Source organism: Musca vetustissima, unplaced genomic scaffold (assembly GCF_032173495.1).
Source record: "Musca vetustissima isolate MV318-11 ecotype Yass unplaced genomic scaffold, APGP_CSIRO_Mvet_v1 utg1603, whole genome shotgun sequence".
Lineage (NCBI taxonomy): Eukaryota > Metazoa > Arthropoda > Insecta > Diptera > Muscidae > Musca > Musca vetustissima.
The window spans coordinates 526,709-594,924 of NW_026884791.1; the positions used below are offsets into that span (position 1 = coordinate 526,709).

A 68,216-nucleotide genomic window follows, 5' to 3' on the forward strand; every position below is an offset into this window, starting at 1 on the left:
AGTATATGCATACAAAGTATATCCGGCTTAACTACTCAATACTTGACGGCCCGGTTCATTCGTCGATGTGAACTTTATGAAGGCTTCACTAAGTCAGATTGCTTCGACCACACCTTTAATTTATGTGATTGTTGTGTAGAGAAAGATGCTTCCTTAATGTGCACATATCAAAGTAGAAGTCATTCTCATTTTTTTTTTTCAATTATCGGAAATTGTCAGTAGTCTTTTTTCTAGTTTTCGGCAAAAATACATATAGAGCTGTCATTTGATCGATGTGTTCCACTTAAGCTGAACCAGCAGTCGATTGCTGTTGGTAATTTCCATTTGATCATCAGGACAAATGTAAATGGACTCAAGAGTAACCCTTTGCAATAATTTTGTTCCATTTGCACAAAGACATAATCCTACATACCGTATGCGGAAAATCGGGTATATGTATGTGATTGATGCTGTTCAATTCATTAGCTATAGCTTCTTTGCAAAAACTTGGTCCTCTGTTTCAATCAAGGCAACGTTCGCACTACTGCTAAATTCCTATAAAATGTTTGGTTTATCGGTCTACGTTTTTTGTTTAAAGGTTTCAATTACATTTTCCAACAGAAGTTTCAGAAAGTTTGTATTTCTTAGAGGTTTAGACATAACTTCAATACTAAAGTACCCAGACCTAGACGCCTCACTATGGCCATGAATACGTTTTTTTTTTTTTTTTTGCAGTTAGAGCCGATAAAATTTTATATATTTGAAATCTGGGGACTTAGAGTTTTACACCAGTAAAATTATATAACATTGTGGGTCATGATGGACAAATGACATGAGGTCAAAATCAAAATTGCATATTTTTGTGAATATCTTAATACATTAAACAGCTTAGTGTTAAGTGAGTGGGTGACTGACTGACAGATCATCGCCCAGACGAAAAGGCTAAAGCTAGATATTCTGGAAATTCGAAATAGATAGAGCTGAACTCCAGAATTTTGGAATTAAAATTGGTAACAACTAGTTTGCAAATTGAAATAATTGAATTGAATTAATATTACAGTTGGAGTGCAGGATTGAGATATGTCGGTAGTTTGTGTACTAAATGGTACAGAATTTGGTACAATTTAAATTTGGAATGAAAATTACAAAATTAAAGTAGTATTGAAATTCTTACTTATGAGTATGAAAGTACTAAATTTGGTATAATTTGGATTTGGGTGAATAGATAGATTTAGAATCCTGAGATTTGGAATGTAGATTATTATTATTAATATAGTTTATTATTTATGTGTACGAATAGACTAAACGCACTAATTTTGGAACTATTTTCATTTGAGTAACAGCGAGAGTAGACCAAATCTGGTACAATTTATAGAACAGACAGAGCTGGAGTTCTTAAATTTCGACTTACGATTACTATTTGAAAGCAGGATTGGAATATTGAGGTAGGTTTGATAGGATATAATTTGGTTTTTAATGAACAGACAGAGCTGGAATTCTTACGATTACTATTTGAAGGCAAAATTGAGGTACATTTGGAAACTTGTACGAAAAGTACTAAATTTGGTACAATTTGAACTTTGGTGGAATTAAGATTATTGTTAGAGTGTAGGATTGATGTAGTTTTATAAATTTGTACTTATGTGTATGAAAAGTACTAAATGATACCAAATTTGGAACAATTTAGATTTGGTTGAATCGTTAGATTTGGCATTTAGATTAGTTGAAGTGTAGTATTGAGCTATGGAGACAACTTTGGAAACTCGAATTTATGTGTACAAATGGTAAATAGAAGTGCATTAAATTTGGATTTGCGTAACGGAGAGAACTGGAAACCTAAAATTTAGAATGTGGGTCACTGACGGAGAGTTATAAAGAAGTACCAAAGGGTTTTGGTACTATCTGGTACTAAATTTTGTAGTGGTGATGGTATGGAGGTAGTCTTGAAAATGTTAACTAATATGTTCGAAAAGTGCTAAATGGAACTAAATGTGGAACCTGTACCATATGCGTATTTTGAATTCTCATTTTGTGTGAAATCTTCGTACCAAAAAATATCAATATTGACATAGGTTTTGGGGTAGGCCCCACATAAATGCACCCCTATTTTTTGGTAGTTTGGGGATTTTGAGCACGTTTTTCAACCATTTATTTTTGTTTTAAGACCATAATACATAAAAATACGATTTCATGCTATTCTTATTTTAAATACTGCCATGAAATATTTAGCTTTTTCTTATATTTCTCCTCCATTTTGGATTCATTTCATTTGATTTTCAAAATCTGACTTCTTATTTATAATTGTTGCAGAATCATAAGAAGCGTTCCTGAAACCCTTATATGCGATATTTATTTATTTTTTATTTTTTCATAAACCCACTGCTCTAATTATGGCAAAAAATTTTTTTCACAATTCTGTGAGTTTCTGATCAAGGATTTTGCAGCATAATATCGCACCAGCCCACTTGGCCCCTGGCCACTACACTTCTCTAAAACAAAAGACACCGATGAAAAGAAAATGTTTTGCTAGAGGAATTACTTGAACGTTGGTCAGATAGTTATTGATGAATAAATAAACGGATCATTTCTCGATCTGCCGATAATTTAGGAACTCGTAAATGTCGAAATTTTGGCAGAAGTAGAAGTCTGCATTATCAAATTATCTGAACAATGGTTTTTGTGCCGTGGACGTCCTCCCTGGTGGATCACCGAAACTGTTGCTATAATTGTATATGTTCTTATTTAGTGTTTGAAAAAAATTGTTTCTATTTATTTGCCTTTAAGGGCGATGATCATTTGAATGAGTTTTAAGTCAGTTTTCGATCATTAAGTTCGCCTTGAAAGAGAAAAACTGACTTAAAAGTCTCTAAAACATATTAAAGGTGATAACGTACGTGAGCAATAATAACGATATTTAATATTTTTAGTAGGGAGATTTGACACGCAATGATAAACCAAAACATATAATGACTGTCAATTTGTTTGAAATTTGGGGTTTGCCACCCAATTAGAACCCAAAATATAAAATTACAGCCAATTCGGTAAAAAACAACGTGCCCAACATCCTCAAAATATCGAATATTGTGGGATACCGTTGGTGGATATACCAAACCGTTGAGCGATATATCACATTTGCAATAGCAAACATAGCTCTATCTTAAAGAATTCCATCTCTTATTTCAACATAGAATTCTGATCAAGAATATATATTTCTCCGACGATTACTTTGAGGTGTTGCAAAACGGAATGACAATTTAAATATGGTGGAGAGTATAATTACCATTACAGTTTCTAATGAACCTAACACACGAAAAAATAATAGAAATGACTGTGACTTCTATTCTTTTGGGCAATTTATTCTTAATACTAAAAAAGATTTTTGACATCGTCCTATATTTTTAAGCATTTCAAGATATGATCCAATAACTTTACAATTAATAAAAGCTTCGAATGTTATGAAATCAATTCTAATAAAATCAATGTAGCGAAAAAAAAATTTGTTCAAGTTTATAAACAAAAACAAAATGTTTGATAAAATGTGTGTGTGTTTGTTCTGGTCGACAAATTTGTTTCGCACAACTTCTTGTGTACCAAGAACACCAAATGTACAACATGTTTTACATTCGTACCGGTTAGAGGAGGGAGGGTTGGCACATTTACAACATTGCTGCAACCCATGCCGGCGCATTGTTAACGCCAAACGTCATTGACCAGCAAATCCATTGAACTGACAGCCAAACGACAACGGCAAAACATCTAAATTGTCAAGTCCAAGACCAAATGAAATCGCATTCCATCGACCGCCAACCAACCACAAGGTTATTTAGCCGCGACTACCAAGCCGATAGAGCCAAGCCAGTGAACAAGCCAACCAATCAACCAACCGTCCGGCCAGCAAATACAGAGGCATACACCCGGCTACACATGCGCATAGGTTCGGGCTGATAAACGCCAGTCTGTCCATTGTTTTCTGTTTGTTCGTTCAAAATAATATTAATAATACTTTGCCGCCGTGTATTTTGTATGCTCTGTAGTGTTTTAATACTATTTAATGATCAGCGGAATAAGAGAAACAATAACAACAAAAACAATGAGAATAATATAAAGAATAGCGAAAAAAATTACAAAAAATAAAAAAAAAAAATGAGAACTGAAAGCACAAAATAAAGTACACAAGTGTATAAAATTGAATAAATATTCATAGAACGATATAACCGAATAACGAATTGATCATCAACTGGCGATGTTGACAAAATGTCGCAACGTGTTCAAAATTATTGATGAGTTAGCGCAAATACTGCATTGTGCGAAGTGCGGACAAGGAAAACAATCCAAGCAGCGTCAGTAGTAGCCAGTAGTAGTAGTGGTAACTTTAATATCCAACTGAAATCCAAAAGCAGTCACCATTAGCTGACAGCAATCAGTAGCCGGGAATTTAAGAAGGGCATTCGTATACGAAACACAATCTGACTCGCAGATGATGATCCCAGATAGCAGAGGCAGTCGGCAAAGCCAAGTTCCACAAATTATTACACCCGCTCGCTAAAACATTGTAAAAGTAGTTTAACCGATAATTTTATTACGAATCTTCTATACCTACGTATAAACTTATTTGATAAATTACTTACAGAATTTTAGAAGAAAACAAAACATAGCCCTAGCTATGTTTCAGGACATACTTAGAATCAAATGATTTGAGGGAATCCCCCATCCTCGATTTCATATTTAGACGAGTTTGAACCGGCTGGCAAATAAAATTTAAAACCGAACCAATCGTAAAAACTCTGTTTCGAGAAAAGCGTTTAAAGTTTGAGAAGCACTCTTGGCGTCTCTTAATGCTGACACAGTATATGAATATAACTTCAAAAGTTGTTGAGATCTTCACTTGAAATTTTAATGAGACATTCTTAAGAAGTTAGTTGAAGCTTCACATTAAATAAAAATAAAAAATCGATTTTTTTGAAACCGAGAATGGGGTTCTTTTAAGCAAGGGTTCACAAATACAGAAATAATTTTTGGCTCAGAATTCCACATGTCAGTGCACTAAAAATCTTAGTGTCTCACTCTCCGGAAATTTTTAAAAAAAATAATGACTATGTTCAAAGCCTTTTCAACCGACCTGTAGGCCTGTAATTTGATATTCCGTATTTTGCGGACTTATATCTATGCAATATATGATCAATATAGGTCCGTAGGTTTTGACATAGCACGACTATTCGGCATTTGGAAAGCTTTAGACGCACGAATGAACCATGAGCTTTACCATCTGTTCTGGGACATCGACATAGGCAGTCGGAGCGACAATGTGGGCTAGGTCATGTTGTAAGAATGGATGAGGATACTCCATCTCAAAAGGCATATAAAAGCGAGCCAACTGTTGGTTTGGCTCTGATGGAAAGATCAAACGGAAGACAACATCTCGGAACATGTTCTTTCAAATCGGAAGAGCTGGGCACAAGACCGACGCATCTGGAAATCTTTTTTATGCTCGGTTTATGAACAAATGTTCTGTCATAATACAGCTAAGTGACGGACCGCTTCAAAATCTCGCTGTAGTTTATTGATAGTTGATACTTAATAAATGTGGAAATGGTGGCAGAACTATTGACCTATCCTCGTGTAAAACGTTGACAATTTTAATTTTGTTTCCTGAACAACTGCAAAGTTAATATATTAAAGCCATTTTATGTCTCATAATTCATTGACATGGTTCTAGATTTAGTAAATCCAGTACATTTAAATTATGAATTCCATTGCATACATCTCAAATTAATCCTTATAGAGAAGGTTAACCCCAACAATAGTTAAAATGTACATGTTCTATGTGAATTATTTAAAAAGGAATCCCTGGTCCGTAATAACCATCTGACCTTCCAAAAATACAGAGATTCTTTAATTTCTCCCCATTTATGATAGACTTCAAAACAACAAATTGTCTTCAATGTAAATAAGGTGTTAAAGTGATGAGCATTTGTTTGTTCGATGTAAAATGTGCCAAGTATTGCCTAGGGCTAATTGAATATTCCTGTCGATGTGTTTGTTGTAGGTACACTTTTTTGTTTAATTTTTCTTTGTTGAGGCCGTTGAACTTTTTGTCTCTGATGAACAAAATATCTACATGAGAATTGTTTAAGGTGAGGTCTCTCATTCGGTCACTCAGTATGGTCGATGATCAAAGATTAATACCCTTTTCGCGGTATATCTATTCGATAGATTTTTGACCATTTTCCAGTTCTCACTACAAAGAAAATATACTGGCTATTTGACTTTTTTTCTCAAAATCGTAGTTAATCATTTTTTCCGACTTACACTTTTTCTCTAACTTCAAAAGATTGACTTACTTCGCAGCCCCGAAAGAAATCTGAGGAAAATATACTTTTAACATAAACATTCGCCATGACTCATAAACCGTTTTTATTTGTTTCATATTTCATAAATTCCATTGTTAGAATTTATTATTGGACAATGGTTCTCGGGGCTTTCCTAATCAAAACTGATCCACAAATACATACATACATATATAACGAGTGTACATATCTTATTATTGTTATGAACTCTGTTTTGTTCCACATTTTAATTATATTGTGGTGCGCTTAACAGAACTGTAATTTGTCAGTTTATCAGTTTGATTTAAAATCGTTATCTGCGGATAGTCTCCAGCGTTGAAAAAAGGGGGGCAAACACAATGGTAGCTCACATTCGTACATACGAGCATATTAAGAAGTTTTGGTGGACTTCGTATGTAGTCATATATTTATTGTGTTCAATACCAACTGAACCGAATGGGAGAAAAGGTAAAACAAAATAAACCATCACGTTCACGTTCGTGTACAACTTGAGCATTAGCACAAATGTCAACACTTCCAATAACCTTAAATGTTCTTGATTTATTTAGGAATTTTTGCGTCTCGAACGTATTCTAATGCAAAACACCCTTGTGAATGTCTTCTTATTCTTATTCTTATGTCCATTCTTTATGTCATCATAGTTCGGAATTTATAAGATGTTTAATACAGCAAACTGAGCAAACTAGAACATTTTCCTATTGGGTCGAATCTGTCGCTATTGTTTAGTGAGGATTTATTGAAAATTAAATAAATTAAAAAAGTAGTCATGAAGTTTACAAGGGGAAAAGTGGAATGTACAACATCAAAATAAGAGGCGTGACAAATTTAACCCTTCTCTCCATAATATGAAATGGCAAATTATGGTATCTTTTGTTAAAATTTTCTGCAAAATGGCAGTCACAAAACAAAAATGAAACAGGTACCTTTCTTGCAAGGTTCTGATACCAGTCTTGGTTAATTTTAGGTTCTGATACCAGTCTTGGCACAAACCACACAAAAAAGATAATACCACTTAACAATATTTTTAAAACAAATCAAAACCAAACGATTAAATACCTCAATATATGAAAAAATGGACTTAAACCACCTTCAGAATAAATTGCCAAATTTTCCATATTATTAAGATTTTTAAATTGGTTTCATTTAGTTATAATATAATAGTAATATGAGATTATTGTTAACTCTTCTTCTGTCCTAAAAGGTATTTCAAAGAATATTGTAAAGCGATTGTTACAAGCATGCTGATAAACTTATCACTTGCGACCCTACTCATGTCGAAGGGTAAGGCAAATATGTACATGAATACGTATGTATGTACATGTATGTAACTATAACTATATTGTCCACTAAACGTACGTGTGATTTGTATAAATAAAATCATAATAAAACTGAAAAGCAAAACAAAAATGATGACAACCAACCTACAAAGCGCTCTCTCTCCCTATAACTCTCTCAGTGTCTGCTTATCCCATACATGTACATACATACATGGGTGGAATGTGTGGGTTTTCTAATCCGAACCAAACCCCCTCACCCATAATGTTTAACGCCAATGATGAACTGTCAAAAATCATTATGTATTTAACATGTGAGCTATACATATTTGTTTGTAACTGCATGTTTGAAGGATTTTTACATTGAAAGAATTATTTACAGCTGGAATTGAAAAACTACAATCAACAATTTGACAGACTGTATTAAACCACAAATACTCATCAAGGGCAGCACACAAAAAAAAACCCTTACTATCTGCAGTAATTATAGACGAAAGGCTTTCATTCGCCAATATGAACACTTTACTTCCAACTGAATACTAGGAAGACGTTATATTTTGCGTTAAACCGAAAATGATGTTATATGTTATAACGACGGGCCATCCAGAGTTCGGCGCAAGATTTTAAAAGCACTACAAAAGCAGAACATCATCCCAACAACCAAATTTCGAAAAATGTCAATAATGACTTGGGGTGCAGATCAAGCAAAGACATGGAAGAATTTATAAAAACAACGATGGCTGCACAATAATATCTACACATTAACAGAGTCCATTTGGTATCCAGTGCTATGAACTTTGTGTTCATCAGGGACAACAAGTCACAAATTAAATTTTATCAGGATAATGCTCCTAAACATAAATCACATATAGTGCGGATATGGCTTCTTTATAACTGTGGCAAGTTTTGGATACGTTAGTCCAAAGTTCCGACCTGAACCATATAGAAAATTTGTGAGTCTATTTGAAAAAAAAATGGCTAAAAGGCTACCAACAACTATAAAAGCTTCAATTATGACTTGCCAAAGTTGGTCCACTCGATGAAAAAACGTCTACAAGGTGTGATAGATGCAAAGGGCGGCCATACATAATATTAACCCCATGAAAATGTATGTTCAATATAATTGTTATACTATAAACATAACATTTAATTATAAATTAAATTTTTATTAAAAAAATATAAAAAAATCAAATAGATAACTTTAATAAAGAAACATTTATGTTTATTACTAACAAATTAAAAAAAAAACGTTTATTTATTCAAAGTGTAAACTCATTATTGACATACTGTTGCTGCAAGACCAGCATAAAACAAAAATCGTGATTTTTGTGTTAATGATGCAGAAATGTTCGCTAAATCAGGCTTAATGTTGTGTAAAAATATTCTCTGAGGGACTGTATAAGTTCTTCTGTTCCTTGTAAGGTGTGAGTAAACTGAAAACGCATTTTTATTTCTACCACACTTGCGTCCAATGTTTTACTACTTTTTACTCAACTAATTTTAATCGAATATCAACACAAATCTTGAAGAATTTTCAATTTGTTTTTTTATTTATTTGTTTTATTATTATTTGTTATTATTAAGTAGAAATGACCTTAATTTCGGCCGACCAAACTTTTTCCATCTTCTGTTTTTCCAACGAATTCAATGTTAATATTAGCTTTGTATGAGGCATATGCCAATACTTGGATAATAATTTTTTGCCCGGATATAAGGATACCCGGCTTGGGCTACGATATCGAAAAAGATTTCTATGGAAAACTCGATAGTAAATTATTGACTATTACAAATCTCCCAGGTATATATTTGCAGGTATTTTATATATTTAGTGGACCTAAAGGAATTACACTGTACGAGTTTATTTTCCAAATATAATTTTGCGACATTTACACCTTTTTGACAGTTACTGAACTAAACATAACATACGAATCATTCCTGTCCATTACAATTTAATGAACAATTTTTGGCTCACTGGATAGTTGTGTGTCCGTGCGTAAGTGCGTGGTGCTGCGATGAGAGACGATGTTGGCGTCGACATTCATTAGTTCAAGTACTCTCATTGTTGTACTCTCACCCGTACTAGTTAGTTTGCCCCCCTTTCAGACTACTGAGCATGGTCTTTGCTGTGTGTAGGTAGTTGGTTGGTTGGTTCGATCTGTATTCTGTACACGGTAGTGTTGTGTGCCATGAATATTCTTTGTACATACTTTTGTGCTCTGTCGACTGAGTTCAGTTCGGTTCAGCAGAGTTCACTTTTCGCTAACGAGTTGAGTTGTGCTCTGTGTGACTTGACTTGTTGAATGTTTTGTTCCCATTCCATTTTCTCCTTTGCTGATATGTCATCCATATTTTCGGTCCGTGCCTCCCCCTTGTCCATTGGTGTGGTTAAGTGCGCAAAATGGCACAGTGAGCATTTAGAACAGAACCAACCAAGCTGTAGCGAAGCGCTCATACCCAAAACAACGACAACAACAATGCGTCTAAACAAACAAAAGTCAATTCGTCAAGTTAGTACGACGAGTACTTTGCAAATGCTTAGCCAAGCAGCGCGATTTGTGGCTGACAGCGATCGAGAACACTTAAAATTACAGAAACAACAAAAGTCAACTGCGCGGCTGCCATTTGATAAGACCAACCGCATTCATATTCGTCCCCATCCCGATGACTGGGGCCTGTGACTGGGCTGGTGGTGTTGTTGCTGTTGTTGTTGATATTATTGTTGACATCGTTAGCTGTCGTTGGGCCGACAACGATTTTACATTCTACGTCCCTCGATCGATGTCCATATCTCGGCACACTGGCACATGCATATTGTGCCTATGTCAGAACAATGTGTGGTAAATGTGCTCTCACTCTCTTTCGTTCTCCGACAACAAACAACAACGTTCGTTGTTTGTTTATAACTCGATTGGTTGGCTGGCAGTGGTATGGAGCGGCGCAAAACACGAAAGGTCGACTGCCAGCCAACTTATTGATAGCGAGTATTAATGCAGTGACCTCGTACTAATTGTCCGTCGAAGGGGGTTCAGGGAAATGGATTTTTCGATCGATATGTAAACGAATCGAATTTTCTGGATGTTACAAAGAGTTATGAATGTCGAAACATCTCTTGACGTGGTGGACATTTTACAAATGATCGAAAGATAAATATACTGAACTCAACGACGAAGTTTGTAAATGCAAACATATTGTCAATTTGAGAAATAATCAACAATAAAAATGTGAAATATAGGGTAAACGCACCTAATGGAACGCACATAATGGAAGACATGGTTTTAATCTTAGATCCTTTTAACCTTTGAAATGAATTATTTAGCCATGTCGGAATGGGAAAAAAGGTTCCCGAAGTCGGCACCATGTTTTATAATTGTAATATTTTAATAAATAAAATTATTTTATATATTTTTTTTTAATACAACACTGATGGAAACGTCCGGTTATAATAATATATTAATGAAAATAGCAAAAAGTACCGAAAATTGGCACAAAGGCACTATTTTACCTAATTATCAATTTAATCTACTTTAACACAAACTAATTAAACAACATTTTATTGCATCGGGGAGTAAAAAAGATTTGGAAACATATGAACCTAAATACAATATAGTGAACAATATAGTCTGGGAATAGTGAAACATTTAAAATGCGAAAATCTTTCAAGTCCCGACTGTTGGTGCACTTACCCCATATCTTGTTTTTTTTTTTATTGTTATACGTAATGTTAAAAGAATACATTTTTAAAAGCATAAAAAAATTCATCAGAAATTATTTTTATTAGATAAAGAGATATGAGATTTCAAGAATCAAGACATTTATTTATTTAAATACTTTCTCACAGCATAGATGTCAATTGTAAAAGTACAGATCACGTTAATTAACGCTTTGAGTCTGATTTTTCCCCGATACGATATTAACAAAATTCGACGTCACTTGCATTCCCCAACAGGAAAATTGGTTACGCATACAATTCGAAATTGTTCTTTATATTAAATTCCCCCTATTCAATATACTAAATCTGTCTGCTGGGAATGTTTAAGAAAGCAAATCTTTCTTCATAGAATAATTCGCAATTTCATATGTGTTACACATATAAGTGGCAATAGTTCAATTAGATGAAAGTTGTGGATACTATACAAAAATAGATTTGATAGATTTTCATTCATGTTTTTCTATTTTATTTTGAGGATTCCAAAATATTTCGTTTTTTAAATATTTTTTTTTTTATAATTTGTATGTTTTGTTTAAATTTTTTGATTAAATGACGTTGACACTACTATTACTTACTACAACAAATTTCCATGTGGTTGTTGTATCGTTTGTTGTACAACAATACCCGTTATACCATGATTTTGAGCTTACAATTCATACAATCCTAGTGCAGAACGATTGGAATAATTTTCACTGCACAAATTTTTGACTTCAAATATTTTTTTGAAATGCACATAACTTGTTCAATAATTAGAATTTATTTGATGTTTTAATATTTTTTTTAAAATCCCGTCTTAACATGTCAGATATAAAATATTTATTTCAAATATTAACTAGTTGGTGCTTAAAAGCCAATATCGATGAAATTAGTCTTGCCTCAGTTATTTAGCCCACGGACCAGTCTTTTTTAAAATTATTCCACTTTTAGATGTAGCCCCTGTATAAAAATGGTCATGATATATCATCTCGCTCTCTTATTCCATACAAATGGTGCATCTGTATGCCCCAATGCAACATTTTTTTTTAGAGATATAGATTTGATTTTGGAATCAGTTTCGATATTCACTATTTATTTAAATTTTTATCAAAAATGGTGTAGAACATCTTATAGTGCGTCTCGTCGGCCATTGGCCCCTTCCTGATTGTTCTTTTTGGTTTCGCATTACTGTATTTAAATAAGTCTGTCTCTTGTAAGTCATTTCATCTATTTTAACGACACAACTGTCATTGTCATATAGTTCTGCATCTCTTCCAGACAGAGATCTGCAATTTTCTGGCGACAAAACTGCAATCAGTTTATAACGAATATGTGTTGATTGCCATGCTTCGACTTCATTTACATTTCAAATAAAAGTTAAAACTTGAAGCGCCATTATTATGAAAATATTCTCAAGTTTACAAATATGAATAGACATACTATTATTAAATGCATACGTATGTTTACAATTTTCTACATATGGGAAAATACAAAACTCTTTTAAAATTCCATTAAAAAAAAAATTGAAACAATTTTTTTTGGGAGCACATTTATGATTTTTGGTACGTAGGTTAAGAAAAATGTGCTGATTCGAAATCTGTTCGCGTTCACAAATTCGGATGCTGCGCACAAAAGTTATAGCGGTTTTAAATCTTGTATTTCAAATATGAATTAAATGAATTTCTATTTGTTGTAATTCGCGACTTTCTTCATAAATGGATAAATACATTTGCTTTCTTTGCATAATTGTCAAATCTCATTGAAATACGGTATAATAGTCGCGAAAAAGAAATAGAAGAATGAAGATATCTGAAAATAAAATAAATTATTTTTTTTTAAATAAAGACAAAACGTTTATTTGAATTTTCGATTTTTTAGTATGGTTAAGGGAATACGGTTTTGCCTTAATCTTCTAAAATATTCGACGCTTTCTTCTGCAAATTCTTTTAGATGATTGCTAAATATCGGTAGATTCATCGGATAAGAGTTTCGACGTTAAAAATGACTAAATATATTGCACTTACAATACATTAAAATGGTCAATATTGAAAATCATGCAATTCGCGTATTCGTGGAAATCAGTTGTTGCGCATGCGGTTTTCGTATAAACCAAATCAATCTGTACCAAAAATTATGAATTTTTCGGTGTTTCATTTAGCGGCCATAGTGTGCAGCTCGATGCACTTTACTATGCAAAAACCGTAAAAATGGCTAAAAATGACGCAACGTGCATACGATTTTTATGCGCATCGGGTTTCAGTAATCTCCATTGAACATACACAAAAGCACATCTATTTTAAGTGAATTGGTTAAGAACCGCGGATGTGCCACCACAATCAATATTGGATAAAATATGCATATTATTCGCGTATCGATGTATTGTTGACCAATTTTCACACAGATTCGCGAATATGATAACACAAGCATGAATTTAGGTAAAATCAATTCGAAGAAAAACGTGATTATATACGCGAATTAGTCAAAATAAGTTTTTTCAGTTTTTCCTACTTTCAAGGTACCTATATCCGCCGTTATATTGGGCGGAATTGAACATGGCTGGCCTCATTAGATCCGGGACGTAAAAAAACTAAAATCACGCGGGGTTCCACCGAATTTGAATGGACTTTCTTAAATTTAGAAAATACAAAAATAGTTTTTTTTTAAATTTTCGCACCAAATTTTCGTCTTTGGAATGCAATTGCAAAGAAGCTACGGTGAGCACATTCATGAGAATGCGAAGCAAAATCACGAGCTCTACAATCTTATAATCAGTTTAGTCCATTATCTGGATGCGCGTCCTGATTATAAGAAAAATTAAAAAAAATACCGAAAATCCGGCTTCAAAATGTCCGCATCCGTTTTGGGTGGGTGCAGTGATTATATCGAAAAATCATACATTAGAACCGTATTGTCCATGGGGTATTCTGCAACTTATTCACTGATCACATGTGCGTGCGTTGTGTAGTTTAGCCACAAATCAGGAAGGAACACAAAAAAACTCGTTGGCTTCAACACATTTTCACCCATTTTTTTACATTACCACCATCAAAGCTTCTATCAAACTTATTATTTATTACCAATATTTTAAGATTTTGAAGAACACTTCATTTTATAAAAATGAATTTAAACTATATGCGAAACCTCAGTTTCAAGGAATTTAAAAGATTTTTGTAATTTCCCATATATTGAAAACAATGATGTTGTGGAAGAAGAAGTGATTCTTATTGTCATACCATACATTTAAAGTTTGTCATTCTTTTTTATATTCGTCACATTTTTATACTTAATCAAAAAAATTACATGCACTACACAGGTTACACGTTTTTAACAGAGTTTTGAAATATACACACATATTGATTTTGCTCAGTTTCCAGGTTGAAGTCCCGAGACAAATTTTACAAATCTTTCTGGTTTTAATGGGGAAAATCTGCATCGAATAAGATTTTCGATTTGATAAAATAGATAAAATAATTTGCATAAATCGGCTCTTCCAAGTGTATGAAAATTGATACCAGTCATTTGCTTAAGCTCAAACAAAAGTTATATATAATAATAAAAATAATGTAATAATAAATAATTTATGTCAGAAATTGTTTTTCATCTTATTGTCAACGTAGTCCCTGAGAACGTATGCCGCGTCTCAACCCCACGCCCATTATAATTTTCGTACAATGGACGTTAAACAAGTCCCAAATTTTGCGGGATATTGTGTAGTTGTATTTAGAGTTTTATCTCATATCAATAATTAATGATAAAAATAATCTGTATCCTTTAGCACTCTCTATTTCTCTGAAAGTGGGAAAAGCGGGTGGTTTGTGTGTCAACGAAAAGAACACTATTGGAAAAAAGATACAACATTTGAAGTTATCTACGATTCGATTAAAAATGTATAATCAATTTTTGTGTCCATCATTACAGTGCGGCTAATTGATCCTTTACTGTTTTGAATATACTAACCAAAGGAGTGTACAATCACCCACTAATTTTATTAAGCATCATTGTGCTTGCATTATTTGTGGCACTCTACTATGCCCAATATTCAAATATTTTTGTGGCAATAACAACAACAACAACATCAACCTCAACAACGACTAACAATGATGATAAATACAAAAAATAAAACAACACCACTTGAATGACTGCGAGTGCGCGCGTTCCTCTCTGCCATAGTAAGCATACTCTGGCCACAATGGAATCAAGTTGTGCATGGATGGATGGATGGTCTGTAAAAGATATTGCCACTGATGGTGAATGACCAGTAGATGTGAACCCATGCGCTAATTAATATTTAGTTCAACATTAGCTACAGTCGGACCACAACCACGGCTCAACTTTAATCGAAATCACTTTGTGCGCTCCTCCTTTTCACATACCATCGTAATGCCATCTTCCACCTGCACCTTTGTTGTCTGCAATAGAATCTCTTGGCTTCGCTCAACCAGAGACCGAGAAGCAAGAAGCATAAGCTTCTGCAGCTAAGATGCATTTAATGTATTGCATGTGATATGGCATGATGAAGTCGTGCACACATTTACACTTCACTACATGTTATGGAACTGAAATACTGCGGAGCAAAAGTGTTGTCATTTTTTAATATAATTGTTCTTACAAAATGTATATTGCGGATCCATGACTAGAAGGGATTTATATTTATAAACCCCTTTTCCTTTTTAAAGCAACCTCAATTTAACGGTAACTCTCAGATTTCAGTAATATGGGCATGGGAGTTTGGGTACGTTTTTCAACTAAATTGGTTGTAATTTTATATTTTGTATTCTCATTGGGTGTTAAATGTTTATCAATGTAGGCCCCCGTGTGGGTATAATCCCCATATAAATGTGATCCCACTATACGGTATTTTGAGGATTTCAGTTTTCATCTATTTCGTATTTTGAGCGTCATTTTCTGTACATTTTAAATTTCTACTGGCAACAAGTAAGGGTTTACTTATTGTACCAAAAACATATGATAAATTATTATATAAATATGTTTATAGTTTTGTCAAAACATGAAATGAGTTAAAACCCAAAATTAATATGGTGAAAAATACAGTTCATTTCGTATTCTTATTAGCCCATTTGAAATTTTGAGATATCGAAGCCAAAAGTTATTTTTAACTGTTCAAAGGTGCCCCACCTGTGGCATTTTACGGACATTTTTAATCAATTTTTTTTGTAGGAAATGATTGTTGGAATGCAAAAAAATTGTTTAACGAAAGAAAATGATCACTGAATTCTTTCTGCGCCCTTACAACCAAAAAATTAATAGTTTACAATACACCCATTTACATCTCCCCTATATTTTTAATTATTTTTATACAATTGTTTTTTTTATAACCGAATTTTTAATAATACTTACGAAATGGAATTATAATACAAAAACTTCTGTGAAACTACAAAAAATATCCGTGCATCTAAATAAGCGTATTAAGTACATATTTCAAATTTTGCCACCGTTATTCATTTTGATATTCGATACCTATGGACCAAAGCTAGTGATGTACACAGATAGCTTCATATCGAAAACGCCAATGCCGACGCTGCCTCAGTTTCCCCTACATATATAAATTGAACTTCGATAGAGCAAACCACCTTCAAACTGTATTTTGAGTAAAAAAATACATGATTACACGGCCTAAAGAACTAAATACATAAATCGACTCAGAATGTTATTCTATGTATATAGCTAGTGATGTGTGAAAATGTTGTTGCATCGAAAATAGATACATTTCAACTTTTACTATATTTCTATAATTACTTCTGTGTGGAAATACGTGATATCATTTCCGCATTCACATATAATATTTAAGGGGACCCCCCATTCTCGGGGTCAAAATTTTTGTTGATATAATTCGAATCTACACTGATTAAAGAATGTCTCTACAAAATTTCAAGTGAAAATCTCAAGAACTCTTGAAGATATATTCGACTTATTGTGTCAGCATCGAGTGACGGCTGAAGGGCTTCTCAAACTTTAAACGCGTTTTTCTCTAAACATTTTTTTGCGAATGGCGGGCACGATAACTCAAAAACTAATAATCCAATCGGTTACAAATTTTGCAACGTTTCTCTGGGAGTATATAGCTCTCGTATGAACTAGGATAAAGCCAATCGGTGAAGATCTTCCTTATTTTTTAACTTGGTTTTTGGTAAAAAATTGGCGATTTTCCAAAAAAATTTTTTCAAAGGTCCACCATTTTGTTAATTTTAGAGCAAAGTCAATAATCCTAGTTCATACGAGATCCGGACATGTACTCTTTCTAACACCGTTGGAATTTTCGGATTCCGATGTTGCAGTGAGGAGTTATCATGCCCGCCATCAAAAATAAGGACTCTTCTTTGATCACAAAAAACAACAACAAAACAACAACAAAAATGTTTTGTAAATTATTTTTCTTCTATTTCAAATCTTCAAATATATATGTGCAAAGTTACAAACCTTAACAAGCATTGGTATTCATTTACCAGCCCATTTAAAATCTGAAAAATAAAAAATCGAGAATGGGGGGGTTCCCTTAATTCGGTCTTTTTAAGTCAAATTTGAAATTAATATTCCAAAATATTATCAAAAAATTACATTGTCCATTTGTTTCGTCACTTATGGCTGTCAGTGTATGATGATTGTTTATCAGTGTGGTAGCGCACCTGTTGCCTAGTGGATCATACTACTAATGACACTGTGTACTAGTGTAAGTAGCAGAGCATAAAATCCAGAGCATTGAACGCTAATGCTAATAGCTCTGCTTACCACCATCCATATGGACGAGTGGCAACCAACCTACCCATGTAGCTAACCAGTAACTTGTTCATATGGCTGCCTGTGCTGCTGTTACACAGTCCATCATTCATTTTGGAATTACTTTGTGGACCAGACTGGTATCGCCCAAACTAGTGGCCATACGCCATGTGTCAGACCAATCGCCAGTCTGTTAGTCAGTTAGTTCAATCGCTGCCATATTCTCTCCGCCGCCTAACACGGACACACGCAAGATCAACGCTAATGCGTTGATGTGTAATAGCTTTCGTATTTGAAATTACCAGTAATTGGGGAACATTTCAGCAACAAGGCTAAGACATTGACCACCAAACTGATGGAGGCATTATTGTAACTGTCATGACCAGAGGGTTTATTTAGTCTGTTGACATCGGGATGCCTTGCTACATGCATTCCAATGGATGTTCCACTCCACTATGCAGAGTCGCAGTGTTGGTTGCATCTATTTTCCAATCCCTAAGTCAGACATTCAACTTTTCAATGATGGCGTTGAAATCGCTGCTGTTTTTTTGTCGTTGTTCGCTGTTCATGCTTGCAGATGAGTTTGTCTTGGCTTTGAGTGAATTTATGTGACAAGACAGGCAGGTTCGTCCAGATACATGCCATGCCCATCATCTGGACTGGTTTTCGTTTCTACTTGGCGACTAATTATACCATCCTGATTGCCTGTATCAAATCGATAGAGGTGTGTGGAATCTGTTTTGATTTGTCGTCATATTGGTTTCGTTAGCATCCATGAACGACCGGAAATGAATTTCGATGGAATGAAATTCCATTTGACAATGAATTACTAGCGCTTAACAGAAACGACGTTTAGTGAAATTTCTAAGAGGTGTTTATGTATTTATTATTTGAATATGATGTTCTTGTACTGTGGTATAAAATCCTTTTGTACTCGTACGGACAGGAGTTGTCATGTTTTGCCAACATTACGAATTTTGTTCAATATGTGGGCATTTTATTTGATCGTCGATTCGTCAATTTTCATCTCCTCAATCGCAAGGTAGGCTCGTAGTTTCAGTTTTTGGCACAATTGTCACAGAGTCACAGAGGGTATGGCAAATTAGTTCATTATTTTTTTTTGCAATTCTGTCGAGTTATTCCTTTTTGTACCTTTTAATTATTCTATTTATAAAAGTGGATTGAACATTTATTTAAAGTCTTTATTTTATTTATTTTTTGCCTCATGATGGTTCCACTGTTATAATCCATGGTCCATCATTATCGATGATTTTTATGGAGAGTTTTACGTTAATCCGGTTGAATTGAATGTGTTGTGAGTGTGTGTATGTATGTGTCTGTTTGCCTTGATGCAATTTCAATTAAGGTGCACAAACCGTTACATTGCGGTGTTACTATGTTTTTATATTTTATAGATAATTCAATCTGCCAACCACCGCGGTGAACTTGATATGGCGGAGTTAGTGCTACTAACTAGGATGTTGTATTGTTGCTGGTACTGCTGTTATTACCGTTTTTTCTCTAAATATTGAGGTGGCTCATAGTCACTGATCCAAATATATTAACGTATCTAGTCGATGCATTCATTCTCGTTTTTTTTGTGTTGCATTCGTCAAATGCATCGAAGTGATGATGGATTTAATTGAGTTTGGCATCTTAACAACTTTCACGCAACATATTTGTGGAATGGTGCCGTAAAATTTTAAACACACTCTAAAAACTTTAAGGTCAAGCAATTTCGTGTTAACGTCAGACTATAACAGAATAAAAGATAGCTGTGACGTGAAAACACAAACCCAAGCATCCGAATTAAGACTGTCGCATGAGTCTGTGCTACAAAAAGAGTTTCTAAGTCGGTCTAAATGTAAAAATGTTGTTCATCATCGTACATCACTAATTCCTGCCAAAGGGATGGACGTGAAATTTCGGGATCTTTATAGATTTTTTCCAACACACTTAATTATAGCCATATCCGACGAAACCACTTTTGATAATTTTTGTTACAGAAATGATCTATCCGATGAGAACCTAAACCATCGAAAGGACAGTCAATTTACTTAGGAAAGGTTTTCAGGTATTCGTAGACAAAAAAACCCAAAATGTCAACCTACAATCAATACGGTTGGATCTTAAATCTTACCGTTTTCAATCGAATAGCAGGTATAGGTAGTGTCTGGGTTTGTGTGGAAATATCTTCGAGTTTCCCAACTTTTTTTGGTGACTATATTAGGTTGGGGAAAAAGAAATCCATCGAAATGTCCGATGCACCGTTTTGTTGTATGATTTGTGGTCATTTTAAAGGTAACTTATAACTCATAATGCCTCTCTCATAAAAGTCATGTTCTTTATTTAAAAAAAAAACTCTAGTATTCGATTTTCATAATCATCCCTAGATACCAATTTTTTTATCATTAACGAAATTTTGCAATGCAAGAAAAAGGTGATAATCGCTTGGTGCCAAGTCCGGACTGTATTAAAACTTCCCAACCAACCATCTTTAAACATAAAAAATTCCTGAACGGAATCTACGAAACCAAAATTTCACATAACTGGCTGTTACAGTATCCATAGATAGATACCACCATTCACAATTTTAGCTGCTTGGTACAATGTACCGAATTTTCTTTTTCTCACTTTCATTTTTAACACCCTGTAACTCACAACTGAATGCACCAAACAAAAAACAGCAAAATCATTTTTTTACTGCGAAATGTCACCCTTCCAACGAGCATAAATCTGAAATTGTTTGATCGATACTTTACGAGAAATCAATCAGTACAGCCATCTGCCGAAAAAATAAACTTCTTTTTTCACGATTCTTTATGAACCCCTTCTTAAAATTATCTTTTCCGATGACCATCAAATGCGGATAGAATCCTTAAACAAAATGATCATAAAAAATCGAATAACAACCAGCCAATTGTGTCTATTCTTCTGAAATTTCTCGAAATAGGCCTAAACTGTATGTCCTAATACTTCTTGACATATTATCAATGTAGACTTAAAGCTCTTTGAACTTTTCAACTTTTATATAGCAGAATATTACAATTTTTTCACAGTTTCGATGGAAATTTATGTCAATAAATTTAGATGATCACTCCTACACAAAACAAAAACACACACACAAATTTTACTGCAAACAAAGCTTTCACATAGTCAGTCTAAACGTCAACGCTGCGTTATATGTACCTACATGGTATGTACGAATGTGTGTATGGCTGGCTGTCTGTCTGTTTATGTGTAATTCTAGTATGTACTCTGTGTCGTCGTCGATGAATTGAAAAACAATTGACAGACCGACCAAGGGATCACATTCGATGTCGTTTTGTGTTTGATTACGATGGGCGGCTACGTTCACTTCAGTTGAGCTGAATACATACATACATATTCTTCACATACCCATAGATAGATTCGATTCGAACAGACCTTGTCTATATTGTTGTTGTTGTTGTCGTTGTACTCTTCACACTTTTCCAGAGCGCTTTTAACAAAACGAGAGTGTAGAGTTCATTGCCACTTGTCAATTTATCGGTACAAATGTGACGCATTGCTCTGACATGTGACTTTCTAATCGCGTTTGTCTGAATGGTCGTCGTCACGAACTCTCTGCCTGTAATTACAGTAATACGTGTCAACATTGAAAACTTATAGAATCGACGTTTTCTAAGAGATGTATTTAAAATGTCAGAATCAGTAAAAAAATAAATCCAATCCATTCACCCGAATAGTGCTGTAATTATTTCGAATTTTGGGACAAAACTTTCATCGTCTCTCGATTGTGGGTCACTGAATCCAAAATTTTGATTTGTATCCTTTTTTCTTATCAGGATACTCGACAGGATCAATTGCAACTCACAAATGACATTAATGTCAGTGGTGTGTTTATCAGTAGTTCACACCAGATGATTTATTGATCGTCTTATGAATGTGACCATAAGGTCAGGCTAGCACAGCTCGGGTTAAAACAGTGTCAAGTCCCCTGAATCAGCAACGCAGACTTGCATTGTGACACTGAACTCGTTAATATGGTAACAACCCTACAAGCAATTGAGAAATATAATAGATCAAATCGGTAAATATTTTTATTTGGAAAGGGTTTTTAATCGAACGGCAGTCGGATAGGAACTTTCGGCATGCGAAATTGTGCAGGAATATGAAACCATAGACCTTTATTTCGGGGTTTTTATAACATAAATATAAGGCGCAGTATTTGCCTCTATGCAAATTTCCTACGTACCCTCAGCCTCTGTGCTAATAAGGCTATATACATTTGCAAATCTCATATGAAGCGATAGGAATATATAATGACATCCAAACTTTGCACATTGATCTATTCCTTTCCCCACAATGTGTTAACATTTTAAACATTCGAAAATGAGAAAGAAGTATCCTGTTTAATCCTACTGATTTTTTTATATACTTTTCTGAGTTCCCAAATTGTTATTCCTAGATTGCAAATTAAAGATTGCCTCAATATTATTGTATATGCTAGGTTCCACTGCCTTCACATAGCATCTATTTACCTTCATACAAATAATTTGTTCTTACAAGCCCACGTAAAAATATTATTTAATATTTAGTTTTGATTTTTTCCTTTTTCTCTCTCCCTCTCCCAAATTGCAGATGATATTAGCAAGAAATTATTGAAGTCAAACGCAGATATAGCCAAGGATACACTGATAGATGAGCTAGAAATTGATCTACCAGAATCTATAACAAAGACAAAGACTAATAAAAACATCTCAATTGCGAATTGTGGCAAACAACAGCACAAATTACTTATCCGACAGTCGATTGGCAATAAAATGCTTAGCGAACGTTCTCTGGTTTTGAGCGGCTACAATACCAACTCCATTGACAGCGTCAATAAGAGTTGCCAACAGCCAACGAGCAACAGAACTACCCCACCAACTACACCAAACTTGAGTACTACCCAGATAACGACGCCACCAGTACTGACTGTCACGCCAACCACAACGGCAGCAGCTGCGGCTGCCTATCTCTACTTGGAAAAGGTAAAAAATGAACGCCTGTCACCGAGAGTGACCGCTGCTCAAATCGATTCACTGAAGGATGCCATTATGGAGTCGTCAGCTGCCGCTGCTGCCGTTGCTGCAGCAATGGTAAATAACAACAACAATTGTTCGTCGATTAATAATAATAATAACAACAACAACAACAGCAATAACAGTGGCAACACAAATAGTTGCAATAACAGTCACAGCAACAACAATCTAGTTCTAAGTCAAAATCAAATTGTAAACTCCCTAAACAACAGCTGCAACAACAACACCACCAGTGATGAGATGTCCAGTCATTCCCTGCAATCGTCCGTTGGCCAACACCAGCATCAGCACCAACACCACCCTCACCAGTCACCATCTTCATCAATCCACCTGAGCAGCAATCATGTGAAAAGAGAAAGACTTAGTCCCGCCACCGGGACAAATGGTGACCTACAATCGGCCCTATCAAGGTAAGTAACAACAAGTAACTAAAATCAAAATCAACAAAATATATTCCAATCGAATCCGCTTATTTGCAAACCGTTAAATTTTAAATTTCGGTTAATTGAAAAAAAAATGTTTGAACCTAATATTCTTTAAATTCTCTAAATAAAAAATGATTTGCTGAGGGAGCCGATAACATAGAGGCAGGAGCTATTTTCAAAAATTTAAAACAGTCTAAATTTTTTCCTGGTATTTTAAAACCAGATTTATTGAACTTCGGCTAAGCTGATTTGACTGTATAAAAAAAATACAATCAAGCTCTTCAGAATTCACATAGTCGAATATTACAAAATTTCGATCTGCCATAACTAAGTTTATAATTGATGGACCCATCAACACCTTTCGTTTGTTCGTTCATCTTCTTAAAACAGAAGTTCGAACGCCACCCTCGACAAATTAGAGAAAATAGGTGGATAGCTTGTGGCGGCAGGCCTGCCTGGCAAGACATAAATCAAAGCCAACAAACAAACACCAACAAATAGGAAAAAAAAAAAACAAAAACAAAACGTTGAAGATGAAAACAATGCTACCGAACACAGCACGATGATAACTAATGATTTAATAAAGACGATTAACATAAAAGCCCAACCTAGCATAGATAATGCTGGTCTATCAATTAACACGTCCAGCTCACGACTGAAACGAATGAATGATTTTGGTTAGGATCGATGACAGATGAAGATTAATTGTTAAAATTTGGACAATGGTTAGCGAAGTACGGATGGCGATGATGATGGCCATATTGTGTCTTGGACTATTTACATACATAAAGACTATGTGCCAGATATATACATCAATATGTATTTGAGAATGAATATATTATGTATGTACATACGTAAAATATGTATACATACATAAGAACATAAATATTATGGTTTATTGTAAAATACAAGTCAATCAAAATATCCAATTAACCATTCATTGAATGAACTGATCAAAAATTTAAATTTTATCCAACTGGTTTGGATAATAAATTCTGACACTGACACTTATGCGACAAATAAGACCACACACATACTAAACACGCCATGAGTATTATGGTGCCAATGTGATGCCGTTTAAAGGGACAGCCTTTTTTAAAGCAAATAGAAAGTGAGGGATTATTCTAGTAACATATCTAGTATTTTGTTACATTCTAGTAGTCTAAATAATGCATTTTCGATCTTTTGCGATATAAAAAATATATTCACAATAGGACACAGGATAAATTCATAGGCAAGCTGATGCATCCTCTAAATTCAGTCTGAACAGTTTAGCGGGAATGACGTTTATCAACAATAAAATATAATAATAATAATAAGTTAAATTAAAAAATAAGTTTGTATGGTTCCGCCACATTTTCGGTACATTTTGGTGTACTTCCAATACATTCCCCACTAAAAAAAATAGTTGTTTTTTTATAAAAACAACAAACTGGGATTCAGCCAGACTATTTTGCAAAAACAAAGTACTTGCAGAACATTTAAAATACGCATCCATTTGTAGACCTATTTACATGGTATATTTAGGTATATTAAAGGTTGGGCAATTTCGGGTTATCAGATGATACAGAGGAGAATACATTCAATATATATCTATGCTTTTTCATAGTCTCATATAACGCCCTCGTTTCAATATAGATATTTTAATAGTCTTAGCTGCCTTTTACCACCAAATTGGTTGTAATTTTGTAGAAATTAACCCCGATTTCAGGATTTCGGAATCGTTGGATATAACCTCGAGAACAAAGCGTAGACAAGCTGTGGTGACAGGTCTACATATCCGGAAACCGACATGCAAGCCTTTCAGTTCCTGAAAAATACAAAAAAATATAGATTGGCTTTCGTAAAAGTTGATATCAATTGGAATCCCACTCAGTGGAGAATTATTATGCTCTCGGTTGAATTAAAGTATAATATTTAAGGTACAGGCACGAGACAATTTGCAGTGAGAAGACCCAAAAATGAAAGACTCAGACCGCAGTATTGCAAGGGTACTGTGAAACATGGAGGTGGGTCAATAATGGTTTTGGGCTGTTTTTCTTTTTATGGAGTTCGATTTATTTACAAGATTTATGAAATAATGGACCGGATTGTTTATACAAAATGCTGAAAACGCTATAATTCCCTTCGCTGAAGCAAATATACCGCTTGTTTGGCACCGAAACATGTTAAAAACTGGTTTCGGGAGTCAAAAATCTGGGTTCTTCAACTTTGAAGTATCTTAAATAGAAAAATCTAAAGAGATTCACATACAAATAAACATAACCACTTCCCAAAGGTTCAGGATTCGAGGAATAGTATATACAAGGATCAAATTGTGCGTCTTATATATTCAAAAAGGTTACGCTGTCGATTACAAGCAAAATTTATTTATTAAACAAAAATCAAAAAGTTGCTTTAGGTTTGACCAAGCAAAAATTGGTTCAATTTAGTTTTCCACGGATTATTTTATATTTCGAAATAGATTTTGCGTATTTTAATGAATAAATTACCTATTTATTCTTGAAAAACGTTCACTATAAGTTTATTTTTTATATTTATTTATTTTTAAAAAACTTAACTGAATAAATGGTCTCATCCAGTTTGCCGTTTTAGTTGCTTTGGTATTGGTATTGGCAACTTTTTCTTGTATTCTTCCTACATATGGGCCAGTTGATGATGAAAACATATTAATGCATATGTAAAGCAAATAGTAAATCCTGTGTGGTTTAATCGTGGCATAATATGTTTACTAAATATAGATTTAGTGCAAATTAGGTCCACAATCTCTGCTACTTCGCCACAAACTGTTACAATTTTGAATTATTATAATTGTAACAAAAATGTTCCACCTCCGTAGACCTCCGCATGAATATCTTATCAAAATTGATAAGTAAATCATGAGTTAATTTTATGTTATTTCTTTATCATTAACCTGGTTGTCGCTTGACCAGCCTAAGGTTAAGGTATTAATCAACATAACACGAACCATGAACTCTTTCGAATAAATTATTCGTCAATCGTTAATTTACACGAGTGTGTTAAATTCGAAAGAATAAGGGCGCATTTATTGCTCGAGAGAATTTTTATTATATGAGCAAACACAAGCATAATATCTGAATACATAAATATACACTGGGCAAAAGAAGTATGCGTACAGAGAAGAACGAAACCAATAAAGTGTTCTACAAAGACCAAGCCAAGACTATGTTTCCCCTTTTATATGATATTAGTGGGCTTTCACAAAATGAGTACACTTGTACTTTCCACTGTAACCAGATATCCATCAAAATTCTTTTATTTTATTATTACCAATAACATTTTAAATAAATATATTTTCATTTGCTATTCTTTTATTTTGTAAGAAAGCAAAATAAAGATCGAAGATATTTGAAATTGGTCAAATATAGACCTAATATTTAATAGCATCGCAAACCCGAACTACCAAATATTTTTCAGTCGCTGATAAAAATTTCAAATATCTTTATTATTGTTCATCTCACGTTACCTGCACATAAAATACATTAAAAAATATTGTTTTTCAAAATGTAATTCTTTTGTCTTTAATTAAAGTTTCCTTTTGAAAATTTTTAACTTTACTTTTATTTGAATCTTTATTCATTCCGACGGCGGGTATGATTTCCGCTCACTGGAACATCCGAAACCAAAAATTGCAACGGAATTCGAAAGAACTTTTATTATTTCCTTAATTTTAAGAGAAAATTGAAAAGAAATTTTACTTAATTAAGGAATCGTGCATTATTTGAAATATAACAATTATTTAAAATAAAATAGGACGTTTTAACACAATATCCGTCTTTAGTTTTTGCTTGTTCAAATCATAATAAATAATAATTTCTTAAGCGTGATGTTCTAACAAAAATTCGACATTTTCTTAGTTCACCTTTTAGTTGTTTTCTATGAATGACGGACGATACTTACCTACGATTCCACTCGATAAATGTGTGTTATTTTATTACCGGTGTCGATGGAAGTTGTTAATTTATGCTAATCCCACTGTTTGTCTAAACACACTATAGGTCACAATGGAATATGAATGGCTCTTATTTATGCTAAACGATAATATCGTAAAGTTATAAATTATGCTATTGTTGACGAAAGAATCGCACACACACAAACAGGCATACATTAAGTCACAATCTGATACACATTAACATTAATTCATATGTATGGCCACTTTAATCAGTCAATGTGAATTATGAAGATACTTCGTTATCAGAGACATTAAAGTCAGAGTTGAATTTTGCACTGTTCTACACATTTTGAAACGAGATGGGATACAGGTGACCTTTGAGCATATATTAATTTAATCATTTTGTTAAAAGGAAACCATAAAGCGAAATATTATATAAACGTCAGATTTACATCCTCTTGCAATTGATATTTTGAGATTTGCGGCATGTAAAAGATATAAAGATATGTATGTATATGCATAGTATTTGCTGTTTTGTTGCAACACATTTACTTGGCTCTTTCTTTGTGAAAATCCTATAATTGTAAAGGCATTGTTTTGAAGTACCCACTTTTCATTTTCATCTTTTTCTCTTTGTTTATATTTGTATATTTTACTGATGTCTAGTGTAATATAATAAAGACTTTGCAGCTTTTTTGTATGGAATTTCCTCATGAATAATTTTTAAAAATTTTTTTATATGGGATTTATGCGAAATGAAACTACTACCCCTCCAGTGGAATATACCGATATGCATATTCGGTATCAAAGTCAACAAAATTAAAACTAAATCAATTAAATATGTCCCGCTGACAGGTTAACATTATTTGTTGTGTTGTTGTATTCACAATTCAACGAATAAAAATACATTCCTATATCTTTTTTGGTTTCCACATAATAACCATAAACTAATGATTTGTAATGTGGAACATTTTATGGGCCGTCGAGCATCTTCTGTCACTATAAGTAAGGGATACCACACCAATTCAATTAGTTTTTGTTTTACGTTTTGGCTACAACCCAGTTAACCCTGTTGCATGCCAATTGTTTTATTCACATATTTTAACAACTGATTGCAAATTTTCAATGATTTTTTCCTAGCAATAACTAATATTTATCTTTAGAACATAATTTTTAATAAATAATTCGGCATAGCACGAATTTACTTTACTACACAACCTCTAAAGGCGGGTTTGCCGGTTATAGGTTTAAATCATGATTAGTATTAAAAAATCATTGTTAGAAATTGTTAAGACCGTTATGGCTTGCCGTGGTAATTGTTCTTAAAAAATGCCTGACCCATCAACAATTTTTTTCAATTTTTTTGAATCTAAAAAGAAAAATATACCACCTGCTTCATAAGCACCTTAGAACATAACCGTTGACTAGTGTAATATAATATAAAATGACACTGATTTCATTGTTGTTGTAAACAACAACTTGTCTATGAATTATCTAGATAGAAGAAGAACAAATTTATATGGGATATATGCGAACAAAAAACTACTACCGCCCCAGTGGAATATACCGATATGCATATTTACATAAATCTTAAGCTTATCATATTTCTTGTGTCAACTTCGGTCCAATGCGTGAAGATTATTAATATATTCAATCTATAGTCGACACAAATTAAAACGAAATCAATTAAATTATTATGTCACATTGACAAGGTAGATTTTTTTTCAAAATATATATACCCTATCCGAAGTTAAGATCTGTGGTGTCAACAAATTTGTATTCATAATTCAAAAAATACAAAACCTTTGGACATAATTATGTATGTGTGAATTTGATAGTGATATTAGAGTGTACCAACAACATCGTTGTTGATGGTATGCAATGAAAAATTAATAATAATTAGATAATATACTATGCATTAACGCCTTATAAAATGTCATAATAAAATATATAATATTTTATATGTTAAAAAAAACAACAACAAAACTCCATTTAGACCTCCTGACTTTTTTTTGAATTAAAACAAAATACAAATGCTGTATTCTTATAAAAAACAGACATGTTTCTAAAACAATATTTGTATTGGCTAATGAGGGTATATACACTTAGATACGGTGAATATGTGCCTCATCGAAATATTGATTTTAGACCACATGTTTCTTTGGACCAAATCCGTTTTAGAAAATTTGAAGTCGATTTACACATGTTAGTCCGTCCATTGTCCTACTGTCTGTTTGAATGAGTCCGCACAATCCATTTCATCCAAACTTGGCACATCTTTCTTCCAAACTTAGTTTAAGTCCAAAGATGGGCAATATCGGTCCACTCCTTCTGGTACCTCCCCCACAAAATGGTCAAAATTGTGCTAAAAATTAATTTTATAATAACATGCAAGCGGACTATCCGATTTTAACGAAGCTTTGTACAACCTATTTTCTTTACCAAGCCTAGGTCAAGTAGGAAGGTACCTCCCTCACAGTGGGTAAAATTTGTCAATATTTATAAATCCAATATCCGGCTAATGGAATGTCCGAATTGAACCAAACTTTGTATAACATATTACCTTTACCAAGCCTAGATCATGTTTGAAGATGGGACCAATTGGTTCACTCCTTCTGGCACCTCCCCCACAAAATGGTTAAAATTGTGCTAAAAATAAATTTTATAATAACATGCAAACGGACTATCCGATTTTAACAAAACTCAAGTCAAGTAGGAAGATGGGACCCATTGGTCTACTCCTTCTGGTACCTCCCCCACTTTCAATATTTATAAATCCAATATCAGGCTAATGGAATGTCCGATTTGAATCAAACTTTTCACAACCTATTACCATTACCAAGCCTATATCATGTTTGAAGATGGGACCCATTGGTCCCCTCCTTCTGCTATCTCCCTTACAAATGGTCAAACAGTTCAATAGTTATAACTTTGGGAAGATGGGACCCATTGGTTCACTACTTCTGGTACCTCCCCCATAAATCAAATCCAATATCCGGCTAAAGGAATGTCCGATTTGAAACAAATTTTGCACAACCTATTACCTTTTCCAAGCCTAGATCAAGTAAGAAGATGGGATACTTTGGTTCACTCCTTCTGGTACCTCCCACAAAAATGGTAAACATTTCCAATATTTATAAATCTAATATTAGGCGAATGGAATACCCGATTTGAACCAAATTATCATAACCAAACCTAGATCAAGTCCGAAGTGGGACCTGTCTCATCTTTAATTAAACATATACCTTATATAAAACGAATAATAAAACCTGTGTATAATTCCAAAGACCTCCTTCGCAAACCATAGGGTGAGGGTATATACCGACCGACTTACCGACTATTCGACTATAACCGATAATCACCGACTGACTCTTTTACTTGTTTTTTTTTTATGAATAATTTGTTGTTTTAATATTATACGTCACAAACAGATAACACGACACGTGCTAAATTGGATTAGACACAATAGATACTACATTAACAAACTCGCATAAAATTAGTAAAAACATAAATTAATGTAATTTAAAACATATAATTAATTTAAGATTACTATTTAGATCGAATATTCAAATTAGAATTGTTTACATCCCACGTAAAAACTTTTAAAATAAGGTGTCAGAAATATTTGACTTCCAGTTATGCTCCGCTCCTAAGCAGCTAATATATCAATTGAAAAACTAATTCTGAGCTATTTATTTGTCGATCTTTTCAAAATATTTCAGGTAGTATTCGAAATCCACGAACATTTTGGTGTTTTCAATATTTCATACGCCATACACAATTAATGGTCTTCTACCGGAATTACGTAGGTTTTTTATGTACATTTAGTGCAACTGCAACTGTTGATATTTATTGAGATTAAGGTACCATGCATTCCAAACTAAAAATCAAACATGCACACACACGCGCGTTTCATCACTTTGAAGAATTTGTTATTTTTTGTATTAAAATTATTTTGAGGAATTAAAATAAAAGACATATACATACACACACTTGTATTTTGCATAAAACACCTACACATGACTTTTGTATAGAATGTCAGGTCTTCAGGGAGCCATCATAAAATTGCTACCATAAAATTTGCTACTTCGTTGGATGACTGATATTCTATTGAACCGACCATGGAAATCTGTAGCGATAAAAACAGATTATAGACGAGCTCCACCCTGTGTCATAAAATTATGATATGATTCTTTAGTTATGGAAATTGGAATTTTATGCGACTTTGGAGGTCAAAAGCCGCAAAGTTGAGTTCATGCCATATATTCAAACCGCTTTTGTAAGCTTTCTAAATATGTTGCGATTTTTTTACTAAATTAGTTATTATAGAATGCGGTGTATTGATGAAAAAGAATTCGAAAATTATTGATAGTTACATAAAACGGCAATCAAATTTGGTAAATCCACAAAAATCGAGAAAGAAATGTCATTGACGTCATAAGTTAATATTTTTTTTTGGTACAATGACCCAAAATGGCAAAAGTGTGTCAGACGCGTGACGTAGTATAACAAATCAGTTTTCAATACATACGAAATTAACCCTTTGAGCCCCAAATGTATTTCCTTATCCATAGAACATTTGTTTATGCACAAGATAACAAGTAATCCGGTTATGCAGCTCGGGCCAAATCAAATGGAACTTTTTCCAGTTTTATAAAAGCGTCGCCACTCGGGACGACCAACAAATTAGTTTTAAACCCTATTTGAAATGGGGATAAACCTCAATATCGAAGGTGAAGGGTGTAACTCAAAGCGAAATTTTGAACTTCAGAAATTTAATTTGACTTATTGTATCCGTACTGGAAGATGTTCATTTAGTTTCTTATTTGTTTTTCAGATCACGAAGTACAACACCTTCGTCTTTTCGTGGCCCCTCACCGCAACATTCGGTCCATAGCAGTCCATCCGAAACTGTGGTACCCATGCATAATCTCTCTACAAATTTATTAAACAGCATCCAACAGGCAGCTTCATCATCGGTTCGTCAGAACAACATAAATTTCCCCAGTGCTGGAATTAGCAATTCCGCTGCTGCGCTGCCTAGCGATTTTTCAACGCGTAACTATTCGGATTTCATGAGATGCTTAGCGGCAAAGTACAATAACACGAATCCCACAGAGTAAGTACAACCCAGCGATTTTAGTATTCTCCGGGGGCGCCTTCAATGTCTTTCTGAATTATTTCGTTACAGCTCCAGCAATTCTAGACGTCAAACGTTTTTTGATACAACAATAAACAATGCAACCAAAAAGACATCGTCGGTCTCATCGAAAACCTCCTATCCTCCACCATCAACTTCGATTGGCAAGGAAATTTCGATTACGACAACATCCACCCTGCCTCCGCCACCGCCTCTGTCATCGGGAGCAATATCGCCGGCCGATACTTCTCTAAGCCAATCGCAACAAAATCAAATGGCAGCTGCGGTTGCATCTGCTGCTGCTGCCAATACAGCCAGTGGCGGTAGTGTTTCACCCTTCATGACATCTTTCCTATCCAGTTTACCCTTCGCCCAAGGCATTTTACCACCGCTTATTGACATGAGCAGCACACAAGCGCTAATAACCTTGGTAAGTACTGTTGCATAATTATATACGTATTTTCTTCAACTTAGAAGTCACAGGAACGTTTTGATCATATACCCAACTATTTTACACTTTCTTCTAGGCGCGAGCGGCTAAAGAAAATGAAATGCACAACATTTTACAAATGAACCAGACTTCAAAACGAAGCTCATCGAATGCTTCGCCTTCGCCCAGTCCCACCTTAAATATGGCTCTACAGCAAGCCGCCCAATTCATTTCGCCCGCCTTACTTTATTCAGCACAAGTGCAGAAACAACAGCAACAGGTCTCAAGCCAATCTAGTCCACGTTCAGCAAATTTAACAAACACAACATCTGGTACGGCAAACGATGCCCCAGGCAAGAGTGCTGGAGATAAGAGAACTGCCTCACCACTGGACCTCAGTTCACAGCCGCCAGCCTCGAAGCGTTTTAAAATCGAGTCCAATACATCAAGCCAAAGTAGTTCTGAAGGTCTCTTAGATGCAAGCATAAAGCGGCGTAACTCGACGCCTACCACTAGCACATCGCCATCTCCCCCGCCCCACAGTGATCGCCCATCGAGTCCAAGCGCAACACCATCGACAACATCAACAACAACGACCACAACGACAGCTGTTTCCAGTTCTCCTGCTGTCATAAATACACGAAAGTGTCAGGCACACAGTGAAGAAGTGAATTCATGGACGGTGGACGATGTTTGTGCATTTGTCGGAAGCATCGACATTTGTGCAGAATATGTTAAGGTAAGCAGATCAATTTATTCCATGTAAATAGCAATGGGTTTAGCTTTCAATTGATCGGCATATAATTTTTATCGGATGATTGAAATAGGTTTTCTCATCTGTAGTTCCGATTCAAAGACGTAGGAATAAGGTTCTGTCTCCCGCGATTACATGTTATTAACATGGTAAATATTTCAGACGAATGGAACAGTTTTTTATCATCTATAATTTTAAGGAAAAGGCCGATGGAAATATACGAATATTTTATGTCTTTAAGAAATCTATATTTGGAGTATTTGGATGTTAAAAGATCTCTTATTGTGGTATTTAATTCAGATGTTGAAGATAGTGAGAACGAAAAACATGACTCTGAAACTTGACCTATGGCAAATTTTCAGATTTTGGCTAAGCCATGTTTTATTGATATACTTCTTACAAACTATACAGTATGGCTTACTGCTAAATTATATATAAATAAATAAACGTGTGGCTATTCGCTACCTTCTACATAAAAATAAAATAGCTGTAGTTATACTACTAGCCGATACTAATACAAAAAACATTTTATATGCATACATAAATAAGGCCCCAAAAAATTCAATAACAAAAATGGGCAAAGTAAATTACTTAAAGCTAAAATTAAAAATTAAAAAACAAAAACAAATCTTAAAACTACTATTTACAATATTTACAGATACACAATGGATAACACAATCACTGTGTATGGCAAATTTTACATTCTATGTTCTTAATATACTCGCCAAGGCTTTCATCCCCATGAGGAATTTTCCACCCCTCATTCCAAATATCCAATAAAGCCATATGGAACACTCTAAGCTCCATCTAGCAGATAGTTTTCTCTCTTCCATCCATCCAATGGTAACATATATTATTCCAAAACCTACCAAGGTGATGGTTTGTTAGGTTGACTTCATTTCCAGACGGTGTTCACCTATCTGATCTATTCGAATGCGAGTACAAGTTATGCTTGTGAATCTGTGATAGCTCGTTGGCCTTTGTATGTATCTTGGCATGCTTGAGTAAATAACCTCTGAGATGAAGCCTTTACCCACATGTATTTCTTACATTGTTAGTAGATAGGCCGACAAACTGACCAAGACCGAGGTACTCGAAATGCAATGGCGCGCACACACATGCGCTACATAGTCTGGTTTCGCTAATAACACTGAAACCAGAAAATCAGCTCACAATCTGCGATACGTATTTAAAACCATTAGACTTTATCAACTGCATGGACAAACGTAAACATAAGTATATCACATGCCTGCCATTCTGCCTGCCTACCTGTCTGTGTGTCTGCCTAGGTATAGTCAGCACATGGGGATAGACGTATTAAATTTATGGTCACAATGGCATTTGAAGCTCACAACCGCCACACAGCCACATTGACAAGTAATGGCCTTTGGGTTTCATTCTGCGGGCAACAGATACGCGTACGCACACATTCACACATTTGGTAATGCTAACTGCCAGACCCCGGCCCCCACGTAATGCAATGCAAAAGGCATACTCTAGCCAATGTCACACCTTTGTAATGTTGCTCCAATTTCACGATGTTGTTCCGCATGCACAAATTCGCACAATGTCATTTGGAATGGTGAGAAAAGGTGAACAAAACTTTGACTTTTCTTGAAAACATGAGAAATCCACACCAACACGATACTCACACAAGTATTTCCCAGATAGCAAAGAGCGTCAAAAATAAATGTATTTAAAAAATATATTTCGGGGATGTTGGGCACGTATTTTCAACCGAATTGGCGGCAATTGGGTTGTTTTTATTCCCAATGTTTTAAATTAAAAATTATTAATATTGACCAAACTTTCGGGACACCATCTTCATATCAAGTTACCCCTCAATATTCGGTATTTTGGGAATGTTAGGCACGTTTTGCAACTTCTGTCGAAACAACAACGGTCAAGGGACCGACGAATTTTGTCGTTATAAACTATAGTCGTTGTAAGCGATATTAATAAAATATAGGTGATATATATGTTCTGATACACAAAAATTGAAATTGCATTGTGAGCAAAAACATCGTTCAGGACATGTTAAACATCGTCAACGACGTAAAATGTCTCATCGATCATAACTGTGGACCAAAATTGCCATAACTGGTGACATTGAAACGAAAGCCTAATCATTCCAATGAACATTTTCAGAATATCCAAAACTGAAATAATTATCAAGTTCGATAAAATGTAAAGATTTTGTTCATATTTTCTTTCGACTGCAAGGTCGTACGGCCAAAAAGAAATACAACCTCGAACCTGCTTATTGAGGAAAATGAACCTAAAGGTAATTTTATTTCAAAATTGGAATGGTTCTTAAGTCCATTGAATGCATTTAAATGCAGACCTTTGGGACAATTAACACAATAGGTGCCTCCGTCAAGAACAACAATAATAACAATGCCAATGGCAGAAAATTGTTGTATCTCGTTCTATACTCGCTTCATGCTAAATCTAAATTTTATTCTAAAATAATTATTTATAAACAAAATATTTATGCGTTAATATTAATGTTATTAATGTTAATATTAATTAATGTTTGATCTGGGTTAAATTGGCAGTAAAAATAACGATGTGCACGATATGTATTTCGATTTTCGATAATTTGAACGCGTTGGACGATTGTGAATCTTTGTATGGTTCAATTTGAGTTAGTCTCAAATTGCCAAATGACCATTTTTGATATTTTGGAGATTTTCATCATATTCACTAATCGAATCGAATGTATAATTCTATCTCCTACTTTTGAAAAAAAAAACTAAATTTATTATAGGTATATGTATTTCTTTTAAAGTTCTCAGTTGATCATCCGAAATTATCAATAATGTCCCGTTAATATATGAAAAAAAATATTTTAATATGAAAAAAAAACTTTTTGAAGCGATGTTCTGGTTACAGGGACGAAATATGAAACTGGAAACTGCACACATACATGTTTCTCTATGATCTTCCATTCAAATAAACACACAACGCATCTGTCATGGTTATGTGGACTCACAATATCAGCAACATTACGCAGAGAATGCATTAGAATCGTAGCGGAATGCGTTGATCAGGGACGACGTTCCATTAAAACTGGAGCAACAACACTTTTATGGCTGTCATTCACAAGCAGGATGCAATAACTAATTTGAAGTTCTGCAATGACAACGACAAAACTAGTTTGTTGTTGACAACATTGCTGGAAAATCAATCGACAGTTTTGTTGTTTTCTTTTTCTAGTCGTTTTCCACTTTTGGCAGAGGCTTTCGACCTGCAAACTATTCATTCCGTAGCCGAAGATCCAGTTCATCAGCAGTTCGATGTCTCAGCATAGCTAAAGTGGCTCCTAGAATGTTAAAAGTCATTGGATTACTAACACATGCACACAAACACGCCCATGTCATCCAGATTGCACCGCCAACTCAGGTTATTTTTTTTTCTGGCATCGGGAGCAACGACAATACGTCGATTGTATGGCTAACTGACATTCATAGTCTAAGCTATGTACGTAAGCAAGTGTATGTGTGTGTGAGTCTTTGAAAGACTAAGCGACACAAATCAAATCAGTTCACTTCAGGTTATATTTTCTCCTACTCGTGTCGGTCTCTGCAGTAATATATACATACGAGGGCAGATCAATAATTTCATGATGTTTTTCCTCCCTCGTAGTTTGTAATATTGGCAGTGGATGGATGGATTCTTGAACAGAGATTCAGGTGAAATGAAGTCGAATTTTAACAAATCTCAGATTCGGGTGTGATACAAACATTGTTAAAATATTATGTTGAAAATATTGTTCTTCATTTAATTCTGTATAATTATCGGCATGTCCTCGTATTCAGTTGAAGTTATCGCCCATAAGAATGACTTATCGAATGACTCGTGGCCAGAGATGGCACGTCAAAGGCTGTGGCGTAAACGACATACATTTCATACAAATGTCGGAAACCTATCCAGAACCATTGAGAGTTTTTTGAATTTTTGAAATTGGAAATTACATACGCTTTACGGAAACCAATACCATTTTCAAATTTATTTTCAAAATAGTTTACTACTTTGTCGGCACTATTAAGGCACTAAATATTAGATAATCTGTACATTTCGTAATTATTGAAATAAATGACATTTTTGTATGTTTACATCTTTGTAACAGCCGAAAGCATAAACAAATCGTCATACGGCCATTCCTGCTCGTGGCTCTTACAGAAAAAGAGATCAATCATGACAACGGTGGATAGGTTTGACACGTCAAAAGTCTATATAGGCGTTATGTATGAATAACAAGAACAACAATTCAAATTCATCTACATTGATATGTGGACTTATTCTGCCTTTCCATTAATTTTTTACCACCTATAGAGGTCACTACAGAAAATTGATAATTTTCTGCATATATATACACTAAAACTTTTGTCGATGTAGACTACTCTCGAACATGTACGGACTAGTAATAAAATATAAAAAACTTTAGCTCTTGATATTGGCAGATCTAGGGCAGAGAGCTACTATAGCAAATAATAATATTGAACTTTAAATTCTGCAGCCTATTAAATCATTAGAAAATTATTTTGTTACATTTTAAAAAATTACTGTACAAAAAAACATGGATACTGATTTTGTCTATTTTAACGGATTTACCCATAAAGATTGGAAAAATTGCCAAGACGTTCGAACAAATTGAACTTTGCTAAACTTCATTGACGCATTACTTGAAATTATATTTCGAGCTACAAGATACTCGGTCTCTCTCTCTACAAGTATACCACATAAATAATCGAACATTTGAATTAGTACTACAACATTATTGGGTGAAGTTGCGATGATCGCCAAATCGTAAACCCGGACGTAGACTTCCACACTTCTCTCATTCCAAAAACAAGACACAACCTGTCTGATTAGGTGCAACATAAATTCCTGGTCAAATGACTATTGTTAAGCTATGGCCACATCTTCTAATTAAGCCATCGGTGTTCTGTTGACATTTCACTGAGAAGGTGTCAGATGTTGTCGGAATGCAAATGAAGACATTAATGGGCCCATAAACTCTTGCGATTTATTTCAAAGTACTGTGATTTTTGCTTTACTTTGCTGTGTATTTAAAGACAGAATTTGGCGAAAAGAAATCCAACCTGTTTGCATGTGTGTATATGGGTGTGTGTACGTACTGTTTGCCTACATATGCTGGTATAAGTGCGAGTGTGTGCTAGTGTCATTCCACGCGCATGGCGAGAAATGTGAAATGTGATCAGGTTCATTCTCAAACCCGTATTGTGGAGCGTATGCTCCATGTTACCTGTTTGATATTTAGACATAAAAATTCTAGACACAAACGATTCTCAATAATGTTTATGACAACTCACCTCAGGTGAACAGACTCGAATGCAAATTTTGCCAAATGCACACGGAATACCTTCTAATGGAAAGAGGTGGGGGGTTGATTGGTGGGAGGGAGGAGGACACGCAAGGTAGATGTGTCAATAAAGTATTGTCACTACTAATGGCCGTCTTGCCTGACTAAATCTTATGCATAGCGCAGTTGGTTGCCGAGCTACTGAGCTACTTTGTTGCTAACCGATAGTCAGCTTACTCCCCCCTCCCCACTGATGCTTCTCTTCTAGATTGTGACCTTTTAGCTATTATGTATATTCAGGAAATTCAATGTCGACGATGCCAATGACATAATCGGTGTTCTTGGCACATCAAATTTCTATTCCATTTGATTCTTCTCTTTTTATTTTATATACATATATTTCGTATTGTTTAAATAAACACTCCCACAAAAAAACTGAAAATTGAACCGGTTGCCAATATTTCAATGTATGGATAACCTTTAGTTAAATCTGCAGTTATATGGGATTTCGCATAGTCTAATTGTTTCAAGCTATGAAAATGATTGAATAATAATAAGAATCACATCTACAGAAACTCGGGTAATATGTCCACGTTGAAATGAGGATCTTGAAAGGTAAAAAAATAAACCGGGTTAATTTTTCTTTATATTATACAAATAATAATACAAAATTATAAAACTTTTTTATTTATACATTTTGTATAAAAGAATCTCTTAAATTTACAAGTTTTACTACTTTTTACACGAAAACCGTTCCTCAACCCCCAAATTTTTTACTCGAGAAATTTGTACGAGTAAAAATGGTAAACAGCAATGCCAACTTCTGATACGTTTCCGAACTTTTTAAATAATTTTGTACTCTGAGAGCGATTTCGAAATATTTCCTTTTTACTAGCTTTACTATTAAAAAAGGTTCTGGAACAAACCAATTATTATTAATCTACATTTATAATTTATTCTTATTTCAAATGAAAAATATTTAAAGTATATCATATATCTCTCACAACCTGAATAAATGACCTGTAACTATATTAAAAATAAAGTTATAGTAAAAGTTCTTCAAAAATAATTAGGTAATTTATTCACTTTTATAAAACAGAAAATATAAACGCAAATTTATTTTCAAATAAAAAAATATTCCATGCTTCAGAGCCATATAACAGCACGGGTAATATCAGCGTCTTGTAAAGTTTGAGTTTGGTCTGGCGGGAGGTGGCCTTGTTTCTAAACTGCTTACTTAGACCTGTTGGCCATCACTATCCTTCTCCGAATTTCAAAACTTATGTCAGTAGTTTTATTTATGGCGGTACCAAGATATAAAAAATCCTTAACTACCTCGAAGCTGTAGTTCTCAAGTTCCACAGTTGATTGGTATATTGGACGTCTTGCGCATTGATACCATCGGCTTGGTCTTCTCGCCATTTACTGCCAGACCCACATTGGCAGACTACTTCTCAATTTGCTCAAATGTGGCTGTTACTCGCAATGTTCGACCCATTATATCGATGTCATCGGCGTAGGCGAGTAACATGTGTTGTTTGGTGTACAGAGTGTCATTTCTGTTCACCTTTCCATATCGTAGGACCTTTTCCAGCAGGATGTTAAAAAGATCAGAGTGAATATCTGGTCAATGGTGGATTTGCCGGGTCTGAAGCCGCATTGGTATGGTCCAATAATGTCAGTGACCATTGGCTTCAGTCGTTCACACAGTACGCTGAATAGCACTTTATATGCGATGCGAAGGAGACTTATTCCTCTATAGTTGGCACATATCGTCTTGTCTCTTTTTTGTGCACGGGACACAGGATGCTGAGGTTCAAATCATTGGGCATGCATTCCTCTAGCCAAATTGTACTAATCAGCTGGTGCATGCTCCTGACCAGCATCTGACCACCAGTCTTGAATAGTTCGGCTGGTAACCCATCGGCTCCTGCTGCCGATTAATTGCTATTGTGGCCTCATCTTGGCTAGGTGGTATACATTCTATACCGTCATCTCTTATTGGTTCTGGGGTATCTTCTTCACTACCACTATTTGATACCAGAAGCTTTTCAAAATGCTCCTTCCAGATCCTCAACACGCTGTCTGTATCTGTCATCAGTTTTCTTCTTTACGTTTACAGGAATATGTGCTGCACCAAAGCCTTCGATTTACTGTTTTACTCGTTGGTAAAATTTCCGGACTTCATTCTGACTCCTGTACGTCTCGATTTGCTCACGGTCACGTTTTTCTTTTTCTTTCTTCTTTTTTCTGAAAACACGTTTCTCCTCTCTCCTTTTCTCCCGACAATTCTCCATCACATTACGTGTTGCTACTGTCTGCAGGGTTGCCCTATACGCTGCGTTTTTCCACATCAGTAGCATTACCGCACTCCTGATCGTACCATGGGTTTCTTGATGGTGGTTTTTGGTACCCAAGTGTTGCTTTTGCTGAAGTTTGTAGGGAATGGGCAATTCTTTGCCATTGCGCTTCTATACTATTATCGGGACAAGAAGTGCTTTCGTCAAGACAGTGGGCAAGTTCAGCGGAGTAGGCTTCTGCTACCTTTTGTGATTGCAGCTTTTCGACGTCGACTTTCCGTGTTGTGGCTGCCACAAGGTAATGAATCGATTTTCGCTCCTCGTATCGATCGAACATCGATCTAAAACACTAGACGAATGCCTTCCGTCTATCACAACATGATCAATTTGATTTCTCGTTGATTGATCAGGAGAAATCCAGGTGGCCTTGTGTATATCGAGATGCTTGAACCATGTTTTTTTTACTGCGAGGAAGTCAATCATCCTCATGCCGTTGTCGGATGTTTCTTCGTGGAAGCTGAATTTTCCGACGGTGGGGCCAAAAATATTTTCCCTTCCAATTTTTGCATATATTTTCCCTTCCAATTTCGGTCGGAGCATGGGAGGAAATAAGACAGATGTAGAAGAACTTCGCTTTTATACGGATTCGCTCATCTACTGGAGTAAATCTCCTGTTAACCATAAATCCGCAGCCAAATTCATGTCTCGTTTCATGGCAGCTATAATACAATGCATAATCGTCTGATTTACTTACGCCTGTTCCTTTCCATCGCATTTCCTGTAAGGCAATAATACCGGCTTTGTAATTCCTGAGTAATCCGCCAAAGCGAAAACTGCGCCTGTTCAGTACAACGTGCGCACATTCTAAGTGCAGATTCGCAGATCGTGGTCCTTTATACGTTTGCGGGGGTCGTCAACATTAGGGGTTTGGTTTTCTTTATTTTAGCTTTTTTATTGTTAGTTGGGTTTTCCGAGTGTGGGCAACTAACCCGACGCCTCAACCCATTTTTTATAGTTCTTATGGGTGAAGTCGCAGCACATATCAGCTCACTATTTCAATGGGTGACGAAAATAGCTACCCCAGGTGACACCGCGGGGTGGTCAGTATCCACAATTCTCCATGTTAAAGCCAATCAGAGCTGTTGCTTGGTATCTATCATCCCCTACTGAACTTTTTGCCTCAGAAACATTTCATAGGGTTTATAGTGCATTGCTTATAAAATATAATAAAAATTTTTAAAATGAAAATAATTCAAAATATTAAAATAAATTATAACAAAATGAAACACATGTCGGAAAAAAAGCATTTTGGTATTAACTTAGAACATTAAAATTTACCTAGATAGCAAACCTTTTGTGCTGTTTTTCAGATGAGTGATTCAAAAAATATAGCGGACTAGGGAAACTCATTTATGGATTAAAATCACAAAAGCAACAAATAATGCTACCATCGAAATCCAGCAGGGCAATCATGTTAATAAACTTCAGTGGAAAAACAGCAAATGGCAAAAACGCCAACTGAAGAGACCAACCAGTCAGCTAACCAGCCAGCCAGATAGCCAGCAACGGGAACGGGGAAAATGAAATGCCTCGAAGCTAAAAGTCAACCGAAAGTCAAATGCCAAGCTGAACTTTACGTTAAAGTCATGGTATGACGGTGTTGTCAGGTCGCTGGGACAAAGTAGAGGTAGTGGTGGTTTTCAGGACCGGTTGGTCGTTCTTTCATTCCACCGTCGGTCGTTTTTAATACATCTCCTTGGGTTCTAGTCGATGTTGTTTTCATGGAGAACAACATGCCATGATTGCTGTTGTTTACTTCCCCTGGCAAAGCTACACAATCACAATGTAAATGCTTAGAGTGTGTGTGTATGCGGCTGTTACTGTTATTCTTCCCCAAGTTCCTACATAGGCCAAGTACAACAAATGAAATCAACAAGATCACTATAGGCACTAGCGTCATGGTACCAGCACCATCATATTTCTCGTCCTCGTGCAGATCAGCAGCACCAAACAACAAAAACAGCAACAACACCGATCACCGGGCATCCGAAGCAGTAGCTGAAGTAAGAAACAAAAAAACATCATCAACAATAACAACAGCAACAACAAAAACGATATTACTTATTAAGTGGTACACCACCGGCATTCGAAACACCAGGAACTGGTAACCGGCAACGGCTACAGCCAAAGTATCAACCTCAGAAGCAAAAGTGGTATCCATTAACATTAACACAGCCTCTGATGAATATTCTGCACACTCTACAGCCGCCGGGAAGCCGTTCGGTACATGCCAGTACTATTACCCAGTAGATGCTATGTGGCAACATAACCGCCCACTGTTGATATTATCAAAGTCTAAAGAGTAGCACCGAACAATGTGACCTGTTGCAATTGTTGTCTTCTAGTTGCTGCTGTACTGCAGCAAACCGAAGCCCGGGAGTACAAATGTCCGTCCGACCAGTTCGCTGGTCACACTCATATACAAACATTTAGTGCTCGTTGTGCGCATGTGCCCAACCATCACTGGCCGCACAATCTAAAATTGTATCTTTGGCGTCTAACCCAAAGCAATTTCATACTTAATACTGGCAGTTATGATCAACCAGCCGGCCATCCAAACAGGACAAACAAAACACTTGAATAGCCATAAAACACATACAAATATCCTTCAATCGTATGGCAATGGACAACTTTGTCTTTGGTTTTCAACTGACTGGAGACAATAAAATGCAAGGATGTTTGGTATTCGAATAGAGGACAAATATAAAATTTGTCGAAAAAAAAATTTTGACAGAAAGACATAACTTTTCGCCGATATTTCTTATTTTGATTATTGCAATAGTCGAAATAACACAAAAATTCGATCATTTAGGAAACGTTTTGTTAAGTAATGAGAAAGGATACGTAATCCTTAAAAAAAATGGTTGAAAAATATTACGCCGTTTTGTGACAGCTTATGAGTATATATTCTGAATTAAATCGATGACCCATTTCGCTTTTTCTCTGACAATATGTAGAGGAGACTTGCGAAAATAGTCCCCACCATCGAATTTTATCTAAATTTGAGCAAAATATAAATTTTTAATAAATTATTGTTAATTTGTGGGGAAGGCCTGGAGGGGTATTATAAAAAAATTTCAAATATGTCCACTTTTCGTAATAGACCAGTTTTTTCGGAATAATGAATGTGTTTTGCCATTGGTCTAGTTGTCATACGAGAATTTTCGAAGGTTTGAACGTTGGTTGGAATAAATAAAATGCCATAATTATAATTATAAAATGCCATAATATATGTATATTTGAGTAGGTTCAAATCAATTATTTCGTTTTCCAAGTTCATGTGATGTTGGACAGTCTACAATTTTTGTGTTTCTTCAAAATCTCCACTATAGCCCCTTAAAGATCTATCCATTGTAAGCGAAAATCCTAGTATGTGTGTGCCTGCATTGAAATGTTCACTTAGACTCAACCTCATTAAAATATCTACGTTTGCATATTAAATGTTACGCAGTCCTTGAATTGCGATCACCACCGGCATTCGTTTATTGGCCAAATATCTTCAACAAGTATTTATTACCATATTCGGTCAAATATGATTTTTTTTCTTGAACTCCTTCTTCTTCTTCTTCTTCTTCTTGTGGATAATCATGGCAAAATTTCTCTCAGTTTTCAACGAAAGTCTATTGCTCTTGCCATTTTCAGCCACCAACACTGTCAATTATGGCCAAGACGACAGCAAGCTATAAAACCAGATCATCGCCGATTTCCCATTTCTTTGTTTGGTTCGGAAATTCGCTGTGGAGGTTTTCCATCGTAGGCATTGTATCCACATTTCCATTGAGAATGAAAATAACTCGTTTAATGTTCTTCAAACATGTTTTTTTAGCACAAAAAGAAGTTGCGCGCGTGCTCTATACGCCTTAGAAGTCTTAACGTTGGACGAGACCGATTGGAGTATATTGTAAAGAGCACGCGATCAAAATCAAACGCTATGAACAAAGTACAACATCTATGGCATAACAGCATGCCACAACTCACATACAGAGACACACACACATGCATGCAGTATGCAACAATTACAGAAGCCTTTGTCTTGAATGTATTGTTGAAAATGTATTAGGGAGGTTAACAAATAATAATAGGTTTGGCGAAAAATAAAAATCAATTAATTTAGAAAATTCATTTGTTGAACAAATTATACTATATGTAGATGCTCTCTCTATATATATATATATATATATATATTAGATAAATTTCGCATTCTATGTTGGAGAATTAAAAACACGGTTATATTCAATGGTATCGGATGATGACATTATCATGGTTTTATACTTCAAAGCTCAATTTGCGATACTATAATATATATTTTTAGTGCAGATTTTTGAATATCGTTTAACTCTGATAGTATAGGTTTATAATTTAACAATGATAAGTGGATTTTTGTATTTTGTAAATTTAATAGTTTTTTCATTTTTTTATTTATTTTTTTTTGTAAATATAAATTCTTTAATAATAAATTGCAACCACATCTATATAAGGTATAACAAATATATGTAAAAAACAGATAATACTGGTTAATAAAATGTTTATAAATATATAAAGTATTTTTTGACAGTTACCTTCCATTTTTTGAGTACATTTAACATAATTTAATAATTTTGTCCGTTCTTTAAATCTCATACCAATAATTGGTGTTAAATCCTACAGCGTTAATTTTCCTAAATTCATAGAATTTAAGAAATTAATTTTCCAAAATTCATAAAATCCAACCTATGTTTCGTTTAGCTAATATACATCGCTTTTTAGTTATTTTTCTTTAGCTTTCGAGTGTTGTGTGGATCGGTTGAAATCAGCCTTTATATTGCAACCAGCAGGTGGGTAGGTAGACTGTATTCGCTCTAGTATAGTGTACACATCCTCAGATCAAAGTAATCGTTGAATGCATTTTAACAAGTTCAGGTCTTTTTTTTAAGTGGCCGTGAAAGTTAGACATGCACTTCCAGCAAATGGCATTCAGTAAACAGCAATATCAACCACACACACAATGAGTGGTCAATTCAAACACCTTGGCTAGTGACCCAGGCAAAACAAAGTGCCAACCCACGAACAACATGATAAAATGTTTAAGATGGTTATATTTAGTGAACATTTGGGAAAAATGACTGATTAAATAAATTTTTTAAAAAATTACATATTATAATTAATATATTATATTACATGCAGCATGGACGTACGCAGGGGGAGGCCCGGGCTCCCCCCGAAATGATTTTTTCCACAGTAAATTTATGTTTGCTACAGCGAATTTTTTCATTTTGTACTACTGGAAAATCGCCGATTTTTGACCACAAACTATGTTAAAAATAAAGAAAGATCTTCACCGATTGGATTTATCCTAGTTCATACTATAGCTATACACTCACAGAGGAACATATAAAAATTTGGAATCGATTGGGTTATTAATTTTTGAGTTATCGTGCCCGCCATTCGCAAAAGAGAAAAACGCGTTTAAAGTTTGAGAAGCCGTCACTTGATGATGACACAATAAATCGGCTATGTCTCCAAGAGTTCTTGAGATGTTCACTTGAAATTTTGTAGGGACATTCTTGAATTAGTGTAGATTCGAATTAATTCAAAAAAAAAAAAAATTGGACCCGTGAATGGGGTGGGGGTCCCCTCAAATGTCTTAAATTTAATTTTTAAACTTAAATATTTTATTAATATATAAATATTTTTGAATAGAACTTAGTTTTAGCATAAAGATCGAACAATTCAAAATGTATAGAAATTTATTGAGATAGCTGTGGTATTGTCGTTCTTTTAAAAGGCTGGTGCCATATACATAAAAAATGGTTTAACTACAGATGTCGATTTCCATTTCTATATTTTTGAAACAGCGAAATGGATAACATTATTTAGCAATATATGCGAAATTTACGCAAAACAACCCGCCATTTTGTATTTTCGCGACTGGATACTGGACCCCCGTAACAATATATGCCATACGAATTGTATTATTCTGTAACATAGGATTTGGTATAGTCCCACATAAGATCAAAACCAACTGTAATTTAATAGTTAGGGTACTTCATGGGTCAATGCAAATGTTTTCATATAATCGTATCCTGCAATTTAGGGTATTTTGAAGGTTACAGCACCATTTTTTCGACGGAACTGAGAGAAAATTGGAATTTATGTTTCTTCTAAACTTAACTTCAATTGTATGGTATTTTGAGTTAAAATCAGTTACCTCCTCGCTAGCATTTTTGAATATAGATTCATTGTCAGTCTTAACCAAAATTTCCAATCGAATTGTGCAATTGCCTTTCGGTTCTTATAGATACGAGCCTGGAGTTAATATTTTGTCAAAAACTTTTATCGATCCTCGTATTTTTTAAACAAATAGATAATTTTAGCAATTCATTTAATTTGTATTTCTTGCTCTATATTGCCACTGGCATGTGGACGTGTAGTAATTAACATTTCTGTTCTCTATGCACTCATTTCAGCATTTTCGCGATCAATGTATTGATGGATCTGGGCTACCACTACTAACGGAAGATCATCTGGTCAATTCACTGGGCATGAAATTGGGACCAGCACTAAAGCTACGTTCAATGCTGGCGAAAAAACTTGGCGGCCCATGTCCCTGTGTAGCATGTGTTGCACAAGCACAACAAATGCTTGCCTTGCAAACGGCAGCTGGAATCACACCGCCTAATTCAGCCATGGCAGAGAATGCTGCCAACAGTTATCAACCAAAGTCAGCAACATTGAGCGGCAGCGATGAAATCAATACCAATAGCAGCAGCAACAGCAGCAGCAACAATAATAGTTCATCGGATAAAACCGATAGTACAACAACAACAGCAACAACAAAGACAATAACGACAAATACAAATGTCTCAGCAGCAGAAAACACCGGCGATATACGTTGTCAAAAAAATGTTGCCACTTTTTCACAATCTACGCAAAATAAATCCAATACAATTTGTACTAATTATAGTAGCTGCAGCAGCAACAACAACAAATACAAAATCAGCAATCGTGACGACAATAATGGCCCCAACTCCAGCTAGTAGTTCATATATATTTTCAAGCAGTCATTTCGGCAGGACCTCATAATAGTTATTCTACATGACACGTTTCCTTTTACTATGAAAATATTTGCATTTTAAACTTTAAAGGGTTAATTTTATTTTCTCCATTCAATGTCGTAACGGATTCAATGACATAATTGTGGTGGTGTTTAAATTACCAGTGCGGAAAACTCTCCAGTCCATCTCAATGAAGAAAATGTCACCTCATTCTAATGCATTGTTAACAGCATTAAAAGAATTATTTGAAAGGCGACGAACTTCCAACAACAATTTCGGGCAACTTCGTACAATTATTCTGCCTCATGTGTGTACAATTAAAGCGGAAACTGCAATAAAACCTTCCGCCAAATCAACAAATAGGATTGTACTTGTCGTTGATGTACTTTCAACATTTAGTGTTGCATGGTGTAATTGCTTGCAATAAATAACCTTATTATTTGATTCCACGCCAAAGTAAAAAGCAATTACAATTCCGTTGGATATCGTTGGAATTTACAGTTATATGTTGTTTGATTTGGCTTAGAGAGGCTTTAAGTTGTCTTGAAAATGTTCACTTTCAAATGCCTGCATAAGTTATGGTCTCCACTGTATACTATTTTGAGGATAGATGTCGAAGAAGTTTCCATTCTGGCATGCATCTGGCAACACGGGAAAAGTTCGAATTTTGAAGTATTTATTCAAGTTTAGTTCTCTCAACACCAACAGATAACTAGCAAATATGTATTCAGCTATACTGTAACTGTCATAACAATCAACTTTGTATATAAATGATTGTTTAATGATGACGCACACTGTGTTTGCATGAATTCTTTATTTCTTTTTTTATTTTAATATTATTATTTGTTTTCTTTTTTCAATATTATATAAATATTGTTTTATTATTTAAACAATTGAAAATTTCCAATGTAAATATGTCCTTATTATCTGAAAGATGAATTCCTTAGTAACCAGTTAATGGCTTAGCAATTAAACAGAGCATATATTAATTTAAAAAAGGCAATCACCCACACACACACAACAAGCACAGTCTTCCAAAAGTTAAATCAATAAATCCTGCTTATAATATTGAGCAAATCTGTTTTCAACATGAAAATATAAGTAAATTAAATGGCAGTCCATGTAAATAAAATGCAGATAAAATGATTATAACATTCATAGAAAATTATTGCAATGACAATAAGAACGTCAATTTTGGATTTCGAGGAAATTTCTGAATAAAATAAAATAAATATTGGCTATTAAATTATTTGCAATAGCACTTATCGGCTTAAACTTCTGCAGAAGAATAACTCTTAAATGAAAGCAATTTTTTTGTAAAAACAAAAATATAATAATGAAAAATTACATACAAATAGTCAATTTAAAGAATATAAGATTTTTTTGTTACAATCGTTATTATTATTATTATTATTATTATTATTTTTACTTTTATTTTTAATTTACTTCATTAACATTTATTTTTATTATATAAAAAACGACATTTATTAATATTTTATATATACAAAACAAAAATTAAGTTAATTTTTTAATGCAGACTTTTACTTACCACATACTTTTTGAAAGCAAGTGTACTTAAGATATACATTCATACATATATAAATAGAAACATATACATATATAAAATATCTACCATAGACAAAAAAGATAGACCACACAAAATCTATCGGCATAAACAAATATTTTAAATTAAAAATAAATAATTAAAAAACAAAAACCGTGTACAATAACTAGGAGTACTGTTTTCTAATTTCCAAACAAAGAAATAAATAAAAATTGCATTGTAATTATCTAACAACTAGTCATAAAAAATCTAACAACAATTGTGTTTCAATTACAACAATAAATTGGAAAATGTGAGTAAAAATTTAGTTTATCGAAACAATCAGAATAATAATCGTGCAGAATTGAAGTACAACTACATAGTAAAAAACTGTATAGGAGAGACTGGGGCAACTTCGGCATCGCGTTTTCGATATGAAGCTCTCACCGTGCATCACTAACTGTCGCAAAGTTTGATATCTCTAGCCAATAAACATATTTAGATGCACGGTTTTTTCTATATGTACACCCTTCACCACACTGTGGTACAGGGTATTATGTCTTTGGGCATATGTTCGTAACAGGCAAAAGGAATCGAGATAGACCCATGGTCCCTTTTGAGAATATGCATAGAACCACTTTCTGAGTCGGTTTATGCATGTCCGTCCGTCCGTCTGTTGCTGTTAAATTGTAAACAAAGTACAGGTCGCATTTATGATCCGATTTGGATGAAATTCGGCACAGCTCACTTATTTGGCCCAAGGACGAACCCCATTGAAATTGGGAAAAATCGGTTCAGATTTAGATATAGCTCCCATATATATTTTCGTCCGATTTAAGGTAAATGGTGCACCAAAGTCCCTGAAAATCATTTGATTTGCACGAATTTTTACATAGTGTATTGAATTAAGTTTAGAATGACGTGTGCTAAGTTTCCTGAAAATCGGTTCAGATTTAGATATAGCTCCCATATATAGTTTCGCCCGATTTTAGGAAAATGGTGTACCAAAGTCCTTATATATCTTTCGATTTGCACGAAATGTGGTATAGCCTACTAAATTAGGTCTAGAATGATGTGTGCTAAGTTCGGTTCAGATTTAGATATAGCTCCTATATATAGTTTCGCCCGATTTTAGGTAAATGGTGTACCAAAGTCCCTGAAAATCATTTGATTTGTACGAACCTTGGCATAGCGTATTGAATAAGGTCTATAATGACGTGTATTAAGTTTCGTGAAAATCGGTTCCGATTTAGATATAGCTCACATATATATTTTCGCCCGATTTTAGGTCCCTGAAAATCATTTGATTTGCACGAATTTTGGCATAGCGTATTGTAATAAGTCTAGAATGACGTGTGATAAGGTTCGTGAAAATCGTTTCAGATTTCGATATAGCTCCCATATTTAGCTTCGCTCGATTTTAGGTTAATGGTGTACCAAAGTCTCTATATATCTTTCGATTTTCACGAAATTTAGTATAGCCTACTGAATTAGGTCTAGAATGATGTGAGCTAAGTTTCGTGAAAATCTGTTCAGATTTAGATATAGCTTCCATATATAGTTTCGACCGATTTTATGTAAATGGTGGACCAAAGTCCCTGAAAATCATTTGATTTGCACGAATTTTTTGGCATAGCGTATTGAATTAAGTCTAGAATGATGTGTACACCTCCTACATATATTTTCGTCCGATTTTATGTAAATTGTGCACTAAAGATCTATAGCTAGGCCGATTGACACAACGTACTGAAGTTAATATAAATTAATATCTGGCAGGTTTGCTTGAAATCGGTTCAGATATTCCTTCAAAAAGGCGACGTCTTTTGGGATACATATGTAGAATATACCCAAAGTAGTGAAGGGTATCATATAGTCGGCCCAGTCCGACTTTACTACTTTCCTTACTGGTTACAGATGTTTTTGTAATATTTCCATTTTGTAAGTATTTCGTGTATAAAACATTTAAATTTTTAAGGCAGTATTCTTATAAAAATAATATTTTTAGTATATTGATAGAAATAAATAAAAAACTATAAAAATACCTTCGGCCATACACACATAGTGCAATATTATTTCCTTATAATGTTTTTGAGTTTGTCTTTAAAAATAATCCTTTAATGTGGTTTGAAATTAATTATATAAGACCAAACGTGCTTGCATTGACGAAAATGCGATAGAAAAAAGCTATGTGTGACCTTGAGATGTCAACGCCCGCCGCTAGAAAATATAGCCTTAAAAGTCAAACTTTGAGTCGCATATTAAAACAAAATTGAACATTTAGAGGACCTCAATTTCAACCACACTGATAGCGGTGATATTTAACAGGCTATGACTATGTTGCCGAATGTGCCCCATCACATACCGAAGCTACCCCGGGTAGGGGCACATTCGGCGAATTTGATTTTTTAATAAACTGTAAAAATGTTTAACTAATACTAATTTATTTTATGTTTTCGGTACTAGTTTTTATAAGTATCAGAGGATAATAATCAGCCATAAAGTTTTTATATCTGTTGAATAAGTACTGAGATATAAAGCTCTAAACAAAAAGTGCCGAAGGTGCCTCAGTCTCCCTATTGTGTTTTGAATATCAATAATACAGGGAAATTTTAAAAAAATGTTGATCGCAAATTTGTGTAGAATATGAGTTGTTTAATACTATTAGAAATTATATTATAGTGCCTCGACTTCCGATGGACCTATACCGCAAAGGTGCACCTATACCGCTAATATTTTCCAACACGATTTTATACTTACAACAAATACTAATGTCAAAAACTTTTATTCGGATTTTTCCGAATATTCCAATACCCCAAGCGTGGGCGCTCTTTCTAATCTTAATACTACTTCGGCAAAATTTCCCACGTTGCTGACTAACATAACAGAGCACGGAATACACTGGGACAAATTCGCCATTGGTAAAGTGTTGGCGCGATGAATATTTTGCTCTAAAGTTCAAGAAGGAAAAAGGTTATATCTTTGTTTGCTGCTCTTGCTTGTTATTTTTAACATGAAATATCTGCAGTCAAATCGAATGAGTAATATTTCTGTAAAAACATTGTTCGTCCTTACAAAAATGTCGCCCATACGATTATAGATAGGGTCTTCAAAGACAAGAAATCGATATTCGCTTATTTTCATCGTAATTTTTTTTTACTATAACCGATCCTTGCTCAGAAAACATTATAAAACCTAATAAAATTTTAATAATTTCTCGATTATGAAAAAGGAATGTTGTATCTTGATGGCTTTCCTCTTCATTGTAACTTCGATAATCTAGCTCATCTCGAATGAGAAATAAATAAAAACATTACATAAATGATCTTTCCGTCCTAAAAAGGCATGAAAATTAAAATGTATATTGCTGTTCTAACTAAAATATACGTTCATAATTCAGTAATTGAGAGTCGCTTAACTAAAAAATATCGGATAAGTGAAATTGATTTCCTGCACCATAACATTTTTGGTTAATCGCTTACAATTTACACCGCATAAGTGATACTTCGCATAACTGAAAATATCGGATAACTGAAATAGCTTTTGGAGTCAAATATTGCAATTTCCTTTGAAATCACTCCGTATTACTGAAAATCGTGAGAATGAAGAATAATGACAGAATATTTTGCATTGAGGAATACACATCTTCAAAGCCCACCCTCACAGACATTTTTCTGCAATTAATGATTTTTCTGACGTATGGAACGTGTGTGTGTCAAGTTTATATAATTTTGACGTCGATGAACGTTAAGTTCGTTCGGCCAAACTTTTAACCCCATTTGGAAAATTAGAAAAAACCCGTTCACATTTCTATATTTCATATACAAGTAACTAAGATGTACCAAAATATGTTACTGAATGTGCCGGTCATAGGGGAAATGTCAAAACGAGGTCCACTTTTAACTACTTTAAGTTATTTCTTAAAGCCTTCAAGATAGTAACACAATTTTAAATGGGAACAATTTGAATCTATAACAGGGCTGTCCACACTAATACATTCAAATTTTGTGATTGTGATTGTTTCGAAATACACACATTTCAAAGTTTTCTAGTAAACTGTGAGAAATATTGTTTTATTTTTTTCTGTTTTCGTTTCGTTTTGGTTCTTTTTTTGTTTTTTAAGTGTAAAGTAATTAATTTATTGTTGATGTTGAAATTTCTTGCATACCAAGTGAGCGTTGATTCTTTTATCCAATAAACCTTCAAATTCATGAACATGAATGCAATTATTAGAATTGCTCTTTAACAAGAATGAATATAAATATTTGAGAAGAAATTAAAAAAAGAAGTCAAAAATATTGACAAAATGCATTTAATTCAATATAATGGACCGTGTAATCGTTAATAGACCAACATTAATTTGGATACCATTACAGGCAAAGGAATTACATGCGCCCCATCAGAACAAACGCAAACAAACTTAGATTTATCAGCAAAGTCGAACACTTCCTCATAAACAGCATTATAAACATCAATTCCCCGTACATGGCCGTGTAGGGATACTAATCTCAGTATTTCTTCGTGGCACAGAAGGTCTTCGTCTACCGCACTAACGCATATCAAGAGTTGGGAAATGTCGCCAATATCGGTTGTCTCATCTATACATATAGAAAAATATTTGCACTTCAAAATTATATTTTTAATATTTGTATGGATGAAGTCACTGATAGATTCTGTCCTACGACTGACGGTATTTCGCGACAATGGAATGTCATTTAATAAATTAGAACACTCCTGAGCTTTTTCTCCAAATATATGCAAAACTTCCAGACAGAGTTCTTTGAAAAACATGCCGTCAACAAATGGGCGGCATTGTTTTGCCAATGCCGCAGCATAGGAAGCTTTTATTTGGAGTAATTTGATATTGGAGCTTTCAATATATCTCTCCTCCTCATAACCTAAAGTATACCTTTCATAAAAAAGTTTTAGTAGGTCTAAAACTAGCGAATTCCTTTCCTTGTTAGACAAATTATTGTTATATCCGGAAAATACACAAAATGTCTCTTAAGATAATACAATTTTGATCGCGACATAGTGCGCTGACAAACCAAACATTTCATTTTCCGAAAAATTTTTCGGCAAAAAAAATCATATTTCATATCCCCATTCATTTCGTTCAGTGTACGCACAAAAATTCACAAAGAAAAATCGACAACAGAACCTTCCTCATTGACTTCTCAAAGCAGAATAAATGTAAAATTTGAAATAAAATAAATTTTGTTTCTCTTTTATAATTGTGTTAGTGAGAAATTTGACACACACCGACAGCCCATGGGACCTATTTTGGGCACAACTCAATTTCAACCCCATATTACAGGCATGTCATCTATTAAAAAGACTTAAGTCGGCTAGTATGAAACCTTACGCATAAAAATTATAGTTCATCGTCTATTTTAAAAAATTCGAAACCTACGAATTAGATATAAAATATGAATTATTTAAATTCCTAAAACTAAAATTTTCGCTTATGAGAAGTTCGGATAACTGAATTTATTTTCAATTAACCGAACTCCGCTTAAGTGAAAACATCGAATAACTGAAACATACACCCAGATTTTTTTTCCGTTTCAGTAAAGCGGAGTCGACTGTATGCACGAATTACAACAGTTAATTATATTACAAAAACAACATTGTTGTTATAGAAATTAAATTGAATATTAGGGTTGGTCACAGAATTTATTCGGAAAATATATAAAAACATTAAGCAAAGCCGCTAAATAGACATACTTTTGTATTATCGAGCAAAATGACACAATTTAAAATTCATTTCTTTTTTTCTGATACGTTTTGGGATCAATTTAGAATAAGTTAATTGAAAATATTATTTGAAGTGAGGACCCTAATCTATTCTGACAATTTATTTTACAAAAAAGTAAAAAACAGCCCGATTATCACTTACACCTTATATAAATACATCTTGCTTCCGACTTTTACTTTTTGAGTACGATCTTGTAAATAAGAGGAAATGCAGTTATGAAGGATTATCGGGAAACCCTTAATATCAAGCTTATAAATTAATAAACTGTGTACAACAGTATCGAATGCTTTACGAAAATCTGTATAAATTATATCAGTTTGCAGTTTATTGATAAACCCATTGTGAGCGTGACACATAAGCTCCATTAGGTTAGGTTAGTCAATGTAGACCTCCCTCTTAAAATGCCATGTTGGAAAGAAGATACTATAGATGAGACAAAGTGGGAAATTCTTCGAGAAACCAAAAGTTCAAATAACTTTGGAATCGCACTATATTTGACGATGCCTCTATAATTGTCAATAGTGCACCGACTACCAGTTTTGTGTGAAGGAATTTTATAGCTAGATCTCCAGTGAAGAGGAAAATAACCAAGAGATAAGGAATAGTTAAATAAATCTGATAGTGGGAAGTACAATTCATATGCACAACACTTTAGTATAGATGATGGGACACCATCTGGACCAGCAGAATTATCAATTTTAATTAACCAATTTTAAATAATATGAAAAATAAATTCCATAAAATGTTATGTATGTCGATTGGCATATTTTCAGCAAATTAAACAAAATATATTTTCTAAAGCTGAACATTGCACTCAAGGTTTAACCAGGTAATTTAACACTAGAAAGACTGGAATTTTGTATATACCTATATTGCATAAAATCGGTCAAAATGACCTCATTCTGAAAGAATTTTTATTTTTTAAAGAAATTAAACTTAAAACTTATTTTTTAATAATTTTACATTATTTACAATCATACACAACTTTATTATTATGTATTTGTTTTCGGCGGGAGAGCTCCCGAGTTTCCCCTTTTGAAAATAAGAACGCAGACAAAATGTTCAAAAAAGAGGATCTTTACACTACGAGTGAAATCGACTGGATATATAAAATTTATTTTTCCCGATTTGTGTGTTCGTTTGTGTTTCTAGAGTAGCAAACGGTTTTCGATGTTGTTGTACTGATCTGGTCATATAAGGAATTTACTTTATACAATAATAAAAGTGGTCTGATTATTTAATATTTCACAAGAGGTCAAAATGACCGATTTTAGGCCATATAGGTATAGCACATATGAATGCGGGCAATGAAACAGGGGAGGAAGTAGCTACTATGATTAATAAACGTAGTTCTATGTGGTACAAAAAGTCACAAAATTTTTAAATGCTGTGTCATAATATACACAATTGTTTTTGTACTTGAAATTGAAAAACTGTCAAAATGACCGCTTTCGGCAATCTAGTGTTAAGGTAACTTCAAAATATTTATAAATATAAATTATTTAGCAATTTTTGCCACTGAAAACATGATATGCGTATATTTCGAAGGAAGATATTGTTACGAATATAACTTTGGATTTAAGTTTATTTAGATGAATTCCGTTAATTTAAGAATTTGAATTGTAACGTAAATTTGTACTACGCAGTTTATTCGAATAACTTCACAACAACAACTACTGTATAGATTTTTCTACATCCTTCCATTTCCTCTTTCATTTTCTATTTTGTTATTGACGTATAATTCTTGTTAAACGTCATCATTGATGATCGCTTACTTCCTCTTTCTTTGTTACTCCCTCGCCTGTATATGTGTTGTTGTTATTGTTCACTCAATGTAAGTTTGTATGTGTGTGTTGCATTGGTAGATTGTTCGTAATCTAGGTGTTACCAGATCGTCGAGAAACTTCTGTAGCGACAGGCAAGGCTCATATAAATAGGGGAAATGGAAAGGCAGTTAGTCAGTTGTGGATCAGATCGCGAATTGAAACAGTCAAGTAACGTAAAGCTGTAAAGTAACGTGCAAAGTAAAGTTGTGTCAATAAAGTCATTGTAATAATCGTAATCAGAAAGAACCCGCGTTTTATTTAGTTCGAACTGTACTGGGAAATAAAACAACGTCTACACGGGATTAAGTAAAATCCAAGAACGTAACAATTGGTGTCGGAAGTGAGATTACGATAATACTACGATGAAGTTTAAGGATCTACGAGTGGAAGACTTGAAGAAGGAGCTCAATAAATTGGAATTGTCCTCTACTGGCAACAAGGCTGAACTACAAAAACGTCTGTTGGATGAGTTCGAGCGCCGTGGTATGAACATCGATACATATGAGTTTGACAGTAAGCATGAAGTGGATTTATCGGAAATGGGCGAATCCAACAGTGGGGAAGTCTCGTCAGTAGCTGCCAGGGGTGACGATTTCAGAGAAATGCTGGCTAAAATGTTTGAGGAAAATTCCAGAAGGAGCGAAGAGAGCAGGAGACGAATGTTCGAAGAAAATTCGAGAATAATGAACGAGAAACTCGAGTACATTACAGAAGTTATTGGAAGGAGAGTGGAAACCGTGGAGGTCCAAATTAAAGAGTTGGATAAGAAAGTACAGTCGGTTGACGAAAAATTTCTGGCCCACGACCACAGGGTTACGAATCTGGAGAAGAAAATTTCGGAACTGGAAATCAAAGGTGGTCCGGTGCGAGTTCCTGATAACACACTAAAAATCAAACCTCCTGTATTCGACGGCTCTGCATCATTCAATGTTTTCAAGTTACAGTTCGAGACAGTGGCTTCTAGAAATTCGTGGAACGACAGCGACAAAGCGGTTGCACTACTTCTGGCATTGAAGGGCAGTGCTGCTGATGTTATACAGAGTATTCATGTCGCTTCTAGAAACAACTATGAAGATGTTATTGCTGCACTGGAACGTAAGTACGGTGGCGAACATAAACGAAACATCTACCTTATGGAATTAATGGGAAGAGTACAGAGGGCAAACGAGACGTTACAAGACTTTGCAGCTGAGGTGGAACGTTTGGTGCTAATGACGTATCCAGGAGAGATTCACCCATTGGTGGACCGTATGAAAATCGAAACCTTTGTGAATGGCATACGTGACCCTGAGATTAAGTGTGCAACATATGCGTCACCAAAAGCGTCATTTGCCGAAACTGTGTCGTTTGCCCTTGCCCAAGAGACGGCAAGAATAATTGTTAAGCCCCAGACCCACAAGATTCGCCAACTGGAGATTAACTCGATCGAGGACTCCATGAGGCGGGTAATAGAAGAAACAAAGTTAGTAGGGATGACTAAGCCCAGGGTTAGATGCTACAACTGCGATAAAGCAGGTCATATTGCGCGCGAATGCAGAGCTAAGCGCAAACGATCCAGGTCATCGTCACCACCTCCAACGAAAGATTGTAGAAGAATGGCTCAACAGTCCACCAATGAGTCACCGTTAAACTAAATCGAGCCAGTCCAGCGGGGCATGAACTGTAGTGAACGTTTGGCAATATTATTTCTTATATGTATATTCACTTGAAAGTTTCTTTAACACCCAAATCAAAGATAGACCAAATTTGACACATTTTAAGCACATAAATATTCTTGCACTATTAAAAAAAAATATTTACCATAATTCTAATATTGTTTCCGCATATTTTTTTCAGAAGAATTATTCCTTGCCTTGCCTTTGTTTACATCTGCATCTCTATGTCATATTTAGCGTACATCTATTTATGTTGATTTTCATAGTATTTTTTTAAATATTTTATAATCCACACTTGATTTTTAGTAATATATTTTTTTTAATTTAAATTGATCATTTATTGTCGCCAAATCCTTCGTTTTTGATCTTCACAAAATTTGATATATAAATTTCCAAAAATAAAATTTGTCTCGAAGAACGGTATGCTCTTTATGTTTGATGAAGCGTATTTATTGTTACGAAAATGATCAATAAAATATAGTAAAAATTATGACAGTTATAAATGAGATCAATACCAATCTCAATTTTTATATAGTTTATTTTGATCACCTATTCTACTTCTGAGGTGAATTATATACCGTAAATTTAGGTGGTTTGGTACTTGACTAGATGCAAGATGTTTAGCAAACAAATCTAGTTAGATCTAAACTCCAACTGTCGAATGTTGCAAACATAAATTTTTTATATATATAAGAAACAGAAGTTTAGTTAAATTTATACCACTTAATTCTCTTCCCGTTTCCAATAAGGGTTAAATAAACAATTTTCATTTCCATCAAAAAAGGATACAATTTTAATACTTCTATTTGCAACAATGGGCAATAAGAATAAATGTGGTAACACGACTACGATATTTACTATGTTTCAAGCGAATGTCAAAAAAATTGAGGTATCAACTTCTAAAGACTTTCACGGCAACTTCCTTTCATATCAAACAGTTGAAGTGTTAAGAACAAAAAAAGTCGAAACAAAATCAGTACTCTAATTTTTCATCATTAAAATAATAAGCACAACTTTATAAAATAATTGAAAACATTTTAACCTGTTTAATAAAAATATAAATATTTTTATACCAAATTGGAGGTGAGCATGCAAAATAATGTTATAATTAGAAAGTGCCTGACGAAATATTTGTCTTCATATTGCCACAGAAAACACTTTTTACTGTTGAGGAAATCTGGCTCTTTTAAAACCATTATCCCACAAAAACCCACAACTTGGCGAAACAACGTTTTTATTAAAGATCAATTTTTCCAACTGGCCAGAAGTTTCTATGGGGTAATAAAATTGCAATGAACCAGCCCAATTATTTTTCCAATATGCAAAGCTCCAAAGAAAATCAAGACGAATGCGCAAAAGAATTTTTATAGATGCCAATGCTATGCTATACAACAAAACCATTTACTTTGCCTGAATTTCCATTGAAGTCGTAAATTCATTAACCCCCGTATGGACTAAGATTTCCAAAACCAGCTATCAAAACCTTCATCGTGTATTTAGAAGATACACCATATTACGTATAATTAGTATACTATCGTCGCATCAATTTTTATAACCACAACATGGTGTACTTGCGTCTTCATGGTGTTCCAAAGATGACCAGTGGACATCAACTGCTTGCCGATCCCCCTTGTGTCCGTATATAAATATTAGTAAGAGACAGCTTTCAGAGTGGCAATATATTTTTCTTTGCAGCAGCAGCCATCAATCATCTTCTGCAGGAGGCCTTCTTCAAAACACGATAAAGGTGGTAAGTTTGATCAGCTGATTTTTGAAACTCTTTATGCTCTCTCTTACATCAAATTTAATTGAGTTACTTGTAATGAGAAATCCTAGAGAATGAAGTGAGCTTAGTTTATTAATTATCAGTTATATGAGTTTTTTTGTATAACAGTTTAAGTCTCTCTCTCATTCTCCCATATGATGTCTCATTACTAGTTTTGAATAAAGCAAAACGAAAACGCACATACTGCTACATACATACCTAGTAATGTAAAAAAATCTATAAATGTAAACAATGACTTTTTTTTGTATCTCTACTTTCTTCAGCTTGTTTTGCTTACTGTAGAAACATTTGAATTACATTAACCCCTTAAGGGACCAACATTTTTTTATATTTTTTGTATAGTATTGTATTATAATATGAATTGAATTTATTAAAATGTTTATGCCAAAGAATGGCCTGTTAAAGTAAATAATAGATGTTTTCATGCCTAATGAGTCTGTGAAGAAGGAAGTGTAAGTAAAATAGGGGTCCTGATAATATAAACGGGTGCTAACAGGACACTGGATGGAGAGGGTAATGATGCACAATCTCACACTAACATCGGTGAGATCAATTTTGTGAAAAGACAGTGATAGTTTTGTTATTTATAGATATCTACTTTTGTTGACTAATTAGGGGACTTGTTTTTATATTATTGGTCATCCTGACATAATTTTTTTATTTTCAATTTTTAACGTATATTTTTATCAAATAAAAAGGGAGTCTAAAATAATTATATGTGGTGGGTAACAGATGTATGAGGATAAGGACCGAACCTCCCCAACCGACTGATTGACTAGCAAAAGAAATGGCTCCCGCAGTCCTTCATCCTTACATGTTCTTCGGTGTTAAAAATTATTTTTTTAGAAAAGTTCACCATATCCTTCGGGACACTACAGAACTGGCTCCCATCGACGATGGCCCCACAATCTCCATAGCAATAGTACAACAGAAAAGTCACAACCTAACAACAACTGGGTACATCAATGGTGAAAAGCGAGTTCTTACGTTAGATACTGGCGCATCAAAGTCCATCATAAGATCAGATCTGGTAAAGGGAAAAATAACGCAACTTAATAGAGTCAGACTGCGCACAGCAACGGGGGAGCCCGCGGCAGTACACGGCAAGATTACCCTGAGACTAACTATTGCCAATAAATCGGAGAATTACGAGTTTAAAGTTGCCGATATCGCAGACGAAGTGATAATAGGCGCAGATTTTATGATTGCCTTTGGTATCAATCTGGATATGAAAGAGCGTGTGATGACCTGGTCTAACGTCGAAATTCCGTTAAACGTGGGCTACGATGAAAGTACACCCATTAGACGTCTGACTACGGACCATCCAGAGATAATACCGCCCTGTGCCGAAGCAATAATATGGGTACCAATGAATGGAGATTGTGAAGCCGAAAAGTTGTGGGTGGTGGAACCAGCAGAAAACATAAACAGTAACATCCTAATAGCGAATGCCCTGGTGAAAAGCAACAAGGACGGATTGATTCCTGTTCGAGTTTTGAACCTGTCAAACAAGCAAGAGCAAATTTGCCAATTTTCCGATGTTGGACAATGCACACCAGCTGAAGTTGTAATTAATTTGGAAACTAGCACCGAAAAGCCAGCAGCCATGGAGAAGAAGCGCCTCGACGGCTACATAAAAGAGTGGACACACCAATTATCACCTTCCGAGAGGAACAAGGCTAAGCAGCTATTATGGAAATATGCCTCTACCTTTGCGTTGACAAAAGAGCACCAAGGAAGAACATCAGTGGTGAAGCATGAAATCCATACAGCAGACGCGAGACCCATTAAACAGCCTCCAAAAAGTGTTCCCCTGGCAAAAAGAGACGAGGTCCAGAAGCTGATAAGTGAAATGGAAAAGAGTTGTGTAATAGAACCATCGTCAAGTCCATGGTGCTCCCCAGTGGTCTTGGTGAAGAAGAAAGACGGAAGCACCCGATTTTGTGTGGACTACCGAAAGTTGAATGATGTCACCAAGAAAGACAGCTATCCGCTCCCAAGAATCGACGACACATTGGACACATTAGCCGGGACGTCATGGTTCTCCACCCTCGACCTGCAGAGTGGGTACTGGCAAGTGGAGATCGCCGAGAAAGATAAGGAGAAAACAGCGTTTGGCGTTAATGGGGGTCTCTAGCAGTTCAATGTCATGCCATTCGGACTCTGCAACGCTCCGGCTACATTTGAAAGGCTGATGGAGCGTGTATTAAAAGGGCTGCAGTGGAAGTCGTGCCTCATATACCTGGATGACATCATAGTCATGGGACGCAACTTCGACGAACACATCAAGAATTTAAAGGATGTTCTACAGCAGCTTTCGTCTTCAGGCCTCAAGTTAAACCCAAAGAAGTGCAGTCTCTTCCAACGAGAGGTGAAGTTCCTGGGGCACCACGTGACGCCGGAGGGCATATCGACGGATAATGAGAAAATTCAAGCCGTCAGAGATTGGCCGCAGCCCCGAAATCTCCATGAGCTGCGAAGCTTTCTGGGTCTCTGCACCTACTACCGTCGATTTGTCTCAAATTTTTGCCAACATCGCCGCCTGTTTACACCGCTTGACGCAAAAAGGCCAGAGGTTTCAGTGGGGCAACGACCAAGAAGAGGCATTCAGAAAGCTCAAAGACATGCTATGTAGAGCCCCCATTTTGGCATACCCTATACCTGGTGGCAAGTTTGTTCTAGACACAGACGCAAGTGCGTGCGGCATCGGTGGTGTCCTTTCCCAGGAAATCGACGGACAGGAAAAAGTCATCGGGTACTACAGCCGGACATTGTCGAAGCCTGAGAGGAATTACTGTGTGACGAGGAGAGAGCTGCTTGCTGTCCTTGAGAGCGTTAAACACTACCACAAATACCTATATGGTCAGCATTTTCTGCTGAGGACCGACCACGCTGCTCTCCAATGGTTGCTGCAGTTTAGGAATCCGGAAGGTCAACTAGCCCGTTGGATCGAGAGGCTCCAGAGTTATGACTTCAGAATCGAGCACAGAAAAGGCGGAAAACACGGTAATGCTGATGCCCTGTCTCGTCGGCCATGCAAGGTAGAATGCAGACATCGCTCAAAGGCTGAGTGTAAAGAGAATATCGTTGATGTCCGATTATTGCAGTTTGAGTCGGGTGAAGATTGGTCGACGGAACAACGAAGAGATCCCATTCTGGGCAAAATAATTTCGGCCATAGAAACGGGCAAGCGACCTAGTCGCAAAGAAATTACCTCCGAAAGCCCTCTTTTAAAATCCTATTGGGCCCAATGGGACAGTCTACTTATAATAGATGGTTGCTTATATCGCAAATGGGAAAGTGAGGACGGTAAATGTCACCGGAACTTGATCGTCGTCCCAGACTCCAAAATAAGAGATGTCTTGTCGGAGTTTCACGATGGGCCAAGTGGAGGACATCTTGGCATAGCAAAGACGGCTGAAAAGGTAAAGCAGAGATTCTACTGGGTCGGCTGTCAAAAATCCATTGCCGACTGGATCGCCAATTGAGAAAGGTGCATAAGAGCTAAAGGTCCAACACGGAAGAGTCGAGGCTACATGCAGCAGTATAATTCAGGAGCCCCTTTTGAAAGAATCGCAATGGATGTAGCTGGACCGTTCCCAATAAGCGACTCTGGGAACCGGTATGTCTTAGTGGTCATGGATTACTTCAGCAAATGGCCAGAGGTTTATGCTATCCCAAATCAAGAAGCCAGGACAATTGTGGATGTGTTCAGCAAAAATTGGATTTGTCGCTATGGTGTTCCATCTGAGGTTCATTCCGATCAAGGTAGGAATTTTGAATCAGCGATCTTCAAGGAAATGTGTAACTCCTACGGAATCAAGAAAACCAGGGGCGTCCCCTACATCCACAATCAGATGGCATGGTGGAAAGATTCAATCGCACCCTGGAAGAACATCTACGGAAAGTGGTGGACAGTGGCCAACGAGACTGGGATGAGCATATTCCCAAGTTTTTACTGGCTTATAGATCGGCCATTCATGATTCCACATCCCGGATCCCAGCCAAAGTTCTGTTCGGAAATGAATTAAAGCTACCTGGCGATTTGATATTCGGTGCTACCCCAAACGATGTGAACCAAGATGAAGACAGTCAAAACTCTTTTAGTAAAGTCCACGATGCAGTCCGACATCGAATAAAAATGGTTAGCAACCGCATGAAGGCAAGGTACGATCGAGCGGCAAATACCGATGGGTTTCAAGAAGGGCAACTGGTACTATTGTTCAATCCACAACGAAAAAAAGGACTATGCCCCAAATTGCAAACGCACTGGGAAGGACCCTATATGATTGTCACGAAAATAAATGACGTCGTTTATCGCATCCAGAGGAGCGACAGTCCCAGGTCAAAGATGAAAGTTGTACATTTGGAGCGGCTGGCCCCCTACGGAACGGGAACTGTGCCTATTCGGGACGAACAGGCTTAAGCGGGGGGCAATGTTACGAATATAACTTTAGATTTAAGTTTATTTAGATGAATTCCGTTAATTGAAGAATTTGAATTGTAACGTAAATTTCTACTACGCAGTTTATTCGAATAACTTCACAACAACAACTACTGTATAGATTTTTCTACATCCTTCCATTTCCTCTTTCATTTTCTATTTTGTTATTGACGTACTATTCTTGTTAAACGTCATCATTGATGATCGCTTAATTCCTCTTTCTTTGTTACTCCCTCGCCTGTATATGTGTTGTTGTTATTGTTCACTCAATGTAAGTTTGTATGTGTGTGTTGCATTGGTAAAATGAATGAAAGGTTATGATTTCTTCCCAAAATCCAGTAGGGAATGCCATCAAATGTTTGTTTCATCCATAACAAGGTAGTTACTTCCAGACGAACGTGTTAAAAACATAATTTTCATTTCTATTAAATTTGAGTATATTTCAATTTATTTTGAATTTATATGACATTGTATTCAAAACAATACACACACACATACACAAAATATGTATTTTGATTTGATTGAACAAGCCACCTTGAGAAAAAATTGTAATCAGTTGGTAGCTGTGCCCTACCTTGTAATAATTATACCATGATAAAAACATTATAAATATAATGACAAACGTAATTTTTTAACATAATTATTTTACAGATTTCCAATAGATGTATATTCTCCAAAAACATACCTCGAGGGATCTTCAACACATAATTTACAGATAGATGAAACAAAATATACAACATAATTTATTAAATACATTTCAGAATTATGAATACAGAATCACAGTTTCAATTTTTGAAACTGTTACATTCCTCTTGTGTCCTTTGCCAAAGTTCATCGATGTTACTTGGTGCTTTTTCATACACTGCCAGTCTTCCCTTTAAAAGCGTCCATAAATATTTGATAATATTAAAAGACGGGGTTTGTGCTGCCCATTTGAGCAATTAAAAATTTTTGTTAGACAAGAAAGTCCTAATAATTTTCGAGGTGTGCTTAGGACCGCTATCTTGGACCAATTTCTCAAATGTGACTACCATCCATAATTATGCAATGAGTCGACATCTAACCAAAAACTCAATTAAAAATAACGGTAAATTGTAAATTGACACTTGCAAAGTAACATAAACCACCACACGTTCATGATAACCAGAGTTGTATTTCGTTGAAATATCTTATAGTCCGTTTCATCGTATCGAATTTAGATAACACAGTGGGTTTAAATTGTCAATATATACAAAATAAATCCCCATAAAGTAGATTAACCCGGTAAAAAGTTCTAACGAAAATGCCGTTTTAGCTAGAAAAGATTTTATTGCCGTTTTAGCAGAAAAATTACCAGCGCACATACACTTTCTTTTCCTTTTTCGAAACGCAATTTCGGCGCCTTTACATACCCATTTAAATGACTACAATTCACTACTCAAAGCACTATATTTCTAGTTCATCACCAGTTACTCTAACTACTGAGACTTAAATTCTTACAAGGATCTACATATTCTGGTAATGGTAATACCATAACCACACTAGAGGTCGTAAATGTCACCCTGATAGATTTGAAATTTTACATGAAGTTTTAGTTACGGTGAAAGATGAAGCCTATCATTTTCGTTGATGATCTGATGATATTTATTTGCTGAAATGGGCGGATGACGTTATTTTTGTCTGTTTTTCCAATCAGAAATGTTTTACGGGGAAGAGGATCTGGCCAACTGATTAGAATGTTTTTTTTTTTATCATGATCGGTCATATGAACAAAAAAGTAATTCACTTCACTCCCAGAAAATATGCCATGAAAAATATAATGAGCTTTTGACCTCTAAACAGGGAGCAAATATCACGAAATATTGCCCACGCTCGGAATATAGATCCGCAGAAAGTTCGAATTCTGTGGTAGTTTTACAGGGTATCATATGGTGGGCCCAGTACTGATCCGCTCACTGGTTCTTCCAAGAATATTTCTGACAAAAAAAATAAAAAAAGTATTTTGTGGCGTTACCGTGGTGTGCATAATTGATGGTTTAGCCAGTTATGATTTGCTACCTTATGACGCCCAACTTTCTTTATTATGTACATTCGACTTTATTTTGTCCAACAGCTTCAACAAAATTAGAGTCGGATCGAATGGAGAGATTGCAGTGTTAATGCCACATCAAGACTCCTTAGACAATGCCAGCAATTGGTCTGTTCCAGTACTGCAATAATCTCATAATTGTTACTATTTTGTTCGATATCATAAAGGAAAATTTGTTATCGTAGTAAAAAAGTAGATTCATGCAGTACTAGAACCAACCAAATATTTCGCATTATGTATATAAAATTCGTTTGTTTTTTTTTTTTTTTTGTTATTTGACCCATTATTGTTTAACTTTAAACTTAAACATTTGCGATTTCTTACCAAAATCCAGTAAAGAATACGATGAAATGTTTGTTTCATTCATAACAATGTAATTACTTGCAGACGAACAAAAGTTGACTTCAGGCTTGGCATGCTAAGTTGGTGTCTTTATTTTAAAATAATAAAGGAGAACGGTCGCCCAAAATCAAGTAGCACTCTGATATTCCTTTGATATTTCATACAAAGTTAATTTAACACGCCAGGCCTGAATCGTATGTGTTTCCCCTTAAACCCAGCTGATATCTACATTTTAGTTGAAATATATTGAATTCGACAAAAAGGCATTGATTTATTTTTAAAAATTTTATCCTAATATACACAAAATATATATAGCAAATGTAGTG

General features: G+C 34.9%; 1 protein-coding gene across 1 annotated transcript; it reads left to right on the plus strand.

Moving 5' to 3' along the window:
* The first annotated feature begins 22,791 nt into the window (after positions 1 to 22,791).
* On the plus strand, positions 22,792 to 48,453 carry LOC133331795 (serine-rich adhesin for platelets). The gene is made up of 5 exons (XM_061540166.1): positions 22,792 to 23,496; positions 32,262 to 32,543; positions 32,616 to 32,994; positions 33,092 to 33,733; positions 47,884 to 48,453. The coding sequence occupies exons 1-5, from the start codon at positions 22,826 to 22,828 to the stop codon at positions 48,451 to 48,453; spliced, it is 2,544 nt and encodes an 847-aa protein (XP_061396150.1). The 5' UTR covers positions 22,792 to 22,825.
* Positions 48,454 to 68,216: the final 19,763 nt, after the last annotated feature.

What these genes read in the sequence shown, in the direction of transcription:
- LOC133331795 (XM_061540166.1), top strand. Translation starts at nt 22,826, where the DNA reads ATGCTTAGCGAACGTTCTCTGGTTTTGAGCGGCTACAATACCAACTCC. An exon ending in CACAAGCGCTAATAACCTTG is followed by an intron (nt 32,995 to 33,091) that starts GTAAGTACTGTT and finishes ACTTTCTTCTAG; the next exon opens with GCGCGAGCGGCTAAAGAAAA. An exon ending in TTTGTGCAGAATATGTTAAG is followed by an intron (nt 33,734 to 47,883) that starts GTAAGCAGATCA and finishes CACTCATTTCAG; the next exon opens with CATTTTCGCGATCAATGTAT.